Source organism: Xiphophorus hellerii, chromosome 16, assembly GCF_003331165.1.
Source record: "Xiphophorus hellerii strain 12219 chromosome 16, Xiphophorus_hellerii-4.1, whole genome shotgun sequence".
Taxonomy (NCBI): Eukaryota; Metazoa; Chordata; class Actinopteri; order Cyprinodontiformes; family Poeciliidae; genus Xiphophorus; species Xiphophorus hellerii.
In genome coordinates this window covers 5,113,353-5,174,300 of record NC_045687.1, presented here as the reverse complement: position 1 = coordinate 5,174,300, position 60,948 = coordinate 5,113,353, and the positions used below count along the sequence as shown (strand labels likewise).

Below are 60,948 nucleotides of genomic sequence, written 5' to 3'. Positions count from 1 at the left end.
CATTCTAAAAATGCAGAATGACTCAACATTAACATCCAACTCCAGCATGAATTTGGGTTTACAGAAGCTAAATTAATTATTTATCAGGAGATCCAAGCTTATAGAAATAACACTGGTTAGCTCGTTGTTAGCGATAGCATCGTTATCATAGACTAATTACTTAAAAAAGCACAACTCACTACTCACCTGGACAGAAACAAGTCGGCAGCCATTTAATGCTTCTTTTGACCCTAAATGTTTGACCCAATCTGAAACTTTTGAGAACTTTCTTCTGGCTCGTCCTATAATATGAGGCCTGCAGCACCGGACCAACCCTCTACACCCTCTCAACGCCGGGTAAATCCTCAAGATTATATGACAAGTCTTTTTTTACAGAGACAATACGGATCATATCCTAAATATACGTGTATTTTCGAGTTCGCTCGTCTGTTCCTGCCCATTTAGGGCATTAGCTACTCGCTGTGATCCATTTTGCTCTGTTTTGAACCAGAGAAATCCACTTCCTGACCCCCATCTGAATTTCGCTCGTCATCCGGGTCTGAAACCCAGAAATAGCTTTCTTCTTCCCACTCTTCCAAATAAACCAGATTTGTGAAGTTCATCACTAATAGGTGCTTTCCTCTGCCTGATTCGTGGCTCTCTGTAGCTCATACATTAGTTACCAGTTTGTGATTAATGTTCTCCTTGGCCGGCTTACTCTTGGTATTCTTTCAGTTTTTTAATAATGGATTGAACAGAGCACTGTGAGTTATTCAAAACTTGAGATGTTGTTTTATAGCATAGATCTTCCTTCAACTTCTCCACACCTTTACTCCTGGTGTTTTTAAGATCCTCTTACTGAGGCCTTCACAAAACATACTGATATTAAATTTTACTAATTAGATGACTTCTGAAGGCAAGTGGGCATACTTTCATTTGGGGGCATCAGAATACAAATGCATGCCACACTTTTCAGATTTTTATTTGTATTCCCTCACTTCACAGTTATTCACTACTTTGTGTCAGTCTGTCAATGGGAAATAAATATATATGAAAGACAAAGTCGGAAAATGGAAACCTTGAAGCCGGGCTTTCTCTCTCTGTGTGTTTTTTTTTAACTGAGGGAGCCCTGGCTCCTTGACCTTTGACCTGCTGGATCCTCTCACTAATCTGTGTGAAATTATTCCAAACAAGACGAGATCTTCACCTTTAACATGATCCACTGATGTAATATATAGATTGTCTATAATATAAGCAAATAAAAAGGGATTAACTTTGATTTAAATTATATTCCAGTCGGTGTGATCGAAGCTAGTTATAGCTACTGTTGCAATAGGGCCGAGCTAATGTGGGGGGATCAGGTTCTGCTGCAGAACCATCAGGAGGAGTGATAAACCGGAGGCTGGACGTGACTCTCTCCTCTCCTCTCCTCCGCAGTGCACTTGCAGCTGAGCAGCTCTCCGGACAGGACCGTCTCCTCCTCCCCTCCTCTCCTTTATATCACTCCTGCCTTTGGCGCTGGCCAGAGTAGCAGCGGCGCTGCTGGAAGGCTGCGGAGACTCTTCCATCCGACTCCACGCTGCGGAGGTTTTCCCGGACAGACGCGTGACGGCGCGGACTCTTAATCCCGCCGAATCCCAATCCGACAACAATCCGTGCCTCTGGAATTAAGATGAGCGCTTCTGCCGCACGGCTCTACTCCACATAGCGCCGCGTTTCCCTGCTCCAGATCTGTTTCATGTGACTCCTGCGTACGAAGAAGGATGACTGCTACCTTTCCGCTGGTGATTCTGTGCGCCCTGGTGAGTCGTCGCTTTCCCTGACTTCTGCGGGATTTAGTTATTTAGAAATGCGTGTTATTTATTTTACGCGTTTCCTGTAAAATACACGCAGCTGTAATGCGTTAATAAACTTATTACTGAAGTTTTGCGTAAAAGTTTCCCTGCTCGGGTGTTCATTGAGGGAAAATCCTGCAGGTGTCTCATGCAGGTTAATGTTCGGCACCAAGGTAATGTCACATTACACACTCCAGCCTTTCTGCTGCGTTTCATCCTGGGTAGAAAATGCAAACTGTGCTGCTGGGATTCCCAGAGAACTGGAAATTCTTTGGAGCTACTGTAATTTCAGTAGATTTTGATTTCAAATCTGTATTTTTTTTAAGTGAAATAGATTCACTCAGCAAAAGCATGGGACGTTTTTCAAGTGTTCTGCATAAAAATCCGGGTTATAATCAAGAAAGTTAACAACGAAGCATATAGGGGGCTTTCTGCCATGTTCACAGCAGCTGGTCTAATTGGGCTGCAAGGCTCAGTCATCATGCAAACAGCCCTGGATGTGAGGGGACACTGTTATGACAGCTGGTGCAATAGAGTGGCAGCAGTCGCTGCACTTTGGTAGAATTAAATTTAGAAATAAACTCACAAATTGGCCATGAAATTGACCAGAGGACAAACGAAGCACATCACAGCTGTGTTGCTTCGTGGCTTATTGGTGGCTCCAATTTTTATTTACCCAACTTGACCTAAATGTGTTTCAGCTGAGTGAAAAATCTTTTTTTGGTGGTCAGGTGGAACGCATACGCGGTAAAAACCGAGACTTGTGCAGGAGTGTTGACGGGGAATGTGTTGCTGAGGGGGAATGACGAGGAAAAGAAGAGCAGAGAAAACGGGAGAGCAGGAATGAGAGGCAGGAGGGGAGATGCTGGCTGCTTGGTACATCTGTTTCTGAATGAAAGCAGAGAGGAGGGGAGCGACCAATGAGAGTCAGGGAAAAAAAAGATGTCTCAGCATATGTGAATTAGCTGGAAATGAGGTTTTATTTATTATATAATAAAAGCCACAGGACATGAAAGTGATGCAGGATAATCAAATTTATTTTTCTTCTAAATAAACTGGTTACAAATTCTTGTCATTTAACTTCAGTTCTTGTGCCAGTGAGTTAAACTGTAAATATGTCAGGAGGGAAAATGTAGAAACAAGAGCAGACGAGGAGAAGTAAGAAGTAGAAGCAAGTCATATCAGACAAGACCAATGAGCCTGCAACAGTTTTAAAATAAACGGTGGATTAGAGAAGTTATCTGTCAGAATAAATATGCATGTTTATTTAGGCCTGTCACCATAAAAGGTTTTTAATTAAATAAATTGTTCCAGAAGTTATTGTTGCTTTGAGACCATTTATAAGTAATGTAATGGCAAAATACATGACTTATAAATTACTTTTCTTTTTTTTTTTTTTAAAAAAAAAGAAAATCTGTAAACTTTAAATTCTAATAAACATTTAACACTGGAACTGGGCGACATTTTAAATATCCAAAATAAATAAACAGAACAAGTAAAATGAATTTTGAAGTCTTTGTAAAGAAAATTGTTCTTGCACCAAACTGCAGTTTTTAGTTGAAAGAAAGAAAAGATAAATCATGCCAATGGAAATGACTGAGTTTGCTTTAATTTATCATGTGATTAATTAATTTATTGATTATTGTGACAAGTCTACGTATATTTATCTCAAGTGCTTGAGTCACATTTACGGAGAAAGATTGAGTTTAATATGTTTGTGTCAGGAAACGTTGAAGAGTGACAGAGAAGGAGCGCAGGCTTTTAATGCCCAGAAATACTGAAGCTGAAGTGTTTGCGTTAATCACAAGCAGAGAGAGGCTGCGTCTAGCTCTCACCTTTGGACGTTAAATAGGACGGGCATCTGGGTAATGTTGTGCATACATGCCTTTATGGCTCCTGCTCAGCCTGAATGCGTTTCAGGTTCATTATTAGAGCCGATGTGCCTTTAGGGGAGCTATTACGCCAGGTTACATGGCAGGTTAGTGCAAAGTCTTTCCAATGCAGGCAGGCATAATGATTTATGGCGAACCTTTACAGAACAGGTTATCCACCTGGCAGTAATCTTTTCCATCAGTTTGCCTATTTGGTGTAATACGTCTGTCTCTATTCTGCCAGGCGACGTTAGCGCTGGCGTCCAAGACGGAGCGGGCGCTGAACGTTGAGTGTGACTCTGGCCAGTTCACCACCGGCGGGGAATGCTGCATGGAGTGTCCACCTGGAGAGGGAGTGGTGAAGGAATGTGGCGCCGCTCAGACTGTCTGCGCTCAGTGTTTGGACAGTGAGTAATGATTTCTCATGGTTTGCACCTCTTTTGTACATGCATGTGCATCGAACTCATCAGGCTCAATACGCGTGACTATCGTTTTCAGGCATGTCAGCAATAAACCTTCTCACTGGCAGTTTCTGACAGATTGATTTGTAAATGCTAGGTCATCACTAGCTACTGCTTTTGTGCCAATGGGGAATCGATAATGAGGGAAACCACCTCAGAGTCCTGAACAGGGATGGTGGATAGAGACAAATCCAGCCTTCATTCTTATCGTCAAGATGATATCGGTGTTAAAAAAAACAAAAACAAACAAATGTGACTGTATGGGCGAATTTTCCTGCCATAATTCGAGAGCACACATTTTCAGTCTGAAAGCAGGATTTCATGTCTTTCTTCTCAAAACTTGTGATGCTCGCACTCCAAACTTCTGCTCTCTTTCAAATATTCACTCTGCTTTCTCAAGCCTTTCTCCTCGCGCTCAAAACTTGTCTCTGCTCAGATAGGATCTCCGATTGTCTTTGCTCGCTTGGAACAAAAATGCACCGTTGCCTGGCAACCTCTCAGCCAATAGAAAGAAAGTGTTGTACTGGGTGCATTTGTTTCCTTCTAGTCGGTGTCCCTGCATGGCTACCATCGACTGTAACAAAAAAGTACCAGTTGCTACAATCTATAGCAGCCACACTGGCACACCCACTAGAAGGAAACAAACGCACCCAGTACAACACTTGCATTCTATTGGCTGAGAGGTTGCCAGGCGACAGTACTTTTCTGTTCCAAGCAGGGCAGAAAATGTTTTGCAAGCGAGCAGAGAGGTTTGCAAATGGAGATTTGATCCGAGCAGAGACCAATTTTGATACAAGAAATAACAGGGAATACTTGAAAGAGAGCAGAAGTTTTGAGTACAAGCATCACAAGTTTTGAGAAAAAAATACATGAAGTCCTGCTTTCAAACTGAAAATTAAAAGCACAAGAATTCAAAGTTTTGAGAACAAAAGACCCAAAATCCTGCTTTCAGACTGAAAATGTGTGCGCTCAAATTATGGCAGAAAAATTCCCCCATATAGCTTCAACAAAAACACTTGCAGAAGTATTCATACACCTTGAACTTGTACTTTTTTCCAATGTCAATGACAGTCAATGCTTTCTAGGACTTCCTCTTGTTGCAATTAGTAATCTGGATTATTTTACCAGTTCTTTGCAAAAAGCTCAGGTTTTTTCAGATTGGAGAGTACGAGTAATCTTCGGTTCTTAAGTCTTCCCACAGATTTTCAATTGGAATTGAATTATTTTAACTCAAGTATGCCATTCCACTGTCCAGGACAGATTTCTCCTAAACCTCAAAACTATGCAGATAATCCAGATAAAGATTTCTTTAAATGCATCATAACTAACAAAATTTTCATGAGTCTATAAGTCAATCAACATACAATATGTTTGGCACATAACAGAATTTAGCAGAAACCTGATAAATTTGTGCAGAAACAGGAATATTCTTTCTATCCCTCAATTAGCTGTTGAACTTGAAACTAGTACCTCACTAATTGAACAATAACAATCCTTTTATGGTTTATATTGGATATATTTTAATATGAGACTAGAACAACATTCAACTTATATTTAAGGACTATAATCTGATAAAAATAATTATCCTTCCTGCTAGATGATGTGTGTTTTCTGCTGCTGAGTAAGAATCAGTTTGCATTGAGCTGCGAGTAAAGATCGCTTAATTAAAGAGTAAATATTTGTACAGTAGAGCACCTGTGCAGAATAAAAGAGTTAAAGGAAATCAGCTTTAAATATTTGTAGAGTTAAATAATCTTTCTTGAAAATCGAGTCCAAATTTTTGTCAAAGCCAAAGTAAATTGCTACAGCCCAATTTTTCCATCTGGATATAAGGTAAGACTTCTGTGTTTTCTTAAGATAAAACGCTTGTATTGTTTTAAGTGGCTCCAAATGTGCCTACAGCTCGACTTAAGCTGCAAACCATTAGCACTTACTCTTTGGTCCAAAGCCGGAAAAACATTCAGCTTCAAACAGGGGGGAAACAAAAATGCAAATAAATGTTTTCCTCTGCGTTCAGGAGTCTCTGTGTTGCATCCTAGCAGCTACTTTTCCCCTTTGTGATGTTTGTGTTTAATTTTCTAAGCATGCATTAAAGTTTAGGTCACTGATTTCAGACATAAATAAATACAGTTTTACATCCTGTGTGAAACGAAACAAGTTTTTAGGATCGAACACTGACTCAGTAATGTCAGCACTGTTTAATTATTAGTCAAGCATTTCTTTCTTCCCTTTAAAAAGTTATTTTTTTTCTAAATAAGCCTCTATTTTATACATTTTTTCTCATTTCCCACACTTACAGAAAAAGGTTCGGGAGAGTTTTTTTTTTTTCTTTGTCAGGATCTAAAGTGTGACAGGGTAAAAACTAAAAATGACACAAATGCTGTGAGCCAATTTCACACAAAACAACCCCATCAAAGTCAGAGTTAGAAAAGGTGCAGGCATGAAATCCAAGCAGGAGCAGAAACGCTTCGAATTAAAGCTCTGTTCCAACGCTTTTGCATCAAAAATGTCAGAAAGGTCTCTAAAAGCGAACAAAAATAACTGATCGACATCATCAGATAATGCATGCAAAAATATGTTTGATTAACACCTTTGCTCAGATGTCACTAGAAGTTTATTTTATTGTCGCATAATAATTGTAAGCATTTGTTTTTCCTGCACTGTCTGCCCTGGATTTAAATGTTTTGCACCAAATCCCACAAACCGTTGTCACGTCTCCTTTCTCTTTTTGCTTTACTCCACCATGCAGTCCCCTCCCCTCCTTGCAGTAACTATGAGTCATCCTCTGTATTAGCGGATGAAATGGTATTAGAAAAGCCAGGCACCAAAGGGCACGATCTGCTCATTTATCATGCATACTGTTACATCAGTCTATCTTCACCCATTTGATCCAGTTAATTAGGCCATATTGAAAAGCCTATTGTGCCTCTGATAGTGAACAATTAGTCCGCTCCGCTGTACAGGAATGGTAGTCACAGCTGATAAACACTCAACAATTAAGCCAGAATACCCGAGAGGTTGCACCCAATTTCCGGTGTGAGTGTGTTTTTGTTTTTTTTGTTTCAGTTAAAGCAGATATAATCTCGGTGTGTGTGTGTGGCTTACAGGAGCACGCACAATAAATAATACAGCTGAGCTGGGTTTATATTGAGGTTAAAAGCTAACCTACTATAAAAAAAACAAACCATAAATATATTTTCTGAAGTGGTGAGGTGAATAATTAATGAGTAAAATTTGACAAATCCATTTCCTGCTTCATGGTAAGCATGAACATATCTGTATTTACCATGAGACCCCTTCAATGTCCTACTTCCTGTTGGTTATACCCCCTCCCCACCCAACTGTAGTCTTCCTGGCCCGGGATGTGCATCTGTAGCCCTGAAATATTTATTAGTCTCCTCCACTTCTCTCTGTGGTCGAGGGAAACAGGACGAGGGAACCTGCCTCACTTAGTGAAGCATTCAGAGGGGTTTGAAGTGAAAACGGGCTGAATGACCGAGAAAAAAGCATGACGAGACTGTGAATCTCCGGGGATTTCAGGAGGAAGGAAAGTGGAATCACAGGCATGTCTGGTTGAGGTCTGGAGCCGAGCATCAGGAACCGCTCCAAACTGTGGCTGGAGATGAATGAAGTGAGGATAAGCAGAGATTTTACTTCAAAGCAGAGAGAAAACGATTAAAACGGGATGCAGGGGTCTAACACACAACAATGCGCAAAATTCAATCAATTCAAAATACTTAAAAAAAAAAAAGGTAAGCAAGGTTTCCCCCATTCTATTATAAGCCTGGCGGGCCACCAGGCTTTGCTTGTGCCCCCACCAGGCAAAGCACTGCTTATTTATTTAAGTCTTTTTAAAATGTTTGCATTTTTTAAGACTTTATTGTTGGTGTTCAGGAATTACTCTTCCAACCTTTCAATAATACATAATTATCAAGTGATATTTTAAAATTTCCTGTCAAATGTAAAAAAATGTAACTCAAAAACACGACGGGCGGCTGGCTGAATGACTGCTGAGGACCAGGTTCAGCAAGTTTTCTGGGGGAAACCTTGGGTAAGGCAACAAAACCAAAAGAAACACAAAAAGGTAAAAGTATAAAACTACATATTGGTAGTCCGTAATTTATGAACTAGTAGGGGTTTCTCTGGATTCTTATTCTGATAAAACTAAATGTTGATTCCAGTTGTTCTGGGTTGAGTTCTAGATTTGTGCAAAGCTAAATGTTGGTTCTACATGTTTGATTCTTGTTCAGGGTTGTTAAGTAGATGGTACTTTCTAAGTTTATTCTAGCTTTGTAAACTAATAGGAGTTTTGCTCTGATATTAAAAGTATAAAGCTAAATGTTGGTCTAAATTAATAAGTACTCCACGGTTTATAAAAGTAGTTAAAATAACTCAAACTAAGTTTCGTCAAGGAGTTTCTGTAGCTGATGATCTCCTGTAGCAGCCTGTGTTACAGACCGAAGGCACTCTGGTTGTTCAAAGTTATCTGTTATGGTCTTTATTTAATAAAATACAACTTAATTTTAAATATTAGAAACTCCTCACTCATACTGAAAACACTGAGTCTGTTCACTCAGTAACACCGTTCCCACTGAAGAGTTTTGTTCCTGCAACATGATTTGTTTCATTTATATTATAGATTGGATTTTGAATTTATTTCTCAGAGTTTAGAGATCAGATTTGATCAATACAAAATGTGACTGGTTCATTAATGCTTTAATACAACATGGAAAACCATATTTCCAACTGACTTTAGCAGTGTTTTCACACCTGATAGTCCAATATACTTATTCAGTTGGGGACCAAAATTGCAACATTTGTTACATTTTCAGCTACACTAAGTCAAACGAATCAAACTCTTTGAGAAACCTGTTCCCCTCCTCGCCTGTGGGGGCGCTGCACCAAGAACTACTGAACGAAAAGACACAAAAACCTCAGAAGAAAACAAACACAACTTCCTTCTTCGCAAACAAAAATGGAGTGGCGTAGGATTTCTTTTTTTGTCTGGCAAAAAACTACAAGCTATTTCTTTCACAACCACTTGGTTGTATTTACCCAGAATGCCCTGCGCTATGGTCCACTTCCTCCTTTTTAGGTCCACTTGGCGTTCATATGCATATGAACGCACCAGAGTTCACTTCTACCAAGCTGAAACCTGGATTTTTAGTGGGACCAGAGTTTGCTTTTTGGTCCGGACCTTCTCAAATACGCCAAACTTTCTACAAAAAACTAAAGTTCAATCAAAGTTTGAATTTAGTCTGAGAAAGAGCCCCAAACATAAATCTTTAAGCCAAACCTTCACTTCTACATCTTATGATTTGTTCTCCACTTGAAGTAATGATAGATGGCACTTAACTACACAGACTTTACTTTTTAGATTCTTATTTAACCATAAATGTTTACTATCCAACACCAACCTTCCCTCTTCCCTTTTCATAAATTTGGGAACATTTAAAGACACCTGTTTCAAATCTGGAGAAGGTCAACCAAAGAAGTGGGACGTTGATTAAACACAGTAAAGTTTAAAACAAAACAAAAAAAACCCAATTCAACTGTCAAACATCTTTGCAAATGTTGATAATTTATCCTCCCTAAGCAAAAGGTCACCAGTTTATGTGGGACATTTTGTGGAGGGGCAGAAATTTCCAGCGTCACTAAAAGCTTCCACTCAAAAGGGCTGATTGTGAAGATCAGTGAGCAGTTTCAAGGACATCCGCTGCTACATTATTAATGACACTAATGGGACCAAAGAAACACGAGGGGGGCTGAAGTGGCACATTCAAAGTGCAACAAGCCCCCCACTCACATCTCACTGTCCCATCAACCAGCTTGGTGGCTAAATATGAAAACTCTAAATACTCGTTTCATGGCTCAGCTGGGGACAATTAGAAAGAATCTCATATTTTATTTAAGAAGACACTCCCCGTCTGAGTCTTGATGGCATTTAACTTTCTTCTTTTAGCTCTGGATAAAAGTGCTGACGCATAAATTGGGTCCGCACACCTCGTCTGTGGCTGCATATGGTCACGTTTATAAATGTTTACACGCAGGCACTGTGAAGAGAGCTAAAATGAGCGAGGAAGCAGCCTGCATGCTGGGGGATAATTGATATGAATGAGAAAAGGAGCTTTACTGGTTCAGCTTGACTGCAAAGGAAACAAAAGCTTTCAAGCTCAACTAATTCAAATAATTGTTTACCTTGGAGTTCTGTTGTTTATCTGGAACTCGGTCACTGTCGCTCTCCTCATGCTAACAGGAGCGAGAGGAAACGCCAGATACTAAAAACTTGTCATTTTACTGTATAACTTTTAAAGATATGGGGCTGCCGTCAATCATAACGACTGTCAGCCCTCGGCGTAAACGCGGATTTATTTGCAGCTCACACTTTATACAAGGTAAGAAGACTAACATTAATATACTCTATAAGTACATATGATTAGAAAGATATCAAATATTGCATTATGGCAAATGCCATAATGTCTAACGGTTGGTAACCATGGAGACAATGCCACACCGTCATGTAGCCTAGCATGTATGGAAGAAAAAGCTGGTTAGCGTCTCGTCTTCTGTACGTTCTTAATGCCGCTCCGGTTTAAGGGGAAACGCTGTTCATGACATAGTGATATAAATCATGTGATGTGAATTCAGGCAAAGTCGGTAATTTGATCAACAGGTGTGGGTCGGTTTCTAAGTTAGCCGTTTCCAATTTTTAAAAATACGGCCGTCTATGAGCCTTAATCAGGTGTGTTACGTTAACAGACAAATTAGCTCGACTCGAACAAATTAACTGGCTGAATAAACTGGCAAAAACAACGTTAGAAAACAATTTCAGTTGCTCCGTCCCTCATTTCTGACCTCCATCATGGCGCCTCGAATGATTAAGTGACGTAGTTGCAAAGGGTCGATATTTGACGGTACATTGGGAGCAGCACTCACAGGAGCCTCCAGTTAATCTATTTTACTTGACCCTTCCTCCTGCAGCCGTCAGCACTTTGATTACTAAATTATGTTTTTTAGATTAGGTTTAGACTTTGAGCTCCGGACCACCCTCGGAGACCGTTTCCGATTATGTCGCCGTCTAGCTGCCTGAGATTCATTCGAGCAAATCTGCTGGTTGCTTGCACGTCGTCCCCTCTCCTCCATACCTGCCTCCCTATCGTTACCCCCATCTGCTCCTCTCTGTCTGCCTGTATAATGTGACGGGGCCCGGCTGTACCGCTGTTTACAAGGTGTTTAAAACTTCAGCCGCTGCCAACGCTGACTTGCCAGGGAGGTTTAGAAGGAAAAAGAGGAGTGCTGGGACATTGCTGCAGGGGTTTTCACACTGACAATACGCCGTTGCTCAACACGACAAACCCTTAAGCAGTTCTCATGAAAAAAAAGGAAAGCAGCACACTCTGGAACATATGGAGAGGCAGATAAGAGTTGTGCAAACGTCCCACACGTCAACGCATGTGGTTTCATTTGCGGTTCAGTAAATCTTGATGATTTATGTCATTGCAACCCAAACAATACGATTCCAACCAGAGTAAACGTAGCAGAGCCCTTGTTTTGTAACTTTGAAAATCAAACCCTGGTGTTAATTAAGTAGTTTAAGAAGCAGCTTTTACATTCATTCCTGTTTCATGGTGTCATGCTGTGAAACTTTCATGAAGTACGGATCGTCTTAGGGATCAAAGTGTGCTCCTTTCTGAACCGCAGCTTTCACAAGGTGACCGCTCTCGTGTTTGGCACGTCACAGAAAAGCAAAACGCAAAGTGGAGCTGCTCGTGTAATGAATCTGAGCTGCAGGTTTTTCTTTTTTTTTTAAATCTCCCTCCCATCAGCCTCTCAGCTCGCCTCGCATCTTTTTCAACCACTAAGCCATGCTCGTATGGCACATAAACACTTTCTCTCTCTCGCTGTATGCATAATTCAGCAGGCATCCAATTATATCTGAAAATAATTCTATATGAACATGTAATAACAGAACATGCAGTGCCCTGAGGAAGTCTTCAGCGTCAGACCAAGCTAACTTCAGGTCATCACTTCCTCAGTGATGAACTCTCCTGAATCCTCCTGTTGCCAAATGTTCCTGGAGAGCAAATCTGAAGTGTGTGAAGTAATTGAAAAGCAGCGGGCAATTAGTCGCAACAGCTCTTACCCCTTTTTATTCAGCGTGCCTCTTCACATCTCAGCTGTTTTCTAGAGTCGTTATTGCTCACAGTCCTTCCAAAAACCGATGGAAGATGAAGACGTTGTGGACACATTGTCAACTTTTTATTTTAGTTATAAACGTTGCCAGGAAGGCAGCAGGGTGGCACAGCATTGGAAACTGACATAACAACATGCAGTGCTACTTTACATGCTATTTGCTAGCAGGAATACTGATTGGCTGTAAATAACGGAGACTTCCTGGCTGATTTCCGCTACACAACTAAGTTATATAAATCACAAAACAGTCAGAAGCAGCTTTTTCAATACAATCCTGTAGTTGAGATGTAAATAAAATATTTTTAGTCTCTCAACAGGCTAGTCATTATCTGGAATCTTAACCAGAAGTAGAAATATATTTGTTTTTACGATTGTTTGGATCCCCATTAGCCGTTGCCGTGACAATGGCTACACTTTCTGGCATCCACATCATAAAATCCCCAAATTATAATTAAAACAGCCACTTAATATAACAGTAATAACATGGCATATTGATTCATAAATGTAACATTTATAATTCTTAATAAAAATTGTACCATTATAATTCATATTATTCCGCAATATTATGACAAATTTAATCTTATGTGACATTTCTAACACTTTGCATTGTTATTGTGGAGAACAGAAACAAAACTAACACAGGTGCCTAAAACTAAACCTTCGCATGTTCTTGTTTAAGCCAGAGCAACACAGCTGACTTTCACAGGAAGTTAGAAAAGTTGCATGTAAGTTTATAAACGATAAAACGACAAACGATAATCTCTCACTTTGTTGAGCAGTTTTTACAACTGGAATAGTTGATGATGTTTATTAGGAATGTGTCATATGTCGACAGTGTGTGTTCAAAGTGAATACATTAATGCCTTGGAAAACTTTTAACGTTAAATATTGAAGCAAAATAATCTGGAAAATGGTTAAAGATATTTAGCTATTACGAATAAGAATTGTTGAAAGTTGTGATTACTTCCTAATATATACTGAACCCATTCATTTGAATTATTCTATCACAATTTGTGCTTTTAAAAACAACTTTTTAGTGCAAATTACTTCTGCTACATTACATTTTTCTTACCACAGACTGAGCTGCATTCCCATTGTCTCATTTCTAATTCCAGAATTCAATAAAACGTTTCTTTACTTCGGTATATTTGGGTAGTTTTCACTGAAATATTCCTTGTAGTCCACTCTACGGTAACTCATGATCAGAACTGATCAAACAGGGTTATAAGACTGAAGCACTTCCTAAGCAGTTATGATACTCATGTTTTCAAGCTTTACAAGTCATTCAAGTGAGCAGTTCAGGATCTCTGACTCATGATTCTTTTGAGCCAGATCTGATCCAAATCTGCAGAATAGCAAAATAAGTAAGATTTGCAGCAAGAGGGCGTAACTTTCTTTAAAATTGACCAATGTTTAATTCTAGGTTAAGTCTGAGTATTTGCACAGGCTGGATTTTACTTGTTGTGTTTGACTGAGGCTGTAGACATTTACTCAGCGCAGCACAAACACATGCAGATCGATATCATAATTAGGAACCTGAGGCTTTTGACTCGCTAGCCGACAAGAGCACCTTTCTTGTCCTGCAGCACAAATCACTGAGAGCCCTGTGGATCAATGTGTCCTTCCTGCTAATGAATGTGCAGTAAACATGATTAATGCCATTGGATTCACTGTTTATCTCTGTTTTATCTTCTCATATTCCATCGGCTCTTCTTACTTTTCCTCTGGTTTCTGACCTGCAGGTGAGACCTACTCAGAGAACTACAGCCACACGGAGAACTGCAAACCGTGCACTCAGTGTACCGGCCTGATGCGGATGGAGACTCCCTGCACCGACTCCAACGACGCCAAATGCGTCTGCAAGTACAACTTCTACTTCAACAGCGTCTCTGGACGATGCGAGCCGTGCACTGTGTGCCCGCTGGGACAGGGTGTTTACTCGCACTGCGACGCTTACCACGATACCATATGTGAGGAGTGTGTGGACGAGACGTTTTCTGACCGGGAGAGCTACCTGGAACCCTGTTTACCCTGCACCATCTGCGAGGAAGACATCGAGACTCAGCTGGCTGAGTGCACGCCCACCAGTGACTCCGTCTGCCACAGTAAGCCTGCTGCTTGAATTTCTGACTCCAAGCTACTCTCATACCAATATTGACAAATCCTTCATGCATGTGTGACATGCAGTTGCATCAGTTTTTGAGTTTGTGAGCTTTAGAAGTGACTTAATTCTAAATTTCTGAGGGCAGAGAGATGTTATGGCTGTTCAAAAGACTGGCCTAGTTTTTGAATTAGTCATTTTTAGGAAAGGACCCTTAAAAAGTAATCGGTAGCTGTTTTTCCACTACAAATGTGTGCAGAACTTTGTCGATATTCCACTAATGTTGAAAAAACACAATTTCATAATTGAGATGTTTCCATTAAGTAGGAAACACAAATTAAAATCACACTTGAATAAGTTTTTTCACGCGATAAGTCATTAAAAAATGCGCCGCTCTGTCATCTTCCAACTACTTCCTGTCGTCTTCTTCGTCTTTTCCGGCAGTAGTAATGTCCAGCTGTTGATCCTGACTTGTGTGATACAAAAAAGTGTTTCCATTACAGTTTTGCAAAGTACACAAATTTTGATACAGCCAAAACAAACTCAACACCTCATCAAAATGTTTTGTGTTTTCATTTAGCAATTTTATTTTCATAATCCCCATTTATGCAATTTTAAGACAAATAGAAACCGATCTGCTGCCCGGAACGACGGGGAATAAACGGATATTTGTGTCAGAGTTAGCATTTTGAAGTGACTTTTTGACCTGGATCCAGTTTGTTGTTTTTGCCATCAGCGATGTGCTTCCAGAAGCTGCTGAGTTGTTTTGGCTCAGCCTCTCACTGAAAATTAATGAAGGTCTGAGAATGCATCTGATTTGGTCTAAAAGACGAGATAAAATCCCAAATAATGACGCAACCCAAAACACAGACAGAACAGTTTGCACTCTGTACTTACATTAGTTTCCCGGGGATGCATTCAGGTCTTTTTCTCATTTCAGTTAAAGAAATCTTCTCTATTCCAACTGTTGAATATTATTTGGTTTGTATAAGGCCTGACCTGAGCAGGTGGTTGGTCTTTTAACACTTACTAGGCATGACAGCAGCTCCACCCAAACACACGAGACGTTTCCAGCCCACAAAGTGCCGTAAGTTATTTCAGATCGGCGTTGGAAGCCTCATATAATTCTCAATCACACTTGAACAAAACCAGCAGGAGCGACCTGCACGTGCGTCTGCGTGAACATGCGCGGTGAAAGGTCGGGCTTGGTCAGCTGGAAGTTGAAAGTTTTAGCATTAAAAGGTCAAAGATTGCAGCAGTGTCAACAGAGAGACGATCAATAACCCGCACAGCCACAAAAAACAGTGCCAAGCTTTTTGTCCAGAGGTAAAGGTGGCTTGAAAACCCAGGAAGCTGTAAATTCACACGGGTCAGGCGAGGTGGGGAACTGACTTCAGCGTTGCCTTGGGTGGCGGTGCTGACTTCTTGGAAGAAAAAACTGTAAAACAATAACTCCCTCTTGCTGAAAGTTTCATAGATTGTACGCTTCATATGCTTGCTTTCAGTTCTGAGAAAGTTAGAAAGCTAGAAGATCTTTTAACACTTCATTGTTAACCTGCAAAAGTTCAAACTGCAAAAACACAAAATGCAGTTTCATCTAGTTTCTAGTCCAAATATCTCGGTTCACTTGAAATAAGACAAAACTAACTTAGAAACAACTTTCCAGCAAGATATAGAAGCTTACTATTGCTAAAAAAGTAATAGTTTGGATTATTTCACTTATAACAATGGAAAAATGTGTTTTTATAAGTAGAACTAGTACTTCTTCCATCAATATTAAGGAATTAAGCTCCTGTTTCTTGCTGAAACTTTACTTGTAAGTTAGTGTCTTATTTCAAGTTTACTAAAATAATTGCATTAGAAACGAGACAAAAATACTTTGTGTTTTTGCAGCGCACATAAATGGTTTAAATTCTTTCTTCAATCAACTGTAATCACACTGAATGCGTAGAAACGGAGGACTGAATGATAAGATCTGGACGTGTTGATATTGTGGAGGAAGAGCAAATAAATTTTCATCCAGTCTGCACCAATATTTACCTTTATGCAAACTCTAATTCACTCTCTGCTGCATTTTATGTTGCATGCCACCAGTTTCCATAAATACAGCCAAACCCCGGCTTACAAAACATCGATGTACATGAACTACAATGCAGCCTCTTGCTGCCCATTTGTTGCCCACCCAGGCTGCTCGACTTTGACCCGCCTGATGGCACGATAGCAGCCATAATGGTAGATGCTAGAGATGGCATCATAAGTGACCTTATGAAAGGAAAGTCCTGTTAAACAGCGAGTTCGTTCCTGTGGGGATAATGGCTGCAGACACACATGCTGTGATGGTGTTACCAAACCTTCATGGTGGTCCTTGATAAAGATTTTTTTCCTGCAGCAAACATAAAAATAAGTTGCCCATCTGGGACTCACTTCCTGTTTCTGAATTCATTGAAACACACGAGAAGTACTTTTAATTTCGTGTCGGAGTCTTTCTTGAACTTTGCACACGCTGTAGTGAAGATGCGAATCCCCGCTTCATATCCAGCTGTCAGCAAGTGTCAGTTACACAAAGCAGCGACAGAGATGGAGAAAGACAAAGGGGCAGCGATGAAAACAGACGGAGAGCTGCAGCATGTGCTGTGCTGGTGTTCTACGGTGAACGGGGTCGATATGAGTCCTGGGATTTCTTCTGCTCACGCTCAGGTTTCGCTGAGTGACCTCTGAGAGCGCACAAACACACACACGACTTTAGGACACACACACGCGCTCTCTCTTGTACAAGGTTTAGACTCTTTATGAGCGTTCGGAATCAATAGGGCTGGTAGAGATATGGACTTATAATTTTATCGCGATATTTTGTGGTGCTATTGTGATAACGATAAAGGTTATGATTAAAAAAAGATTTATTACTTAATTTTTAGGTAATAAATAGTTTAGCAGGATGGTGACTGCATGGCACAGCATTTAACAAACAAATAAGCTTCTTCAGAACAAAAACAAAAATTATGTATATCACTAAGCAGCACACAGTAACTGCATTTAATCATATTTTTTTATTTAATTCGTGGAACTAAAAGTGGAGAAAATACTAAAATAACATTTTTAATCAAACTGTTTTGTTACAAAATCTTACCCAGTATTTTTGTCTCGTTTCTTTTAATTTTGTCTAATTTCAAGTGTACTAACTTAAAAGTAATTTTTCAGCAAGATATAGGAGCTTAATTTAAGTAATTTCTTATTGACTTATTTTGTTTGTATTTCCCTTTAATTCATGTAAAGCACTTTGAATTGCCTTGTTGCTGAAAATGTGCTATATAAATAAACACTGTTAGACCTTTTATTGTAATTTTACAGTAACTTACTGGCAACAGTGTTGCCAGCAAGTTACTGTAATTACCATTCTACAGTACCCTTACTGGCAACAGTGTTGCCAGTAAGTTACTGGCAATTACCATTCTACAGTACCTTTACTGTTATGATATTTCACAGTTAATTTTTACTGTGAGTGTGCTTTACAGTTATAACTGCATTACTGTAAATGTAGTTTCTAGTATAATACAGTAATTGTATTTTATAGTAAAGCTGGTCTACTGTAAACTTGTTTCACAACATAATGTCAGAGTTTTACTGTAAATTAAAGTTTACATTTCTTTAAGATAAGAATATTTTACCATAAACCGAAAAATTTCATAAAAGAAATTTTAGTCCAAGTACTGTGAATAACAACAGGTATTTATTTTCAGCAGATTTGTAGAAATAAAATCCATTTACATATTCGCAATGTCATAAAAAACAATGTCACAATACAATATAATGTGCTGTAAAACAACAAAACCATAGAACACATTTCCTACATCAGAAGAACTTTTATTCCATTCGTCAAACAAAATCAGTGGGATCCATCTTGTGGAAGCTGAACTGTAAAGAATAAGACAGACAATGTGGGAGGTCATGAGATGGTCAGGAAGTTATCTACATTTTCAAATCGACAGGAAGTTGACAAATTAAGCTGAAGTGACAATGTTCACATGCATAAAATCTTTGTCATAAAGCAGCATTAAGTTGATAATTTGTTTTAAAAAAATCAATTGGACTGAAGTGATAATAGAAGCTGCATAAAGAATGAGCAGGACTGGCTTCACTTCAGGTTTTTGGATTGTTTATGGCAAAAGCAGTCAGTCAGTCAGTCTTCAGTAATTCAAAAGATTACGTAGTACAAATGTCCCCAAGGGGACGATGAAGTACAACAATCTTTTTAGTCATTTTGTTGGTGCTGACAGATTACTGCAAAAGTGTGCCTAATAAACTGAAAACTGCATAGTATAAAAATACACCACACTTAAACGACTACACACTTATACATTTCTGTGATTTATTAAGAGATGCAGCGACATCCACTTTTTACCACGGACACAGAAAAGATGCAGGCTACTCTAAAGGGCTATTGTGTAGGAATCACATGGCATTTATAAATAATCATTAAAATCAGATTAAAAAGGCTAAAGTAAAGTCAGAGCATGCAAGATAGGAGGAAAAGACAACAAAATAATAAACATTTACATTTGGTAAAATACTTACCAAGTTGGAAGTCCTCCATTCAAATTCAGCAAGTTGTTGGAAGAAGGTGGTGATCTGGGAGTTGACACTGACTACTTTCCTCTTGACAAGACTTCCCGTCTTGCGGCTTGTACCGACTTTGGCTGTGCATTTGGTACCAACATCTGGATTGATCCTCACAAAGAATCTTTTAACAGAAATAAAATATATTAATTGTATTTTTTAATGAAGACGTACAATACAGCAATCAGCTATGGTTCTTCATCATCAGTCAAACTGTCATTAAATTTAATTCATAAATGGCTTGGTGTAGAGTACTTGCCATTGTATCATCTCCAGCGTGGTGGATGCTGACTCCTGATACTCCAGATTGAAGACAGAATATGACCCAAGAAAGACAGCAAGGACGCTGGCAAAGTCATGTAGTTGCTCAGGCTCGAAAAATACCTTCTCCTCCATACTGACCATCCACCGGGTTGCAGACATCAAGCTATTTCCTAAAATAGACAAACCCTTGTCAGGCTAACGCTAGTGAGTAAAAGTACAGACTACCATAACAATTACATACATTGCTACAAAAAAATTATAGTGATAGAAAATATTCCTCTTACCAAGCATGATTACCCTTGGTGTAGTGGGTAAGGTCATTTCCATTTCAACAGACATCTTGGTGGAAGATACCTTTAAAACATAAAAGGAACACTCTCTTAAATATGAATTACTGGTAGTAATTTATATTTAAAGGGCCAGTTCACCCAGATTACAACAGGTTTTTGAGAACCTCATCCCGGAGACTAGACTAGATTTTACCCCTACATCCTGCTACCACTCTGAAACAGTGGATGTGAATGACAGTTTGTGGGGCTAAATGCATTTTTTAAAGCATTACATTCCACAAGTGTTCAGTCTGACTTCTGCAATGGCGGTGACTCCTGTGCATGTGGGACCTGAATGCAGAAAATGTTCTGAAGGAAGCAGGACATTGCTCTATTCCACATGCAAACCGATAATTAGCTGTGTGTTGATGTTTCTTCACATGACTACAAAATTCTGTAAATTCTGAAGTACAAATGCTGCAGAATTTACACCTGTACATAGTTGCACCTGTTAGTACTGACTTAACTTTAAATTTGCAGGAGCATGGTTTAAACATGTGAACAGTCCTTATGTGTAACCAGGGTTGGAAATTAACTTTTTTGTCCACCTGCCACTGTGGCTGAACCAACTCAAAAAATAACAGAAACTACTTTAATGTTTTTCACCTTTGTCCTCATTTACAGACTCTTATACACTATGTTGGAGATGTAATGGTACTTTAGCAGGCTAACCAGCTGTAGCAAGCTCAAAGTTATAAATTAGGTTATCTGCTCCTCTACATTTCCAGACTATTTTGTGGCTTCAAATATGTTTGAAGAGCTGTCTTTTTACCTGTTGTCTTGTCCTTTGAAGAGATGAAGCCATGTTAGCAGTCAGCAGGACAGAACTGCACAGCCACTTGGAGGGAAAAAGCTTGGGAGTTAAAACAAAAAGTCATCTGAAGAAAAGGAAAAAAAAGAACAATGTTAGAAATTCATCCTTGCTGACCTACGTAGCTAATCTGCACTTTTAACATTTGCAAGATCATGGTTTAAACAAATGAACAGTCATTAGATGTAAAATAAAGAAAAGGGGGGGAGGATCAATTATCAGTTAAGGTTATATTGTTCGACAAAGGATGTAACAACAATGCTAACAGACACTCAGCACTGAGCTCATCTCAACCCAAAGCCGCCCGAGGAAGATTAAGCGGCAAAAGTCAAGCTAAAACCTTTAACGGTAAAATTAGCACCTTAGCTAACGTTAATTCCGAACCAGCTCAAAAAATAACACCATCATATTTTCCTATATTTCACCTCATTTACAGACACGTAACTTATAACGTTGCAATATGCCAGTTATATAAAACACCAGAGTTAGTAAAGGTAACGTTATTTTACCAGGCTAACCAGCACAAACGAGCTCATGCTGTAATGCTAAGTTATAGCATGATGCTATAAGCTACGTTAACTCCATCTAAAATGTACATTTCCAGACTAGGTTTTGGCTTCAAACAGTTTTCTAAGAAGTGGTTTTTTACCTGTCTTGAAGAGCTGAAGCAGTGGGAGCCCACAGCACGGAGACAGAGCTGCACTTGGAGAGAAAAAGCTTCGGAGTTTAAAACAAACGTCATCAGAAAACAGTTGGAAGCGAAGCCACGCTTGATGACGTAGCTAGATAAACTGCATATTAATGTTAGCTATAAACTGCATATTAATGTTAGCTAGGATGTGAAAAAAACAAAAGTACATGCTCTCTTTCTGCCTTAAAAATATGTTAACCACTAAAGGAGTAAAAATACAGAAACAGGGAACCACGATGAAGCAGCTATGATGACCGTTGGAAATCAAATATAATTCTTACTGTATATTATAAGTACAGCACCACTACTGTAATGTGTAAACAGTAAATTACTGCAACTTCAAAACATACAGTAAATTACTGTAATACTATGTACTATACCCATAATGCAATGCAAACTACAGTAACTACTTGTAAAGATGTCTTATGGTAGGGTGACCAAACGTCCGTATTTCCCGGGACATGTCCGTATTTCACGTCCTGTCCCGGGCGTCCCGGGTTTTTTTTAGAAAGTGAGGAAATGTCCTGTTTTTTAAATTACCTTCATTGGACCATTATATTTACAGGCACTAGGACACTGCGCACGGCCCTGCGTGTGACGTAATCCCTGAGCCGCGTCAGTGCGGGCAGCCCTGTTCTTAATCAGAAGATAGATAGCGTGGCTGTCAGTACGCCAACAACATACGAAAGCGCAAATGTATGTTTACCTACTATTTACAAAAGAGTTTCCCCGCTTTCAGACCCCCCCCCCGCTAAAACGTGTCCTGGTTTTCCCAACTGAAAATATGGTCACCCTATTTATGGTAGTTTTACTGGGCATTTTGTGGTATTTAACTGTAAAAAATACAGCAAAGGCTAACAGTGTATGATGACCGTTGGGAATCAAATATAATTCTTACTGTATATTATAAGTACAGTACCACTACTGTAATGTGTAAACAGTAAATTACTGCAAATTCAAAACATACAGTAAGTTACTGTAATACTATGTACTATACCCATAATGCAATGCAAATTACAGTAACTACTTGTAAAGATGTCTTATGGTAGTTTTACTGGACATTTTGTGGTATTTAACTGTAGAAAATACAGCAAAGGATAACAGTGAAATTACCTAACTTTACCTAAATACTGTAACATTTGTAAACTTACAGCATGTGAAAAATGTTTTACTATAAGTGAAAAATTCAGCCAATGGATCTAGTAATTTTTTAATCAGTAGGATTATTGATTTAAAATTATCTCCCATATCTTGCTGAAAAGTTAGTTTTGTCTTATTTCAAGTGTACTAAGATATTTGCACTAAAACTAGACCAAAAATACTTGGTAAGATTTTGTGTTTTTCCAGAATTTTATCATAACAATAAATCAAAAATTCTTATTGTGCCAAGAGTTTTTCACAGCCAATAACTGAAAAACAATACGAATAATGCGCGCGCTCTTCTCTTCCTCCTGCCAAGTGTAATTCCACTTTTGCATTTTTCATTAAACTCCGGCTGTTGCACACATGTGAACCTTTTTTTGATCTGCAAACCGACATTCGCCTTGTGCCGTTCAGCTGAACATCTTGGTGCTGCTCGGTTTGGAAAGTTTCAGCATGTGCTGGAGTGTTTGTCCTGAGGAGCAGTGAAGATTGAACACGCAGATAACGCCAGACTCTCTTTATTAGAGAGTCCATCACCTCCCGTCTCTTCCCACAGTGGCCCTCGAGTGGACAGGCGAGTGGAGAGATGGAAGCTGTCCAGTGTGCATTCAGTGTCTTTGCCGCTGCAGTATAATTACTCCTTCTAATCAGAACACTTTACAGCAGCTTCTCTGTTCATCTGCACCCCCTCCCCACTTTCTTCTAACACTCTGCCTCTCTGTCTGCCCTCCCCTCCACTCTTTCTATTAATGCTCCCAAACAGGAGACAGAGCGCTCACTTGAATAATTTGTAGCATGCGTGTATATGTGTGTGTGTGTGATGCATGCACGCCAGGCAGTTGTGATAGGGGCTCAGCTGAGACAGAAGGAGAGTGTTTGGCGGCTGATAAAGAGGTCTTTGTACGTTTTGCAGAGCCTGATAGTTGCTCATCTCCACCCTGAACTGGCAGAAGCCGAGACATCAACCTCTGAGAAAAACCCTGGGGTTAAATTCACCATAAAGACCTCAGTGACTCGTAAAAATTAAATCATTTTCCTCCTCGCTCTTGTGTCCACACCCCGGTAATAAACACATCCCCGACGCAGCTCCACTCATAAAAATCCCGGGCTAGTTTTATTCGGTTTCATGAGCGTTTCAAACTGGCCGAAGCCAAACTGGGATAGTTAAAGGTTCAGCTGCACCTTTCAGCCCCCCTGTTCGGCCTCGGGCCTGCGCTCCGGTCTGCGGCCAGCTGAGTTTGAGTCTGCAGATCGGAGAAATATAAAAATAAGAAAGCAGCTATAAAGACGCAGCACCCTGCGCTCTCACCTTCAATCTTATGTGACACATGCTGTGAGAAGATCAGTGGTTTTGGTCAAAACGATACAATTAACAACGAGTCCTGAGGTCCAGTAATCTCAACAGTTTTCTTTATACAGGCAATGCTTCAATTTTTTGGGTTAAAGCTAAAGTATGTAACTTTTTACATAAATTATTTTTATTATTTTCATGTCGTGACAGTACAACAGATAAACTGAAAAAATCATCTGCCTTCTCCCAGTGCTCCCAGTAATAACTGCAGAAATACACCAGCAAGTCCAAAACAACCAATCAAAGCCAGGAGGAGGGTCTTAGTGCTGTCAATCACTCTTGTGCTCACCTGCTTTTTGCTAAGTTACAGACGGTTCACCACAACACAGACTGCCACAAATGCTAATCCCAGTTAGCATAGCCACAAATGATGGCAGGTAAATAGTTTTTCTTTAACAATAATTAGTTTCTCCTAACACATTTAGCAACACGTACACAATAGTGGTTGACAGCGCTAAGACACTCCTCCTGGGTCTGATTGGTTGTTTTTGACTGGGATTGTTGCATTTTAGCAGAACACAACGGTAGGATGTGGAGGAGCTCGATTTATTTCCACACATTATTTCATTCCATACTGTCACAATATGGTGAGAGTTTTAATAAATATAAAAAATATATATATATATATATTTTAAATCTTGCATTCTGCAACTTTAGAGGCAACTAATAAATCATTTCATTTTTTAATACATTGTTTTATAGTCAACATAAACGTTGTGGGTCTGAGTTTTTCCTGTTTTATTGCTAGTCTATATAGATTAAACTTAATGGTAGCATGTCTGGGAAGCCTTGGGCCGACAAACTGCTCATTAATAATTTAGTTCAGACATAATTTAAAACCTATTCCACATACATCCTCCCAAAACAAACCACCAATGTGACAGAGAAACAGATTAAGATCAGCTTTGTTCATCACCAGCAACAAAAGCATGCTACGCTAACATAGCCTGTGAACTTTTCCTTTGAAATATTTAAGACAATAAAATTAAATGCTGCTAAACAGAGTGATAAATAGATAAGTAGGATAAAACATAAGTATGAGCATCAAATCTTTTACACAGGATATCTGTGGAAGGGATTTTCGTCTAGTATTTTTGAGAGAGAACCAGAGACAAGAACTTCTCTCACAAACTCCCCATAAAGTTATTCTATCCGCTCACCTTCACATCTTTTTTTTCACACCATCCATTCACAATTTATTCTATTTGCAAGCTCATGTTGCATTGCTAATAGCATTACCCAGCGCGGCATTAGCTGGATGATGTATGGCAGAGCTGAGGAAACCTGACTACATCCGAGGAAAGGTCAAGAAATGCATGTAATACAGACGCCCGTGTTTCGACTTCTCTAAACAATCCCTCCTTTCAGACGGATTCAAATCAATACCGTTGCTGTAAATAGCTTTCTGCATTCTGCATGTTTCTAAGTATGGCATGCACATGTGCTGACGTCCTGCCTTCTGAGAGATGTTTTCCACGGTTCAGGAAACCAAACAGGTGCAGGTCGTCCCATCACTGCTGCACTGAAAGACTTCTCAATATGCACACTTAATTACAAACAGAAACTTTATGTCTACGTAAGCTGCCCCTTAGGTTCCCATTGGACTATTTAATGCAGAACCGTTTGTAAATTATGCAGCGAATCAATGTGGAGGAGCTTTACAGTCTGTCATGTCAGTAAAAACAGAATAAGTGCAGCCAGTATCTATAATGGTCCACTAATGCGCCACGTCGGTCTTCAATGTAATCAATTATATAACGTTAACAATCTTTAAGTGGATTTTTTTTCATGACATGGCCCACTAAGTCAATATACAAAGATGATGGGACTTTAATTTCTGCTGCTGTTACCTTACTCTACTAGTAGGGGAATGTGTAAAGTATTTGGTGGATTCCTGCTTATTTTGGGTCAACATCAGTAAAAACTGTTTATTCAGGGGGGAAAAACAAGATATTGTTTCTCAAAATGCATTTCTGTTCAATTATTCAGTGAGAGATTTCAGTTGCTACCAGTGAATAAGAGTGGAAACACATTTAAAAACAAATAAAACTGCTAAACCCAAACTACCTAAGCATTGATTATTAGCAGTTACCTAAGTAATGATGCTAAAATAAACTGATGGGGATCAACTATTGATCCATACTGTTAAAACAATGAATATGTTCCACCTTTAAAATATAATTTAACTATAATTGGGACTTGGCACATATTTTAAAATGAAGAAAAGTGAATATAAGCAGCTAACTGATAACTATACAACTAATAAATCTGTATAATTTGCTTTTCTAGCATTCCATATCAAGTAAGAACTACAACTAAATTTGGTAGCACTGAATTTAGATTTAAATCAAGGAAAACATTTTCTAATTCTATCCAAATTTGTTTATTTGAACTGTACAGTCGTGTTAAATCAAACTTTGAAATATTTTCAGTCAAATAAACAAATAATATTCATCAAAATGTTGCCTAAATTCAATCTTCTCCTCTGATCTTGCATGAATAAAATAATGGAAAGATTTCACAAAAGTAACAAAAACAGATTTATTGATTCATGGTGTAAATTTGTTATAAGCAAAGTATCATCAGCATAAAGTTGCTACAAATCATTTTGCTCAATTTCCTATGGTAAATTCCAATTTTGGAAACATTAGGGCATCATGTTTTTCTTAAATTCTGTCCTTTTTTATTCATTAATGCATTCTTACTTTACGTTTTTCAAACGTTTTCTATACTTTTAAGCAAGGATTAAAATGTACTGTTAGTCTTTGGGCTGAAACAAGCTTTCAGAAGCAGCTTTAGACAATTCAGAAGCTCTCAGTCAAACAATCTGTGAAGGACAGAGCTTCTCCAGTACAGAGGACGTTACTGCCTCATCTTCTGGTAGTTGGAGCTCATAGGTCAAAGGTCACATTGCCAGGAGGCTGCAGTGTTACAGGCTTCATAGCTTCTGCAAAGCCACAGCGACACTGTGGTAATCACTGAGGAACAATTACAACCCACAGTCTGAAATGTCAATAAAAATCTAAGATTGTACCCAGAATTCATCAGAGCTGATAAGGAGAAAGTCAAAATGGAGAAAAGTGATCCTTACAGCTAATCTTCTGGAAAACACTGTGACTTATTCTGGATAAGCTTCGGGCTTTCCTGTGATTTCTTTGAGTTATTTCTGCACTGGAAAATAAACATTCGCAAGACAAGATGTTCCAGATTTTATTTGATGTGGTGGTGATTAAAAACCAGAACACACACTGCACTGATAGACCTCAGGCTTCATTCAGCTGGAAATGAATTATAACTATAACATCAAAATTATAGTCAAGCTGCAGTATGTAACTTTTACAAGTTTTTTTCACTATATGCAACGCTCCCGGTCAAAAACCACCAATCAGAGGCAAGAGGAGGGCCTTAGCGCTGCCAATTACTGATGTGTACTTACTGCTAAACGTTTTAATGGCGGAGAAACAACTTGAAGTTACAGGAAAACTGTTTATCCACCATCACTGGTGGCCATGCTAACTAGCCTTAGCTAGTTTGTGGTATGTTGTGGTGAACCAGCCTTAGTGTAGCAGAGAGCAAAGGGTGAGCATGAGAGTGATTGACAGCGCTAAGACCCTCCTCCTGGCTCTGATTGGTTGTTTCTCAATAGAATAGAATAGAATATACTTTATTAAGTGGAAAAGAGGTCTTGTGGAAATTGCTTGTTTGTTGACAAGCTACTCCATTTAAGATTTTAAATACTAATAATACAAATATAACCATAAGAGATCAAGTTTACATATACATAAGAGAGATGTAAGTAATTCAATATGAGTGAATGTGAATAAATAACAAAGCATCGACATGCAATGATGTTAATCTAAAAATAATCTATAAATGAGTGCAGAGAAAATTAGGTATATTAGACATATACAGCTCTGGAAAAGAATTAAGAAAATATTATCAGTTTCTCTGATTTTACTTTTTATAGGTATTTGTTTGAGTAAAGTGAACATTGCTCTTTTATTCTATGAACTACTCAGAACATGTTTCCGAAATTCCAGGCAAAAATGTATTTATTTGTATTTAGTGTTTAAAATGAGAAATGGTTAAGATAATAAAAAGGTGCAGTGCTTCCAGTTTTCAAATAATGCAAAGAAAACAAGTTCATATTCGTTTAGAAACCACAATACTAATGTTTTAACTCAAGAAGAGTTTAGAAACCAATATTTGGTGGAAAAGCCAGGAGGTTTTCAATGGGCTCCTCATTATTTTCCCAAATCTGTATATATGGTGTATTTCTGCAGTTCGTACTGGGAGCACTAGGAGAAGGCAGAGAAGCTTGACATAACAAATATGTAAAACCACTTTTTATAAAAGTTAAACACTGCAGCTTTAATGACACTTTTAATTGTTCTAATAATGCTCAACAAAGCCAGAAGCCTTGCGGGCCGAGTACCCTGGTCTTCAGCAGCCTTGAACGAAGCCCTGGGAGTCGCCACAGGGCTAATCCCATGAGGGGCCTGAACAAAGCTAATGAAGAGCAGCCCAAGGTTCTGCTGGGAGTTCAAGGCTCCGATCCGAACCAGGCTCCACATTCTCCTTCCCCAACTGTCGGCTGAGCTCAAAGACGTTTTGGTCTTTCCCTCAATCTGCTTCTATATTCCCCGAGGGGACAGATAATCAAGTGAACTTTCGGACCATCTCACAGGATCAGCACGTTGTTTTAGAAAAAGGTAAGCACTATGACGTTAAACCGATTGGGACTAATGTCTGCTGGTGTGGGCGGCTTGCAACACGAAGATGGGAAATTACAAAGTCATTAAAGAGGAAACAGGACAATCTATGAAGCTTGATGTCTCTGCAGGCTTTGCGATGACAGAAACCAGATCCCTTCAGTAGCAGTGATCTGCCAATATCTCTGGCCTTAGCACAGGCTTCCGCCAGAAAGATGACCTCCACATTCAGTTTTCCAAGGACCCATATGACCTTAAGGTCATGCAACGCGCAGACATCACACAGATCAGCATGCGATGAGAAGAAACCCGGTGTGCACGGCCCAGGCCAGGTCTGGTCTGGGCCGGTGGATGTCATAAATTTGCCACCCCCTCCTTCCTGTTGGTGCTGAGAAGCATTCCTTCTTCCTGCTCACAGCAACTTCTCCAGATCCCATCTGTCTATCAGAAGCAGCTGCTGCATCAGACATCTGGTTGCACACTAATCACCACCAAGTCTACAAGCTCTGTGTCATCAAAACAAGATTTCTATCTCTTACAAACTGTTGAATAAATATAAATATTTTATATATAAACATCCAATGAACATTTAACTTTTACAAAAATATGTTTTCTACATATTTCTGAAAACTGCTACCATGTTGTGACAGTATGTTCTGAGGCAGATAATCTGTTGCCGTTTGAAGTAATACACCAAAAACAACCAATTAGGTCTCAGCGTTGTCAATCATCCTTGTGTATGTGACAGTTCAACGTACTAACTTACAGTTACCTGCCGTCACCGTTTGCTATTATAATTAGAACTTAGCATTTGTGGCAGGCAGCGCGTACACAAGTGTGATTGACTTCACTGAAACCCGCCTCCTGGCTCTGATTGGTTGTTTCTAGTTAACACCGCGAGAAGGCAGAGGAACTAAATTTTTTTTACAGATTATCTGTCTCAAAGCATACTGTCATGACATAGTGACAGTTTCAACTAAAATATTAAAAAAAAGTTTTAATAAAAGTTACTTACTGCAGCTTTAAAACGTTTTGGGCTTTCCAGTATGGGGAACACAATGTGGAAATTTTACAATAACTGCATGTGTCACATACAGTACATTCATTGACATTTAGATAAAAATAAGAAGAGTCTTACAATCAATCAATTTTGTATCTCAGTAATATAACTCAAAAATGTAGAAAGATCCAGCCTTTAATTAAAGTTAGTTTGTTTAATGGAGGGGAAAATCCTCCATTAAGGAATAATTGTTTTAACTAAATCAATGGAAGCACAATTATTGGTGTTTTCGCTGTGTGAAGGAAAAATTTAGTAACAATGTTTAAATAAATTTGAATGTACACTTCATCATGTTTTTATTAAAGGTTTGCACTCAGTTGCAGCTCAACAGGACATATGCTCTTCTGACCCTCCTCAAATAAGTGAAGAACCGGGTGTTCAGCAGTTAGAAATGTGAGACATGGCTAAGGTGATAAGCCTATTTTGTAGAAATTCAGTTTCTAGTATCTGTTTAGCCATCAGCAGAGAGGCCTTTTTGGAGAAACGCCTAAAGTTGAGCTGTGAATGTGTATGCAACCCTGCTCAACTGAAACTTACAGATAAGTTACTTATAGATTTTTGCCTCACACTTGAGCCAGGAGGTGTGATTATGTGATCTGTGATGTATCCTATGTAGATGAGGGGACGTTCAGCCCCAAGTCAGAACTCATCCGATTCTCACTGAGATGTGAGCTTTGTATGTTTTCTCCATTTGCAAATGTTAATTAAAGCTGTGTTTGATCTCTCTTATAGCTGAAGTTAATCTCGAATTTTGTGCAACTTAACAGCTGCTAGTGTCAATACCAGAAACAACAAACAGCAGTTAGTCATCTAAAAGAGTCTGACCTTTGACTTTCCTGTTTGCAGACCAGTGTCTTTTTGGTTTGGTGAATTATTTCTACTTGGCCATATGTTTCTGCTGAAACATATAGAATATATTTTTTAAATATTCTAGTACTTCAACTGGTTTGTAGAACTTTTCACCTTAACGAGGTTCCCAAGGCCTTGAAATTAACCCTTTCTCCTCTGTTTTCCTCCATACAGACCCAAACATGCCCACAGACTTTCCAATCATAAACAGTGAAGCATCGATTTTTCCCGATTACCCCTACCCGGAAGGCTCGATCAGCCCGTTCCCGAGCGGAGAGACGACCACGTCCAGCGGCGGCGCTCCTCACTTCCTCGGCCGGGGCTTCAACGAAAACCTCATCCCGATTTACTGCTCAATCCTGGCTGCTGGTGTGGTCGGCCTGGTGGCATACTTCGTGTTTAAGAGGTCAGTCAAAAGCTTTCTGAATGAAAAACCAATTTGGTTTTGGTACCTCAGGTGCTAAGCCGTTCAGTGATTTATAAACTAACAACAGTATTTTAAAGTCTGTTCTCTGAGCTATGCGGAGCCAGCGGAAGGACTTTAGATCTCGTTGATGTGCTCTGTCTTCCTGGTTGTAGTCAGAACAGCAGCAGCAGCAGCAGCACTCTGGTTCAATTTTCTGATTGATTTTTTAGGACCTGAGAAGACACTGTTGCAGTAGTCAGTGTGACTAAAGATAAACGCATGGATGAGTTTCTCTAGGTCGTGTATCAAACCAAATCCGGCCCACCGTAGCTTTTTATGTGGCCCTCTAGATTCTAGACTAAACACTAATGTGCTTAAATATTATGTTTATCAGTCAAATCAATGCAGTTTTTATCCGTTTACTGCCAAATTATATCAGTTAGTTCCTCCAGTTTCTTGGAGAATTATCGTGGAAATTCAATCAAAATCAACAAATCCCTGCACTTTATTGTGCTAATGCATAATTGGGAGTTTATTGCACATTTTCTCAAAAAATGTTAAATTTTAAAGAGTTTATTGATATTTTAACAATTTGTGAACAGGTTTTATCAATACATTCTGGAACAATCAGCCCTTTAAGAGCATTCAGGATCTTGATTTGGCCCAAAATGAAAAAGAGTTTGACACCGCTGCTCTAGATCATCGGTCCTCTAATCCTGGAAATGTTCTTCAGGTGATAGAAGGCCGACTTTGTAACAGTCTTTATGTGGCTCTGAAGGTTCAGGTCAGAGTCCATCACTACTCCCAGGTTTCGGGCCTCATCGCTGGTGTTTAGCTGTAAAAACTGAACCTTTGCGTTGATTCTAGATCGTTCCTCTTTAGGTCCAAAGAGGGAAAAAAAACATTTACACTGAAGTGAATAAATATTCAGTCCAGCTGTGGCTGGAGGGAATTTGATCAATTTCTTTAAACCAGCCATGATTATGTTTTCCTTCAAGGAAGAAAAAACAAAACTTTATGCATTACAGCGATCACAGATTGCTGAGGACATGAGGCTGCAGCTCCAATCTATCCTACTGACAGATACAAATTCAGGCAGACACACATTTGAAGCAAGTAAACAAGCTGATTAGATGCATTGATTGTCTGAAACATGCCAACCAAGGGAAATTTGAGTGCCACACACATCTGCTCCACATTTGCTCTTCGTCATGCACAAACAAATGATAAAATGCTGTGAGTTTGACAACAGACTGACATTTAGAAGAGGTGTTAACTGCTCTGTTTCATTCAAAACGTCCTGAATTTTTAAATCGTTAATTTGTGAGTTATCTCACGCAACTTCGGAGAACTGGTTACATTTATTCACACATTATATGACTGTACATTTAGTTAACGCTTAGATAAAAATGTAAAGATTGCTTTGATTGTTGTCAGTTGAGTTGGTTGATGAATTGGATGATTATTGCAGGTTTTACAGGAACTTTCCACTGAATATTAGGCAGCTAAAAAACACATCAAAGAGCCTTGAATGCATCCTAAATGAGCGATGTCTGAGTCAATCTTCTAAAACTATTACCTTAGTGACAAATATACAATCAAAACTGCCTTGTGTGCTGCAGCATAAGCAATGGAAAATGTGTTTATTTGATTGTGAAGTTGGTGCAATCAAATAGAGATGTTGCTCCTTGAAAACATGTTTGTTTGTTGAAATTAGGCTCTATGTTGTTATATCCAATTATTTCCTGGCAAACAAATAATGGCTGTCATCTTTTTTCCCCTTTTTGCCAAAATCAGTATTCAAAGCAGTGTTATTAATCTCTTAATTAAAAGAAAATGCAGAATTATGTTTTAATAGCTGTGATGTTGTATCAGCATTGAGGCCAAAGGAATACTTCACTGCAAAAACACAAAATCCTATCAAGTAATTTTGGTCTAGATTCTAATGCAAATATCTTAGTAGACTTGAAATAACCTTTCAGAAAGATATAAAGGCTTATTTTAATAAAAATAATTCCTTAATATTGATGAAATAGTACTTGTTATATTGGCAGATAAATTAACTTACACTTTGGGAAAATGTCTTGTTACAAGTGAAATAATCTGACAATGGAACTAGAACTTTTTCATCAATATTAAGGAACTGTTTACTTAAAACAAGCCTCTATATCTTGCTAGAAAGTTTCCTGTAAGTTATTTTTGTCTTTTTTCAAGTGTACTAGGATATTTGTACTAGAAACTAGACCAAAACTACTTGGTAAAATTTTGTTTTTACAGTGTAGACCAAGACTGAAGTTTGCAATCTGCCTATAGATGCCACGATACTGGAGGTACAGCTACTTTAAAATCATGCAAATTGCTCAGTTACACAAAAATATAGCAAGAATCAAGTTTGTAAAAACAAACATCTATGCAAATTAAAAAGACCTCAACCAAATTTCATCAAGAATTAAGTATGGTTTTGTGTTTCACTTATTCACAGGTGGAATAGCTGCAAGCAAAACAAGCAACCAGCTAATAACCGTGCGGCTACAAACAACCAGATGGTAACACCGGAGGGAGAGAAGCTGCACAGCGACAGCGGCATCTCAGTCGACACTCAGAGTCTGCAGGAGCAGCAGCAGCACGCACAGGCTGAAGCCCAGCATCAGCCGTCACGCTCACACACACAGGAGCAAATAGGTAAGCTTTCAGGTTTGCACCAAAACACTGCCATTAAGGTGAAAGCATTTTCTGAAACTTAGATGAAAGCCAAATAATACCACCCTGAAAATGTGTCTTTTTATGCTTTGTGGATACTATTATTAAGGTTGGAAAAGTGGTTTCTATTTGCCTTGATACAGCATGCTGAAGGTTTTACGGCTATATTACATAGAAATAATGATCTGGAGGTTCCACTTCACTTTGTTATATCTGACATTTCATCACAGAACCCTGGGCTCGCTACAGTACAGAAATAAAAAAACTAATTCTGACTTTAATCCTCTGAGATCAAAAGTCGAGATTCTGAGATTAAGGCCAAGATTTCGAGTTTAATGTCAGAATTTAGAAAAAAAAAGGCATAATTCTCAGATTAAAAATCTGAATTCTGAGATTAAAGTCAAAATCTCAGAATCTGAGATCAAAAGTTGGAATTCTGAGATTAAAATTTGAATTCTGAGAAAAAAGGTCAAAATTCTGAGAAAAAACCCAGAATTGTGAGATTAAGGCCAAATTTTTGAGTTTATTCTCAGAATTCAGAGAAAAAAGTCATAATTCTCAGATTTAAAGTCGAAATTCTGAGGATAAAAACTGATTCCTGAAAATAATTCTCAGATTAAAGTCACTTTGATCTTCTGGGAAAAAAGTCAGGATTCTGAAAATAAAGCATAAAATTTGAGTTTAATGTCAAAATTACAGAAAAAACAGTATAATTCTGTTTTCATTCAAAGTCAGAATTTTGAGGATAAATTAGGATTCTGAGATTAAAGTCAAAATTCTGACTTTGATCTTCGGAGATCAAAAGTCAGAATTCTGAGAAAAGGGTCATAATACTCAGATTGAAGTGAGAATTCTGAGAATAAAGCCTGAATTCTGAGATTAAACTCAAAATTATGACTTTAATCCCAGAATGATTTTATGTGGGTGGATTAAGGTCATTAAGGTCAATCGGGTGTAAGAGCCGAATTTACGACTGATTTATCTGCCAAAGGCTGTTTGGTGATTCTGCATGAAAACATTTGGAAACTTGAGAGTCTGAGGCAGAGGTTCAGTAAAATAAGGGCAAAGGATGTAGAAAAGAGTTTGACACGCATCTGAAACCCTTTCAGTTTGGATCTGTACATGTCAGAGATAACGCGAAGTACCAACGTCTGATCTATATCTGTCTTCTGTGGTTTATATTTTCCTCCTGGGATGGTAGGAAGTATTTTAAGGTCTGATTCGCCATCAAGCCAGACAAAATCGAAAAAGGTTTTTGTAAGATGAACTCAGTAAATGAACTCTGGCATGGAACCAACATTATGCACTTTGCTGATCTATTATAAAGCAATTTACGATGCACTCAATTTGCTTCTATTGGTGGAGTGCATTAAGGGGGATAAACACAGATGAAGTTTACAGTACAGTAGTTTGTTAGCTTTCTCTCATTTGTGCATCACAGAGCTGAACACATGCATGTGAACGCTCCTTCACAGATCAGTATCTATGTGCAAACCACACCCTGATGTTGTTTTGTGCAAAATAAATGCAGCACAATTTACTGGCATCTCAGTAGGGTTGTTTTGCTCCAGTGTGTTGAGTTAACACTTTGAATATCTGGAGTTGATTGAGCTCATATTTTACCGCAATTCAGCTCTGAATCCACAAGTTCTGTTTGGTTTTATTTTCACTTATTTTGGGGGGTTTTCGTATATTATTTGGAAGATGCACCATATGGGGCTGCTTAGGTTTAAACTAGGTGTTTTTGTTAAATTATAATTGCTTTGATCACTGATCTTTGTATTTTTCTGGTCTTCATTTTTATTTTTTGTCAGCTACCTTGCTTCACATTAAAGCAGATCCTGGAAACATTAAGAAAAAAACACTGCCTTTCCTTAGATTTAAAAACAAACATGCACTTTTAAAACTGTTTTTTGAGTCATGGCCACAGAATCAAATAAGTGCTAGCATACATGGATGACACATTTACTTCTGCAATGACACAAAGAGTGAAGCCTGTCACGCTTTGTGGCTGTGAACAGAAAATGTTTGTTTTCTTGACTAAAAAAGGCCTTTGGAATAGGAATTTTTCTAGTGGTGAGTTTTATTGGCAACAATAAAGGACATCCTGAGTTTTTGGATTTAAGTGAAGCAAAAATACCAAGTGGACACATGACAGTTCATAGCTGGGTCAGAAGGCTACACAGACTGGCCAGGAGGTGACACTTTTGTTTTTCTAGGTGGAAAAATTCATTAGGTACAAAAAAAGTTTATTTTTGCAAATTCTAAGTTATGGTAGCATTGTTTTTTTTTAATAATTTCAAAGCCATGTGAGTATTTGAAGTATCATTACATCCACTACATATGTAGTTAAAGTTAGAGACGACACAATATGTTGCGAAGAGATTTATATCTAGAGTTCACATGTCCTAGCAGTTAAATTCTTACTAGCAAAACAAAACAAAAAACACTGATTTTATGAACAAAAGTGAGGAAATGTATGGCTTGCTAATATAAAGTATTCTGCTGATATCCAGAGGTGGACACAATTCTTGGTACCCCTCAGTTAATGAAAGAAAAACCCACAATGGTCACATAAATAACTTGTTTTATGTGTTTTATAATTCTGTTGAAGCATGTTTGAAAAGCAATGTCTGACTTTCATTTGTTTATTTTCACAGAATTTGTATTTATTATGTTTGTCAGATTCAAGTCATTTCTGTGACCCTTGTGGGTTTTTCTTCCATTGACAATTTTGTCCATGTGTGTAAAGCGATGCTGGTCAGAAGTGGAGCAAACAAATCTAAATTTTAGTTTTTCTGACTACAGCTGTTGCTATAATATGCGTTTCCCTTATTGTGGTGGATTAAAGACAGATTGGGTTTTAATAAACCTTCATTAAAGTGTTTTGTTTTAGGTTCTTCAGGCTACCGCACTGAGAAATCAAAATAATTTTCGTTTTTTGTAATTGCTATAAGAGCCATTTATCAAGGTTCTTAAACAGAATAAATTTTTACTGAGTTTTTTTGCTCTAAAAACCTCCTTCCTTTCTTCCAATCAGGAAGAACAAGACAAAACAATAAAAGGCTTTATACTGGAGAATCAGCTTGGCGCTGGTTCACTGACTCAATGTCTGACTGGTTAACCCTGTCCCCTCGTTAACTTGTTGGCTCATTAGCAGGTGTTACGAGATGGGATCCAGGCCCAGTCTCTTTTGGTTTCCAAGTCGGATGTAGCATCCGTGTTTAACAGGTGCTAATTGGCATTTAGCACAACTTGTCTGTGTGAAAGCGGTTTAACAAACGGTCACATAAAAGAGACTGTGGATTCCTAATCAACCAACAGAATTCGCACTATAAATCCATTATAATCGCAAACGGTTTCCTGTTTCCGGAACACAAAAAAAACAAACATGTTCTGCTGGTGGGTAAAAGAAACGGGAGCAGTTTCATTTATCATACGTCAAAGTAAGCTTTTATGAAAGGAAGTAGAGCGAGGAAAATGCCCCTCAATGTGACTGACAACTTTCAGAAAGGGGTATTCCCTGCATGAGTCACTGGTGAAGGGTGAGAGATGCTTCACGAAGGGAGCTTGGCCTCATTTCTGTCAGCTCATCAAAGAACCGTCTATCTCTGCAGCCCCTCACCCCCTTTACATCCTCGCCCCTCTCAATCATGCATATAGATGGAGTTTAAAATTTAAACAACAGCCTCAGCCTTGCTCTAGCGCTCTACCGAGCTTCTCTGTCCTTTATTTGACCCCCCGGAAAAACTAAACAAAAATAGCTTAAAAGATTTCAGTTTTAACAAGGTCACTGCAAAACAAAACATTTTACCAAGTATTTTTATTCTAGCTTCTGGCGTAAATTTCTCAGTACACTTGAAATAAGAAACTTATTTGCAAGTCATGTTTTAGCAAGAAATGGAGGCTTATTTTAAGTAAATAATTCCTGAATATAGGAGTGGTAGTTTCACTTGCAGAAAAATTAACTCATGACATGGGAAAAATGTCTTGTTATAAGTGAAATAATCTATCAATGGAAATAGTACTTTTTCATCAATATTAACAAATTGTTAACTTAAAACAAGCTCCTATATCTTACTAAAATGCAGATACCGATGTGAGTTAGCAGGTCATCACACTGGGCTCGGGTGAGACAAAAACAGCTGATAGCGACAATCGTCAGCGCCCAGCTAGCTTGTGAAACTCCCAACACTTCTGAATTATCTGGTAAATTCAAACACACATTTTATTGATTTCAGTAGATAAAATCTAGACACTCAATATTTTATCTACCATTGTTCAAAGTAACCGGAAAAAGAAAAAAAAGGCAAAACCTCCAACATGCGTTGTGCCCTTATCTGCTGTCACCGTTGTTCAAAAGAAACTGAACACAAAATGTTCAGCAAAGACATCTGAGCCTCCATTATGATTGCAGGAGCTTTCACTGCATAATATTTTCGTGACACGTTCTCAGTTTCATTCACCATTGTACAAAGAGACTGGGAATGGAAAACGGCTCATTCCCACAAGCGTCCGGAGCGATTTTGACGCGCCTCCACATAGACTTTGAATGTAAGCCTGACGTACGAAAAGCGTTTGGTGTAAATGCAGCATAAGTGTTAATTTCTGAAAATTGAACTTCTTCCAGACTATAATATAAGCAAATACAAATCGACTTTTTCTAGGATCAAGGAAAATTTCTGACGATGGTAAAGTGAAAGCTGTGGAAATTGTGTTCTGATAATTTTACATAGAAGACAGAGAAAGAAGAACATTTGTCTCAAGTTTACATGCACGATTGAGTTTCAGAATCTGATCTGCAAGCAGGAGCTCTATCACATGTATGTAACTTTATACATTTCAAAGTTACTTTGAAATAAAGTGTTCTCACTGCAAGATTAGTAATGCAGTTTCAGGAATACAGAAGGCGTGACTCATGACTGGAGAAACAAGTTTCTCTGTTATCAAACTGAGCTTTTAGGATCAGACTACAGATAATGCATGGATGAGCTTCTCTAGATGTTGCTGGAACATTTTTAATCCTGGAAATGTCCTGGTGATAGAAGACCAACTTTGTAATTGCCTTTATGTGTCTATATGTGTCTACACTGAGTTCATCACTACACCCCAGACTTTCAGTCCTGATCACTAGTTTCTAGCTGTAAAAACATAACATAAAAACTTAAAATACCTACATTCAGTGGAATGGATATAATACACTTTTCCTCTTAAAACAGATTTCATCATTTAGGCTTGTTGATTTTCCCTTTGGGAATGTAGAGTTGACTTCTAAGTTGCTCTAATCAGACAAGATAAACATAACTCTTAGTCATTGTATTTATAGTATTTTAAAAAATATATTTTAAAATATGGGAACTTTTGGTTGCTCTCCTGGGAATAACTCTTTCCCACTACTCAGAACAAATCAGAATAACTCTTCAGCTGATTCTGACAGACCCTGAGGTTTTACCACGTCAGGAGGGATTCATCATTCCTCCTGCATGGCTGCGGTTTGATCCAGAGCCTCTTCCCAGAAAACTTCTGAAGAAAGGTGTAAGGTTTCTTGATCAAGGGCAGAATCATCTGATTTATTATTTACAAAACTCATCTTTTTTTTTTTCAGCTGTGACGTTGAGATCATAGTTTTAATGTGTGGAGAGAGAAAAAATTCAGCGGAAAAAAATGAGTCAATAGCAGAAAATATGACAAAATATTTATGTATTTATACAGCAATGCGACAAGGATGCACATTTCATTTAATGTTATTGCTAAAGTAATAAAAGCATGTCTAATACAAAAAGTAAATTTTTTGTACAAAAAGAAGGTAAAACAATGGATTAGCTGGTTAAACTTCAAATAAATGTCTACAACTGATTTGAGATTTCAAAACATATTTTAAACCAAATATAGGCCAAATTCTGGAAGTCATAAAAATATTGAGATGCTATTTTAAATAAGAAATGTCAAAATTGTAATTTTACATATTAGAAAACTGAAAAACCCATGTGAGAAAATTATTTTTTTCATAGATCTGACTAAATTTCACTTAATTTTCATTTTATTTTTTATTTCATTCACTCAATAATACATTTTAATAGTTTATGTAACAACTAAAAGGAATCATGAAAAAAGAGCATAAAGAAATATAAACTTACATCTGCCTCCTATTTGCATAAAGAAAAAACTTTTAAACTCAGAATACGATCACAGATGTAGATCAAATGAACAAAAACAACATTTTCAAATTTCTTTTACATAGATATTCACATTGTTTTATATCATTGCAAAATTTGTCCATAAACTGACATCTTTAATTGAAATGTTTCTTTCCATCATCGCTGTTCTGACTCTAAAACTTTTGAATTTGCTTTTTCTTCTTACTAAAATTTTCACATACGTTTATAAATTTATTTATAAATAATTGTAAAATCATTTATGTAATACATGTAATGTAATATAAATTTTTTGAGTAAATTCTGTAATCTATGTAAAATCACAAAATATTACATGAATTTTGTAAAATATGTAAAATTAATTGTATGAAATTTACATTTTTGTAAAATGTATTTTTAAAATACATTTTACAAAATTCATGTACAATTTTTTAAGGCTTTAATCTCATTTTGTATGAATTTATTTTAGAAAAAATAACTAAATTAATTGATAAAGTATAAAATTAATTGTACTCTATGAATTGAAGTTATTGAAAACTCTGCAGCACAGGAAGCGAAGTAGATATCACTGCTTCCACTGCTTCCTGTTTAAACAGGCAGGAAGAAAGTTCTTTGGCCATCACTGGTCTGAAGGGCTGCAGATGCAGACAGGGAGCTGAAAGGTCTGCTTTATTAATCTCAGTGCAGATATCTCGATGAAATTTGTGTTAAAGTTTCTCTTGGAAGGATTTGACGAAACGTTAAAGATAAAATTGGTTGCGTTGCTCTTCCCTGACACAAAGATGCATTGATGAAGAAAAGAAAACACCCAGTGCACTTCGGGGCTCAGAATCGTCTCTGCATTCCTGAGGCGTTTCCCTGGCTCCCCTCAATATACAACAGGTTAAGAGGTTTGTGGGAAACTGGAGCATTTGTTTCCCATCCGCATCTAGCTAATGGCTTCAGCTTAAGTGGTTCGGATGGATCCATAACACCATAGGGCCCCTTTCAGGGAAGAGTTTGTTTAGAGGAGGCAGCCTTTTGGGATTACACCGCGATGGCACAGGTGAGAAATTTCTCTTTCGTGACGTATTTCTCATTATTTCTTCTCTGCAGTGGTGAGGGTAGATGGAAGCCCCCAGCCCGACTCGCCTCCGACCGAAGTCTAAGGAAGAAGAGGAGGAGGAGGAAGACGAATTGGCAGGGCTCGGGAACCGAAGGAAGGGGGTGCCACGCAGAGAATGTAAAAACAAGACATTGATTCATAATTCAAGTGGCCACAGAAAAACGTACAGAAACCCTCCAATGTGCTTGGGGCAGCCGACGGAGACTCTTCGTCCCTGCATGTGGAGTCAAACTCTGTCATATAGAGTGCCTGGACACCGAATCTATGGCAATAGCAAACAAGAACAAGTATAACAACATGCAACATAGTTTTTAGGAGCTGCCAGATTAACCTGTACTTCCCTTTTAACGTCTCCGTTTTTAATCCCATGTTTATGCTTTTTTTATTTTTTCTTTATTTGGAGGGCATTTTTTCTCCTCCTGTCCTCTCTGTTCTCTGTTGGCATCAGAGATACAAAAACAGCAGGGGTGCCATTAGCAATTCCCAGCTTTTTCTGGAATTTCTTCCTTCCCTTTCATTTAATGACCAATGTTAATGTCATTGTTTGAGAACAGCTACAAGGATTCATCCTAGTGACTCATGTTTTGATGAGACTGCTCAGTAATTAACTCTTTTTTTTGTTTTTTTGAATAATTAGATGGCTCTATGGCTATGTAACAGACATAAACTCCCTCTCTAGCAGTGCCTCCAGGGATTGTATTTTAGCAGCTTCATGTTCATAATGTTTGTCTCATGTTTGTGTTTGCGCGGTTGTGTCATTTTGAGGCTTTAGTTACACGACCGAATCAGCAGGCTGCCTTCGCTGGAGGTGCAACGTGAGAGGAACATCTCTGGACTCAGCGCCGCTGCTGACTCACCGAGATGAGTCGTCTGATGGGAAACGGGGGAGGGGGATCCATTTACAGAGCCAAAAAACAAACAAGCAAACAAAAAAGAATCACGACTGCTAATTAAACTACTTAAATGAGTTTGGGACTGGGAAAAAAATCAAATCTGCAGGAGGAATCCCATCCAATCATTCTTCGGTGAAATTGGGACAGCCCTCAGAGGAAGCCGGCGCTTCCACCTCCACAAGCTCACGCCTACCGTAAAACACACAGCCTTACTTACACAAGGCTTACCTGGGAGGCGGGTAGTAATTACCTCAGGGTTCTAGCTTTATTTACCCTCTGCTGCAACACAGTTCCTGCTGAAGCCTCAATGTGACATCATATTTTCATTTTCCAAGGCAGAACCACCCGACATTTACTGCATTTCCCAGTTGAAATCAAGCACTTAAGCACAGGCTTACATGTCAGGCCTGGTGGTATCTTTTTTTATGGAATGCCCCTTTAATGTGTCCCCTCCCTGCTGCTTGAAGCGACTGTAGAAGTGAGCTTAAATACCATGTAGAGGACACATACTGTAGCCAAGCTTGACTGCATTCATTGCTTACAGTGGCACATAGATTCTCAGGAATTAACTTGTATGACTGAGATTAAATGAGTATTTACACAATTTAAAACAATGGAGAAATAAATACTTTGATTTGGTTGTTTACATCCTGTTGATGCAGTGCAAATTGTTGGCCCATATTTGGGGAGTGAACCAGATTCTTGCCGGTTCAACCTGTACCAATAGTTTAAAATAATGTGTAATATGAGCACTTCGTTAATGGGAGACGGGTTATTGTTTACAAAGGGGTGGAAGCTAATGCTGCGTTCTCGCCAAATGCGTTTTGAGCGTCAGGCATGTCTGGTTTACATTCAAAGCCTATGTGAACGCACATTGAGAGCGAGTAGCGGCGTGTTTCGTGCGTCTAGCACTGCGTGATTTAAAGCGTTTTGACCATTTGACGGGCGTCCAACATAATGCTGGTGTTGGAAAATCTGAACTTTCGCCGCTCAACGTGGAGCGTCAACTAATCAGAGAAACTTGGCCATGTAACATAATGGCCTGTAGTTGATGTCCTGCCCGGAGATCAGTGCCTGGATCTCCGGGCTGGTCGGGCTGGTTAGCTGGTCGTCGAACTGGGCTCAAGTGAAATGAAAACCTCACTGGTAGCGACCATTGTCAGCGCCCTGCCAGCTTGTGAAACTCACAACTCCTCTAAATTATCTGGTAAATTCAAATACGCGGACACATTCTGTTGATTTCAATAAATAAAACCTAGACAGTGTTTCATCTGCCGTTGTTCAAAGTAACCAAGAGAGGAAAAAAAAGTTCAAGAAGCTCCAACGCGCGTCATGCGGTTATCCGCCGTCATAGTTTTTGGTTCAATAGAAACTAAACACAAAATGTTCATCATCTGAGCCTCCGTTATGACTGCAGAAGCTTCACTACATAATAGTTTGGTGTCACTCTCAATTTCATCTGTCATTGTACAAACAGACCGGCAACGGAAAACAACATCTCGTTCCAACTCAGGTCTAGCACGATTTTGACGCGTGTCCAAACACTTTGAATGTATCCAGACGCGGCTGACGCTCAAATCGCTTTTGGTGTGAACGCAGCATAAGCGTCAAGCGTCTGACTTCAAAGCTTACCCAGAGGCGTTTTTGACAACCAAAGCATGTTCAGTCTGAACCCAGCATAAGGGCCAAAAGTGCATGTGCGTTCGATGACCAGTTAAGATCACAGTGCCATCTAGTGGCTTGGCATGACAACTACAGCTGACTCAAAGTGTGTAGGCGGAAAATTTCCCCAATCAACATCCGAAAATACTGGCGGTTTCCAGGCAACGGTCTTCTGTAAACGTAGCCTTATTGGCCATTTACAGTAAAATCTTGGTGGTTCATAATGCCATAATGCTTACAGACTGCAAAACGGAATGTGGCAATTAAGCTAAATCAAAAGAGCCAGCTGATGGAAAAGTAGAACAAAAATTTTAGTTTTAAAGAAGAAAACTAATTTATTTACCATTTTGGGAATTGCTTCACTCCAACTAGCCTTTGCTTGAATTGCCTCAAAGGTTATTCCTGGTTTCTTGAATATACAGAACCTCTTCACAGACGACAAACTGTCCGTCTAATCTTAGTCAAAGTTTTGTGAAAAACTATTTGCCCCTTTAAGATTTCTTCTGTTTTGCTAACAGTTACATTTAATTCCCAACCCTGTAGACCAAAGTAATCTCTCAAATAAAATCTGCCAGACAAAAGAAATAAAAAGGTCTTTTCTCTTTTTGACAATCTGGAACACTTAATCTGGAATTACCCAACTATGAGAAAACTGTAATAACAGAAAACATCTGTGAGGGCACAAATACATTTTCACTGAAGTTTGAGAGCGTAAAGCTCACAAAAACATTGCATTGCCCTGCCTAAACCCTGTAGCTTTAATGCATATTTATTTAACAAAGAGACAAAAATAGTAAAAATCATTCTGTACTGACATTATTCCCAATTTTTCTTTTTTAAAAACAAAAAATGTCTAGCTTGCTAAGTTGAACAAGTTACAGTAATGTCTACTTTGTTGGTGAGGAGAGCAAGTTTCAGCTAACCTATATGTATCAAAAGAATGTGTGCCTGACTGTAGACATGGTATTTTTAGGTAGAAAATATGTTTTATAGCATTCGAATATAAGTTGCAGAGACATGAATGAATAGTCTGATCAGATGATAGTTGTTGGATGGGTATAGATTTGTCTAGAAATAACCAGATTACAAATGTTAGGAAAAAAATGATGAATCAGTGTGAAACTCTAACTTATAACACATTTTGCTTAGAGAGTCACTTTCCAACAATATCCAAGAGGTATTAGTTTTGTCATTTTATTCTCAGCAAGAGTGTAAATGCAGACAAAGCCTTTAAGGAAACGAAAGATGTTTTTTAGCTTGTTAGCGGCGCTTTTAGAGTTTAGTGATAGATAGGAAATGTCTCGCCGAGGGAAGAAAACAGTGAAAATGACTCATTACGTCCTGTGTGGCTCTGCATGGATCAATCACTCGGTCACAAACACCCCAAGACAATTAAACTTTCTGGTCGCCTCACTTTTGATTCATGAATCAGTGCAGTGTAATAAATGAAAGCAAACAAAAGTCTGCTGTAGTTTGCAGCTCTGTAGCAGATCTTGGTGTGAAGGGGTGACCACAAACACACACACACACACACAGGAGTGTATGATTCACTCCTCTATTGAGAGCCGGAGTGATTCATCCTGATCCTGCATGAGGGACTGACATTAAAGCAGACTTCTCTACACTTCGTATGAGTGACCAGGAAGTTGATTTAAAGGGGGAAAAAAAACAAATTTTCTTCATCTCCATCCCCCCGCTGAGGCTCCATCAGCCCTCCAGCAGTGCACTCATCCTGCCTAAAGCTGACGTATTCCCCTTTCTCCAACAGATTGAGATGCTTTGTGAGAATGTACAGCCTGGGTAGAAACAGAAAAATATGCAAGACATGTTCAAAGGAATAGTTTTCATTAGGGATGCACGATATTATCAGCATGGTATCGGCCGATATTAGCTGCAAAATTTAATATTGGACATCGGACATCGTCACAATAACTCACCGATATAAAAGGTGTTGTTTTTATATGACAAACCAGTGACAATGAAGCCTGCAGCTCAGCATAGCGTCAAATTTGCACTATTTGAGTGTTGTCATTGTCTAACGGAGAGCAAATGAATAAATTTGACGGAAAATATACTGCAAGTTGAAAGTGTTACATCATTCTCATCCTCCTTTTTGACATTTGCATTTGGTAGCAGGCTAAATTGACAAAGATAATGCAGTATTTTAATTCCACAGTAGAGAAAGCCATATAGTTTCAGTAAGTAAAGTAAGTAGGTATAAGAAAAAAATATCGGTAATCGGCCAAATGAGTTTTAGCATATCGAACAAAAATCCAATATCGTGCATCCCTAGTTTTCATGTTAGCCCCATTTCTGTAGGTCTGAATTGTTTTTCTCCTTACATTTCCAGTTTATTAGGAGTACCACCATCTTGAAATGAGCATTTTTTTTCTAAGTGAGCACTTATTAGATATAATATGATTGCACTCAAAGAGTGTACCACAGTTCAAGTGCCTGTGTACAGTGTCTAACGTTTTTTGAGTTCAGATGTTTTAATTGTTACTTTAACCATGTTTTTATTTTGCATCTTTTTTCCATTTGTGTTTTTTAATGTGCTTTCTTTTATATATTTTAGAACTAATGAAGGATTTTCATGAACTGAAGTCACAAACATGGAGCCTTGGAGACTCACAAAAACTGTAAAAACTTGGCACCATTACAAACAGGTTGCCAATGAACACATACTGTATGTTAATATGATGTATTAGGGTCATGTAGCATTTTGAAAGCTTAAACATGTTACCAGGTACTTTCACAAGGCTGTTTGTCAACAGAAATGGGCGCTACTGTACAGATTTAATGCATGTACAGTAGTTTTATCAAGTACCTCCATTATAGAGGCATCAAGATATGTAATCTGCAGCATAGTGATGTCTGTGGAGAGACTCACTGTGAATCTCTGAGATTTTATTACTTGATACAAACACATCAGGACTTGGTCCCCCAACCCCAAAAAGCTGAATGTCCTATGTAGTTGCCTACTAATGTAAAATGCATTCTGTAAATGTGAATTTCTTAGAGTTGATACGAGATAGAAAAACATGCTTTAAAACTGAAAAAAACTGAAATGTGTGCAACAGTAATAAAACCACAATAAAAAGATTTAATTGCACCATTTGTCTCGTTTGTGTTTGTTGTTAGCATGAGATTGTTTACGTCCAAATGGATAAATAGATCTGAGGTTTATATTTTGTGACAAGTTGGTTTCCTCCAAGTACTGCAATTTCCTCCTACAGTACAAAAAATATATATTTTTAGGTTAATTGGTCAATGTAGGTACTCTCTCTCAACTCTGCAGTTGTGGTTCCAATGTCATTTCAAAAATGAATTTGCTTAATATAAACACGTCAATTTTGAAAAACAAGTTAGGTTTTTGATCATGTTCTTGGTGTTAGGATGAGGTATTTAGTTTGTTTTGCAAAATTGCAATGGAATCACTTTTTGTGCATCACACGAGTCACATGATCAACAAGCGGATGTTGCCACTGGTCCAAACCATGATGAAGAAAACGACAGGAAGTAGTTGGAAGATTCTGACGCAGCGTGTTTTTAAAGACGCATTGTGTGAACAAAATTTTAATGAATGGAAAAACTGCAATTGCAAAATTGTGCTTTTTCTAAACAAACATTTGTGATGGACTGATGATCTATTTTAGGGTTTATCCAAAATCAGGGGTGGCTACAGGATGTTATCGGAGGGTACACACAAAACTATCACTGCACCTAAACCGCAGGAGCACAACCACATCTCCAACGCGCACCATGAGCGTGTCACACAAAAAAAGTACAAACCTGAACCACACAAACACAAGACACACTCGGGTAATGCACATGGCCCACTAAAACAGCAGATCTATTTATTTGTTACAAATTATACTAAATATTAAAGATATGAAAGCAAAGCCGAGGGAGGAGGAGGAGGATGGAGGTTCCCAGGTTCAGGTGGTGTATCTGAGTCGTCCAGAGGAGGAGAAGGTGAATCAACAATGTTTGCTTCATTTCTAGTCTTTTGGCAAACTTTTTAACTAGATTTAACTGTTTAACACAAAGTCTTAGCACAACGCTCAGGAAGAGTGAAGCAGATGTCAAAGTCAGCCAACCGGGTGACCTGTCAGCTCTTCAGTTCACGAAACCACAAAAGAAGCTCATAAACCTCCAAACTGCCAAAACCGCACACAAGGTAAAAAGGTCAGGCAGGAGCCAATTGACTGCTCTTAGAATTACAGGAGGTTTCAAACTCCACTCATTCATTTTTAGTTTACAGAAAAATCACCAAGCTGCCAAATAAACAAAAGTAAACTGATCAATAACATTTAGGCTTTGGCGTCACCCCTACAGACGTGCACTACATACAAGATGTTTGGACACAAAAGATATTAATCCATAATTTTAAAAGATGGTTGGATAATAAAAAATCCCAAAGCTATTCCTTTTCTTTTCTGCCCCGAATAATGTCTGCGTCTGCTTCCACAGCATATTTGAAGTAAAGTATTGGTAAGGTGCTGCTAGTTATATCCAACTGGCCAACTAATCTTCTGCAAACCTTACCACCACTCTAAAAATAGAAATCTGTTCGTTTGTCTCACTGGAAGATTCCCAGCTGTTTCTGCTCATCAACCACTGCACATCACTGAACAATGAGAGACAATATTCGCAGATGGAAAATATTTCATACAGTTGTCAAACTTCCTAGGAGACAATGTCCCAGCACATTCACTCCAAGGTCAGACGGAGGAATGCTCAGAGAAACTGCAACCTAAAAATAAACACGGCTTGTTTGGAGTGGTTTCCATGAGAAAAGTATGGAAGCAGGAAGTAGAGTTGTTAAAATGCAGCTATGTCCTCGAGACGGATGGGATACAGTGGATAAATGTGCGTACTCAGTGTTTTACCAATCGGCGCAAAAAAGTAGTGCTCAGTGTTTAATGAGGCAAACATGGATGCTACCGATTTTGAAGTTGTTGTCCAATCAGAGCCAGTACATTCACAACTTTATCCTCGGTATTGTCCGCCATGGTTGTTGTTCTTTTTCCCGCTTACAGGATGTAGATAAGTGACATTTGTTGAGCATCAATGACGTTATATTCTGGTCACATTTGAAAACATCAGATACGTATCGGATATCCAAGCGGCCTGGGTCGCATTCGATAAGAAAAACCAACCTGTGTTGTTCAGACTGTCATAAAAAGGTGGCTTTATGTTAACATTATGGGTTTATTAAGTACTTTTTTGTTTTTTTATTTTTTTCCTTTTTTTAAATTGGATTCTTTTATATTAAAATACAATAAACAAAAATAATGAATGATTATGAATTTTCAGATTCTAAATTGTATGATGTAAACTTGATAACTGCAGATCCCTTTCCAGATATCGAGTGTGAATACTATGATGAGGAGAAATTTAACAACAGTAAAATGATAAAAGCAGGTTTCTCTGTAATTCACCTAAATAGTAGAAGTATGAACTCTAATTTCTCAAAAATAACAGATTACTTAAAACGGTTAAATGGACAATTCAGTATAATAGCAGTTTCAGAGACTTGGTTGAATGAGGAAAACAAAAACAATTTTCAAATAGATGGATATGAATTACATTATGTGAATAGAAGTAGTAAAAGAGGTGGGGGTGTTGCTTTGTTTGCTGATAGTGAAATAAGATGTAAAATAAAGGATACTATGTCAACAACTGTTGAAGGTGTAATGGAGATGATTACTATAGAAGTGTTAAGTGAGAAATCGAGAAATATAGTGGTGAGTTGTGTGTATCGAACACCAGGATCTAACTTAGAATTATTTACTGAAAAATTAATAGAGCTTATTGAAATGAGTAAAAATAAAACATTATTTCTGTGTGGAGATTTTAATATAGATTTAGGAACCCAAATTGATTTAAATAGGATGTTTGTTGATACAATGTGTAGTTTGGGTTTCTTTCCATTGATATCAAAACCAACAAGAATTACGACACACTCTGCCACAATAATTGATAATATTTTTACTAATATTACGGATGGAGAGGTGCTGAGTGGACTCTTCAAAATCGATATAAGTGATCATTTACCAGTTTTTGCTATTTACAAAAATCACCAGAAAATTATTACTGTACCTGTGCCAACGAAAAAAGTGTTTAATATGTCAAAAAAAAATTTGGATAAATTGAAAAATGATTTGTGTCAACAAAATTGGAATAATGTATATGTGGATGATGTACACAGAGCATATGATGAGTTTATGAATATTTTGGGAGTTCTGTATAAAAGACATTGTATGACAACTAATTTTGTTAAGAAAGATGCTGTTGACAAGCCATGGATGACAAAAGGGTTGAGAAATGCTTGTAAAAAAAAGAATAATTTGTATTCATCCTTTTTGATGTTAAAAACGAAAGAAGCAGAGGATAGATATAAGAAATATAAAAATAAACTGACATGGATTATAAGAAAACATAAAAAAGAATATTATACCGACCTATTAACAAAAAGTAACGGTGACACAAAAGCAATATGGACAGTTATACATAGTGTTTCTACAAAGCATACAATAAAATCTGGTATTGCAACACACTTTTTAAAAGAAAATACTGAAATTTATGATCGGAATGAAATAGCAAACGAATTCAATCATTATTACGTAAATGTTGGTCCAAGACTTGCTGCTCAGATACCAAAAGATGATAGCGATGTTACCCAAAAAATTGGGAGTTGTCCAAACAGCATCTTTCTTGGAGAAACGGATGAGAAAGAAATACTGAGTATTGTAAACAAAATGGCGGATAAAAAATCAAAGGATTGGGTAAATATGGATATGAAATTTGTAAAGGAAATTATGTCTTATGTAATTAAACCATTCACCTATATCTGTAATTTGTCATTCTCATCAGGAAAATTTCCAGACGCCATGAAAATAGCAAAGGTAATTCCCATTTACAAAAATGGTAAGAAATGTATGTTTAGTAATTACAGACCGATATCGTTGTTGCCACAGTTCTCAAAAATTTTGGAGAAACTATTTGTAAATAGATTAGATACATTTATAGATAAAAATAATATATTAAGTAGTAGTCAATATGGATTTAGAGCCAAAAATTCGACATCAATGGCCCTTATGGAACTGATAGAACATATAACAAATGCTATTGATCAAAAACAATATAGTGCTAGCATTTATGTCGATCTAAAGAAAGCATTCGACACGATTGACCATAGCATTTTACTCAAAAAACTTATTAAATACGGGATTAGAGGGCCGGCATTACAGTGGATTTCGAGCTACCTGGAGAATAGAAAACAGTTTGTACAAGTACATGATACTAGATCCGAATTTTGTGAAATTACATGTGGAGTTCCACAGGGCTCAGTACTTGGACCAAAGTTGTTCATTTTATATGTAAATGATTTGGTAAATGTATCAGGGTTTTTCAAATGTATTCTATTTGCGGATGATACCACTTTTTTTTGTCAGGGTAATGATATAAAAGGGATGTTAAAAGAAATGAAAATAGAATTTATGCAAATACATAAATGGTTCAAACTAAATAAATTATCTTTAAATTTGGACAAAACAAATTATATGTTATTTACAAGGAGACAAAGAATTGTAAATACTCCATTTAAAGTTGATGGTGTAGAGATTTGTAGAGTTAGTGAGGTGAAATTTTTGGGTGTGATAATTGATGAGAAATTATCATGGAAATCCCATTTGAATTATTTAAGAACAAAATTAGCAAAATCAATTGCAGTGCTTTATAAAGTACGGGGTTTTCTGAATGATCATGCACTATTTATGTTGTATAATGCACTAATTGTTCCACACTTGGTTTATTGTGTTGAGGTATGGGGAAAGGCATGTTATACTAGTATAAAATCTGTTTTTGTTTTGCAAAAAAGGGCAATAAGAGTTATTGCTCGAAAACATGGTAAATATCCAACAAATACATTATTTTGTAATTTGAGGTTTTTGAAATTCAATGATTTAGTTGATTATAATATTTTGTTGGTTATGTATAAGGCACATCTAAAAACATTACCCTTAAACATCCAAAAAAATTTTGAAAAGAGAGAGAGTGGTTATAACCTTAAGGGGACACAGATTTTTAAGAAACCTAAATTCAGAACTTGTTTGAAAGAACGATGTACTTCGATACAAGGAGTCAAACTGTGGAACGACCTGCAAAACGATGTTAAAAATGCTAAATCATTACACATGTTTAAAAGAATGTTAAAGATTGTTTTTTTGAAGAAGTATGAAATAGTATAAAGTCAAAGTATAGTATTGTTCAGTTGAGATTGATGATTGACCTTGTTTTTTTGGTCTTCCTTTGTTTTCTTTTTTTTGTCACATAAGACAAATCAAAAAAATTTTAGTTTTTTTTTTTTGTTTGTTTGTTTTTTGTTGTTTTGATCCATAGTTGAGAAAAAGGGGCAGATATTATAAGATTATTTTCTTCTTTCTGCTACCTTTCATTTCATTTTTTAAAATTATTTTATTTTCCTTGTATTAAAATTTTTTTTTATTTGTATTGAATGAAATGAATAAAGAAAAAAAAAAAAAAAAAAAAAAAAAAAAAAAAGATCAGATACAGGCAAAATAATTTGAATTGGGTCACTTCGGGTTGCAGAGTGAACACAGCCTAATACAGCAAAAAAGCAAAAATAACTCGTACCAATTGCTAAGCATGGTGGTGGAGGTTGTCTGACAACCTTATGACATGCATCTATAGTTGCTATCAAGTCAGATATTATTTATGACGGTGTTTTTTGTCAAATACATCCAAAAATACAGCAGCAGATCTCTGTTAAAGTCTTTTAAAAAGGTTTTGCAGTGGCCTCAAATGACAATGACCTGAAAACATTTTTTATTTGTAGTTTTTGTGACTTTATTATACAGGACGTTGGAAAATCATTCAGTAAACATTTGCCTACGTTGTCTTCTGACAATTTATTTATATTTTAACATAAAGTCCTGGGCGTTATACTGGAAAACTGCAGTACTGTCAAACTCCCAATAAAGCTGCTTTATTTATATTTGTATCTTTTTTGTTTGGAAGTAAAGTTAGTCTGGAAGTGTGACTAAAATGTACCTCACATTTCAAATTACGGCTCCTTCTAAAACACAAAAAATCCCCGATACATTTCTTTGTCTACACGACCCCAATACAGGTCGCTGCAGACTTAAGAAGCAAAGCCGGCGACGAGGTTTTCTACCTACCTTCACATTTGCCTGCCCCAAAATACGAAGAGAGAATTTATCTTCATGGTTTCTCTCCCTGCTATCTGCTAGTAGCAGCACTGATTCAGCTCATTACTTCTGTCTCTATGGATTTGATGCAGAGCTGTGCAGGGCTGACACCAAGTGAAGCATTACGGCCTTGAAGGAGAGCGCGCTTTTTTAGAAATTTTGTCCAAAATTTGCTTGTGCTGCAGAATTTCCTCAAGTCTCAAGATGGTGAAAACTTGCAGGAATATATAAATATACATTTAGAGAGAGCAGGGTTTTTTTTTCAGGAAACCTGGTGTGCTCTAACTGGTAAGACTCATCTAAAATGTACAACACTGTATGTCTCTGATGGTTGTCTTTAATATTAACTGTTAGGGGTGTTGGACTGTTTGTTATTTGGCTTCGCAAACAATCTGTAAAAACATTTAGTCAAAAACCATTTTGGTTTACTAACTCTTTACAGGCTACTTTTACAAATTATTAGCGTTCAGCACATGCTAAAAATCAAACCTCTATTTATTGTAAATAAATTCACAATAAATACCATCCTGGATGCTTTTGTTGCAATAAAATTCCTATTTTAGAATTATTTATAAGTATTTATAAGTTAATTTATCACGTTATACCATATCAGAACCACTTAGAGGAGTGATGTCAAACTCATTTTAATTTTGGCCCATATCAAAAATCTGAATGCTCTTAAAGGCCCGGTTGTGCCAGAATGTTGTAATAAAACCATTAAACTCCTAAAATATCAATAAATAGCTGTTGGTTTTAGTATTCAACAAGCGTTTCTTTTCACAATGATCAGTCCAACCAGGATTTGTGATTTTTTTTGTGGTTTTTTTTGCAATTAAAATGATAGATTTTGTGGTAATAACTTTGCAATATTTGTAAGGAATTGTGATGATATTTGAGCTAATGCATGATGTTAAACTTGCCTTTTTATTAATCACTGTATTGATCACGGACTATAATTTGATATGAAGGAAAGCTGAGGCAGCAGTCACTTAAACCCAGTGTTTGTGAGAAAAATTTGCAGTAAAAATCTGAACAAAAATGTGTGAATCTGTAGATTTTGTGTGAATCTTGTATGAACTTTGCAGATTTTGCCCACTTTCACTAGAGGGAGTCTAGAGGGCCACATTTGGCCCCCCAGCCTCGAGTTTGACACATGTGACCCAGAAGAAATAAAAAGTTACTTGTTGATTTGTTAGTTTCTTTACAGCTCTACCTAAATATGCATTCAATGTTGAAATCTCTTCAAATCTTCTCTATACAAAAACTCACTGAATCTATTTTAACACTTGGCTCATCTAAATGTCCTGTTATATATATATATATATATATCCATTATTCAGCTTTTATACTTATCTACTCATACATTCATTAACCCATGGTTAAATGGTTTCCCAACACTAATTTTTTTAACATTTTCCCTTTCTTTTCTTAAGTGCTTGTGGTACCCAGTTGCTCATAGCGCACTGTTCAGCAATCTGAAAAACCACCACTGCTACCTTCTTCTTTTGGAGTTAACTCCAGTTAACACTGGTTGTTTGATCAGACAGATTCAGCTCAGCTTTAAAACCAGTTCCATGTGGGTTTCGGATCCATTTTGCCATAACTAATTTGAATGCTTCTTTGTTTTGTTTTTTCAGTGGTGATCTGAAAAAACAAAACCACAACCAGCTTTGTGCTTGCTGTAAAACACAAGACCTCTGGTACTCTGGCTAGATTTAATTTCATACCTGACTGCTTCATGAAAGTATTTTTTTACTTGGATAATTTTTTCCATTTTCTGTGGAATCATTTCCATCAATCCATCCGTAGCCACTTCATGGTTTTCATGGCCATGGGGGCAGGTGCTCATCTACAGCAGTCCGTGTGCATGAAGGGATAACTGCACAGGCAAACTCTCACACCTAAAGATCATCTAAAGATCATTAATAGGTAAATTAATCTAACATGCATGTTGTTGGAATGTGGAAAGAAGAAAAAGTACCCAAAGAAAGGTGATGCATGAAAAAAGGAAAGGATGAACAAGCTGGAAAAAAATCTCAAACCACTTTTGCAAATTTTTATCTTCTGCTTTAAGCACATCTGTTCAGATCATAGTGCTGTAAAACATTAAACAGAAAAATAAAATGAGCCTAAATATAGAACTTTTATAGTGCTTTATCTTTTAAGTAAGATAATAATTATGAAAGCATTTCCCGGATGCAACAATACGTTAAGAAACCAGGAATTATAAGCCTGGCGGGCCACCAGGTCTTATTTGTGCGTCAACCAGGCTTAGCACTGCTTACTTATTTAAGTCTTTTTTTAAATGTTTGCATTTTTTAAGACCTTATAGTCAGTGTTCAAGTATTAATTTTCCAATCTTTCAATAACACATAATTATCAAGTGATGTTTTCAAATTTCCTGTCAACTTTTAAACATTTTTTACTCAAAAACACGACGGGTCGCTGGATGAACCCCAACCACCGGGCTTAGCAAGTTTACTGAGGGAAACCGTGGAAACTGCTGGCAACTTCATATTTGCTGTGGAATTGATGTAGTTAAATATTTTACTAGAGGGTCTTAGCTAGTATTTTTCAACATTCTTGAGCTATATTTAACAACTTTATTGTTGACAAACACAACCAGTTTCTATAATTAGAAACTGATAACTGGATCGTTGAAAACCACCTAAAAGCTTAACCCATCCCATCTGTAGAATCTGTCAAAAGTCTCAGAAATCTGACTTTGGACTCAAGAGGTTCGCACAAAAACATCCAAACTGCTTTGCTAGAGAAAGAAAAAGCGTCAAGCAAATAAAAATAAAACTCTGAAACCAGAAAGTATGAAGTGATGGAGCCGCTGCCAAACCGCAGTTAAAAGCAGAACCATATGTGACTGTCTAAAGGCTAGGACTGTGGTTCTCTACAATTTTATCACCACTTAAACTTCTTGGGGTCCAGGAGGCTCGCTTTCTGTGTCCGATTTATCTTCATCGATAACTGCTTCACAGACACTAATTGGCATGATGTCAGGAAAGATCAAGAACAGTACAGATGCACTTGTGGCGGTCTTACATCAGTTTGTGAGAAAATGCAGCACATTTTTTGGTGCTGAATATTTTTTACCCCCCTCTGATTGATTTACATATGGGGTCCTGAATGCAACCAACAGACCAGGACTTACAGACAAACTAGGATTTTAATTTGATCAGATGGAAGAGGGGGAAAAATCTAAACTCTTTTTTCTGTCACAGTGAATCAAGATTTTGTCATAATAGATGAAAGCCATGAAAGGATGAAAGGAAACAGGCAACAATCTGAAACCTGTTTTGTGCACTGCAGATATATTTAATATAGAATAAAGGTTTCTAAAAATACTCAAAACCAGCTTTGCTTTCAGACAATTTCACGTGTTGTTTGTTTTACTAGATGCTTCTCGGAGATCTAAAACAATTAATACTCATTGAAACACATGGATCACAAACAGGAAGTCGTTTTGAACTTTACCCAGCAGGGCCATCAAGCTTCATCAGCACATTCTGCACAAAGCTTGGCTCAAATAGTAAGCTATCTAATCAGCTTAAGGTGTTCCTGAAGTAAAAGTTCATCTGCAAACAGAGCAACATATATATCAGATTTAGATACAGCTGAGAATGTCGTCATAATGGGCCAGGATTGCATTGCGTCGGTGGGGAGTGCATTAATTGTGACAGACAGGACTTTCAATACATCCACTGCTCACACTCATTAAAACAAAAACAACAAAAAACGCAGCAGTGCACGTGTCAAACTCAAGGCACAGGGGCCAATCTGGCCCGACGTAGTTTTTTATGTGGCCCTTTAGACTTAAAATTACATCAACAAGTTCGTCCAGTTTTGCACAAACCTGCAAAATTTGCACAAAATAAAAAAATTCCCACATTTTTTCACTAATTTTTGCTGCAAACGTTTCTTAAAATTGGCCAAAAACATTGGGTTTAAGTGACTGTTGTCTCAGCCTTACTTGATGTAAAGTCAAATCCGTGATTGATACGACCATTAATAAAAAGTCATATTTAACATTATACATTAGCACAAATATTGTAAAACTTCCTTGCAAATATTTATAAATTAGAACCAAAAATTCTGTGATTTTGATTGCAAACAAAAAAAACAATCACAAAACCCTGGCTGGACTGACTGATCGGTGTGAAAAGATGTTCAATATTATTTAATTTTAAGAAACGCTGATTGAATGGTGAACCAAACAATTATTTATTCATATTTGAACACTTTAAAGGGTTTTATCAATACATTCTGGCACAACTGGCCCTTTAAGAACATTCAGATTTTTGATACGGCTCAAAATGAAAATGAGTTCGACACCCGTTACAGAATTAGAAATCAACAGACCAGTTTTGCTTCCCCAACAGAGTCTAGCCACTGAAAGCCAAAATACGCCACACTGATATAACAAATGAAACAACCATTCAAAATATCAACCATCATAAACCGCAGTTCACATTCCGGTTACAATTTCACTCTGATTGACCTGAATCCACTCAAAATGTTCCCATTTGAGGCATTTTTATTCCAACCTGCCATTGTTTCAGAAATGTTCAAAACTAGCCAACATATCTCCAGACTCACCATTTCCAGTCATTCTTACATTGCTTTGGTGCGGAGTGCTTGATACATCTTCAAACTACTTTTCTTGCGTGATAATAGAAATGTGCACACCCTCTTCTCAATGACTAATAATTACTGGAGACCATTGGTCACATAATTGCACAATTTCATTTGTTGAAAATAAATTAGCTTAATGTAAACACGGCAATTTCGAAAAAACAAATTTTTCTATAAGGATGAGGTGGTTTTTCATTGTTTTAAAATTGGTTTATTTCACAAAAGTGTAATGGAAACACTTTTTTACATCACACAAGACACATGATCAACTGGTGCAAATCACAAAGAAGACGACAACAGGAAGTAGCTGGAGGCTCATCCAGCGAAACGTTTTCTAACGACACACGTGATTTTAATTGTGTTTCTTATTTAACTGCAACATTGTGTTTTTTTCAACAATACTGGAATATTGACAAAATTTTGCGAACATTTGTAATGGAAACTCGGCTACTGAGAAAGTAAAAATTAGTGTGTCTTTTTTGTTTTTGTTTAACTTTCTACTTTAATTCCCGAAACGATTTGGAATGGAAACAAAGCTCATGACAGATGTTGCACCTTGTGCCTCTGATCTAAATTTAAAATAGACATGCACCCAAAATTAACTTGAAATTAACTTTTTAAAGAGGATTATTTATTTGATAAATGTCACTTTGAAAACATTCAGAGTTACTTGTTGCATAAGAATGTTGTGAAAAAAAACTTCAATGCTGGTTAAACAATAAAGCATATGTGCACAGAATGTTTTGGACAGCAACCTCAGTTAGGCAATCTTCATCTGTAAGCAATATGGGCTGAGATTGGATGTTTTTAGGCAGGATGAAGGCAATGTGTGAGCATGTTTAACCACGCTTTCAGTGCAGGAACCGTTCAAGTTTATGTGGAAATACCTGACAGATAAACATACAAGACGTCAGGGTAAATATACAGCATGCAACCCAAACAGCTGCCGTCAAAACAAGAAAAGGAGCCGTTTCTGCAGATATCTGTCCGATCTCATCAGCGTTCTCCCTCGAGTTGCCGCAAGACAAGGAATCTACGTGTGAGAGCTGGCAGCAGGCCACGAATACCAGCTCTGCACCATGTTTGGGGCACATGAGGAAACCATTCACACAGCAGCAGTTAACACATAAGCACATAAAACCCTCCAGCTAGGCCTATTCTACTCGAATGCATTAATGAGAGGGGGATTTATGAATAAAGACAGCAGAATTAATGAAGAGCACGAGTCAAACCGACAGAGCTGGAGATAGAAAATGATAAGAAATTGACATATGAAAGAAAGAAACCAGCTGCGGAGCCTCATTCTCCAACACCTCATTCTGGAGGACAAGTAGAGTGAGACACGCCCTGCAGCGAAGCCGTATCAGTCAGATTTATTGTAATTCATTGGTCTGCACTTGTTGCTGTGGTACTTTTAATGCATTTCATCTGGAGGAAGAAAAAAAAAAAAGAGTAGGAATTATAGAGAAACGCTTTGTTGTCTTTGCCTAGAAATCTGACTCTCAGCTGAGCAGCAACACATTTATCTTCTTTATGTTCTGTAGAAGCCCATAAATCAAATAATCATTTAGGCAGAATGTCTGCCTGTTATCTTATAATAGAAAAGATAAGCAATCTTGTTTTTCACAATTAATTACAAGAGAATCAATAAGTTCTACACCTTTAAAAGGATCCAGGATTAGTCGCAACAATAGATTTTATTTGGGAAATATTTATTTTAGATGTAAAAACAATACAGTAATAATACTGTATGTTACTTAGTGTTTATACATTTTAGTAAAATATTGTCACAGGAAAGTCACCATGTTGTTCACACTGCAGCATTCTGGGTAAATGACGTGCAAAAGTGAAACCAGCTTTGTGCTGCAGGCAGCTTGGGTTTTATGTCCATTACAATTCGGCTTCCTGGATGAGAAGGGATATTTTGTTTAGGTGTAAAATCAGAAATTGTGTCATTTCTGTGACACACACAGAAATAAATTAATCAGAGAAGAAATGCCTTTGGTGGCACACTAAAAGTACATAATTCACCAAGAAAGGCTGCTCTCAAAAACGTTATTACAAGCTTGTGAAGAGAAACAATGCGCTGACACTTCAAAGCATACTTTGTCATTATCATCTCTTAGAAGACATTAAATAATTAAAACCAGAGAAAACAGCGTGTTAAGTCGTAACATATTTCATGTGACATATAGAAATATAAAATATTTACCCTCCCCTGCTGCCTGCTGTTGAAGCTGCTTGGAATTTGTTTTCACAGGATTTTGACATTGACAGAAAAATTAAGGCTCAATTTATCTCCCAAAGTGAATAAAACATTTTATGAGCTGCAAAGTGCAAATAACAGAGTTTACAAATTAAATCTTTAAAAGTATTCACTGTACTTTAACTTTTTTCAGTTTGCACCATTGAAACAACACATTCCAATATATTTTACTGGGATGTTATGCAATGGAATAGACCAACAAAACATGTTGCATAATTGTGAAATGGAATGACTATGATGGACAGTTTTCAAATTCTTTTTACTAAAATGTTTTTTAAAAATGTGGCATGCCTTTGTATTCAGTGTAAAAACCTTCTGAAAAATATTCGTACCACCTTTGCACATCAGGTTGACATTTTTACATATTCTTCTTTCTTCTCTGTGTTGTTGCATTACATAAAATCAAAGTCGAATAATATTTACCTAGTGGATGTAATAGGACAAAATGTGGGAAAAGTTAAGGGTCTATGAATAGGCATTATACTGACCCTTTGCATCTACGTCACTGAATCATTCGAGGAGCCATGATGGACGTCGGACGGAAGTATTGAACAGAGCATCTGAAATTGTTTTCCAAAGTTGCTTTTGCCAGTTTATTCGTGGCTTCTACTTGTTCGAGTCGAGCTAATCTGTCTGTGAACGTAACACACCTGGCGGTGACTCATAGACGGCGGGATTTATACAAGTTGGCAACAGCTAGCTTAGAAACCGACCAGTACCTCCTCCCTCCTGACGTGTTGATCAAATTATGGACTTTGCCTGAATTCACACCACATGATTTATATCACTAGGTCATAAACAGCGTTTCCCTTCACACCGGAGCGGCATTAAAAAGAAGACGAGATGCTAACCAGTTTTTTTCCGTCCATGCTAGGCTACATGCCGGTGCGGCATTGTCTCCATGGTTACCAACGGTTAGGCACGTACCTTTTCCATAACGCAATATTTGATCTTTCTAATCACATATAACGTTAATCTTCTTACCTTGTAAAAGGTGTTTGCTGCAAATCCACGGTTACACCGAGGGCTGCGAGTCCTTATGGCTGACGGCTGCTGTATGTTTCCATTTTAAAAGTTATACAATAAAATTACAAGTTTGGTTTTCATCCGTGTCCGTTTCTGCAGCCGACCACGCATCATCCTGTGGCCATTTTTAGAGTGAAATCAACTGAATATAAGCGATATTAGGTTACAGATACCTGTTTTTAGTCTAGCTTTAAAGCAGCGCATGGGTTGTCCGTCATGGCGGAGTGGGCGGAGCTCTGGAGAGCGTGACGTCACGTGCTAAGGGCCAATAACTTGGGGTATTTTTATTTCAAAATCTGAGTAGGTGTGGGTATATGGCAATCAAACATTTTGTTTCCTGTCAACATTTCTGATACATAAATACAATTAAGGCTGTTAGAATCTAAATCCTCAATTAAGAACAGTTATTAAATATATATTTTTTACATTACTATGATTTTTTATTATTTTTAATGTTGAAACAAACCTATTTGACTTTTCCTAATCACTGCCTTAACAACATTTCTTGTATGTAATTAGACCTTCCAATCTAACCCTTTTGCAATTCCCAAAATTGCAAAGGGTTAGATTGCAAATAAAGTAAAATCACAA

General features: G+C 37.7%; 1 protein-coding gene and 1 long non-coding RNA gene across 2 annotated transcripts in view; one reads left to right on the top strand and one right to left on the bottom strand.

Moving 5' to 3' along the window:
* Window positions 1-1,366: 1,366 nt before the first annotated feature.
* ngfra (nerve growth factor receptor a (TNFR superfamily, member 16)) lies at window positions 1,367-46,297 on the top strand. Its single transcript, XM_032586704.1, has 6 exons — window positions 1,367-1,781; window positions 3,930-4,092; window positions 14,082-14,444; window positions 30,439-30,670; window positions 33,153-33,352; window positions 40,621-46,297. Exons 1-6 carry the CDS (start codon window positions 1,743-1,745, stop codon window positions 40,671-40,673), a joined length of 1,050 nt encoding a protein of 349 aa, XP_032442595.1. The 5' UTR covers window positions 1,367-1,742; the 3' UTR covers window positions 40,674-46,297.
* A 13,617-nt stretch (window positions 46,298-59,914) lies between these two features.
* Window positions 59,915-60,948, bottom strand: part of LOC116735093 (uncharacterized) — an 11,373-nt gene continuing 10,339 nt past the window's right edge. Inside the window, exon 3 of the long non-coding RNA XR_004342328.1 lies at window positions 59,915-59,964. This is a non-coding gene — a long non-coding RNA (uncharacterized LOC116735093). The remainder of the gene's footprint in view (window positions 59,965-60,948) is intronic.

What these genes read in the sequence shown, in the direction of transcription:
- ngfra (XM_032586704.1), top strand. Translation starts at nt 1,743, where the DNA reads ATGACTGCTACCTTTCCGCTGGTGATTCTGTGCGCCCTG. An exon ending in TGGTGATTCTGTGCGCCCTG is followed by an intron (nt 1,782 to 3,929) that starts GTGAGTCGTCGC and finishes CTATTCTGCCAG; the next exon opens with GCGACGTTAGCGCTGGCGTC. An exon ending in ACACACACAGGAGCAAATAG is followed by an intron (nt 33,353 to 40,620) that starts GTAAGCTTTCAG and finishes TCTTCTCTGCAG; the next exon opens with TGGTGAGGGTAGATGGAAGC.